Here is a 72,089-nt window from a genome sequence, read left to right on the forward strand (position 1 = left end):
CTATAAACGTGATCTTAGGAATTAAAGTAATAAGACAAGATGGAAAGATTATTCTAACACAATCTCATTACATAGAGAAAGTGTTAAGAAAATTTAATTTTTACGATTGGGAACCAAGTGGTATACCAATTGATTACAATAAAAAATTAGAGAAAAATAGTGGTAAGCCTATTAATCAACCAGAGTATGCTAAAATTATAGGGAGTCTAATGTATGCAATGACTTGCACTAGACCTGAAATTGCCTATGCAGTAAGTAATTTAAGTAGATTTACAAGTAATCCTAATTCTAAAATTAGAATGAAGTATTTAGAGTATTGAGATATCTAAGGGGTACAATAGATTATGATTTACAATATTATGATACTCCTTCTATTCTTGAATCTTATTGTGATGCAAATTGGATATCCGGTACGGATTACAAATCTACAAGTGGATGGTTGTTTACTTTAGGTGGTGGAATTGTTTCTTGGTCATCTAAGAAACAAAGTTGTATCGCTATGTCATCCATGGAATTAGAGTACATCTCTATGTCTTTAGCAGGTAAAGATATCATATGGATGAGGCGATTATTGAGGAATATACCATTCCTTGAGAAACCTATACAACCTGTAACATTATATTGTGATAACAGGTCGGCAATATATTTTACGACAAATAAATGCTTTACAAGCGAATCGAGAGATATCTCAATGAGATATCATCATATTCGAAAGTTAGTTAAGAAGGGGAAGGAGTTGTTGGAATATCTTCCAACAAATCAAATGCTAGCAGACCCTCCTACTAAAGCTTTATAAAGAATTCGAATATGTGAAACCTCGAGGGAGATGGGATTATTTCCAGTAAGTAAGGCATCCGAGTGAGATCCTACTCTCTAATGGTGATAGTTTTCAAATACAGAATGGTACGCGATCACTCTTCACATTAGAAATTCAAAGGATATCACTGAGTGGTGTCTTGTTAGAAGTTTAGCGAGAGGCTATACTTCTAGTGCATTAAACATCATAAAAGCACTTGAGATGACTCGTATTAAAATCCCATTTCCGAGGTAAATGCACTATTTACTTTTGCAACGTACGACGAGGTTGAACTTTCAAAGTTCTTAACAGACTTATAGATGTGGTGGGGGCGAATAAGTAGTTGCGAAAGCGCTCTTGATAAGTCTGCCTATTCAAATGAGGAAGTCAGGGTCGCTTCCTATGAACTAGACTGGTATAGTTCTAAAGCACTTGCGAAACGAGGTGAGCGCATGACCTAAGTAAATAGAACGCGCTACCGCCATGTGATCCAGTGCCCATGATATGTTGTGTTGAACTGACCAATTACACTCCAATTGAGAAGATTAAGGTAATCGCCCTCTTGTCATTTGGAGTGGTAGCTTCAGTTCTACTCGATATATATTGTTTTATTTTTTATTTTTTTTCAAAATAGTGGGAATTGTTGGTATATTTTTTAATAAAAAGTAAATAAAAAAAGTCAAAAAGTGGTTTTTGAATAAAAAAAACCACGTGGCGACAAAAACTATAAAACTCTAAAAGCAAACAAAGCAATCCTCTATTTGTTTTATCCCACATCGGTTGGGGGAGAGATTGCAGCGGGTGGGAGAGGCTATAAATAAGCCTTCCATCCTCTTCCTCTCTACAAAAGTCCTCATGTGAGTGAGGCCCCAATGGCATGGCCTATAAGGCTAGCCTAAGGTAATATAATATATATATATATATATATAGAGGAAACTGTTGGTGAGCTTAAGCTCACCAAACTTATGGTGAGCTAGCTTGCCCAATTACATGGGTCCCACATTTTGGGGAGTGATCCAAACCATTCATTTGCAAGGCCTTATCATAGATAGGAGGTGTACCAAAAATTAGCTCCATAGGATCATCCTAACCCCTCCATTTGTGGAGGACAAAAATGGACAGACACAAATCTGCCCCATTTTTGTCCTCCACAAATGGAGGGGTTAGGATGATCCTATGGAGCTGATTTTTGGTACACCCCCCATCTATGTAAGGGACTTTCAAATGAATGCTTTGGATCATCCTAACAAAGTGGGCCCCCATGTGATTGGGCAAGCTAGCTCACCAACAGTTTCCTCATATATATATATAAGAAAGAAAGAAACAAATAAATAAATCATTCAATCAAAAAGACTAAAGGGTAAGAGCCGTTGGGGGCCAACAGTCATATCCCAATAGTCTAAAACACAAGTTTAAAATTTTGAGATAACAGTCTTTTTCCAACTGTCAATACTACCACTGGGAAGATATACGGTCTTTGTCCAACGGTCACTTCTACCGTTGGGAAGGGGTGCCTTAAGAAACTCTTGGGGTGTCTCATGTCTTTTAGAATATTATAAAAGACGGCAAAGACCAGCGGGTAAAAATCACTTCTAGTTTCTCCCTGCAATAACAGCTCCCTCTTCTGTTTTACTGGTTATTAACACTCTTTCTACAATTTTCTTTTTTTTTCTAAAGGGAATACTGGTTGCTTTGAATTTGGGGTGCAACCCTTATTCTTAGTGTAGGCATTTTATCCTTTGAACATATATATTTCCTGGTAGCCACTTGCGTAAGTGGGGAAATTAAATTCTTTAAGAGAAAGCCTTTTTGCTTGGCTTGCATACTTTCTCTTCTTTCTTTTTATTTCTCATTCTTTGATTCTTCAAAGTCAGTTTCTTCATTCCAAATTTTTCCAACAATCCTATCATCCAATTAAAATCCATTAACAACAAAATTTTAGGGAGGAAATGAATACATGAAGATCTTCTCAAATTCCTCCCTCTCACACAATTCGTTTTTAAGATATGCTAAATGGAGGAATTTCCCCTGGGCATAAATCCACCGAAAAAATAGTCTTGTTCCATCAGTTGGATTTGAAGAGAATATTATCCAATTTAGGCAAATAAACATTTGAAGCCATTTTAATAACAACACCCCTTCCAAGTGCAATACCCGGCCCCTCCGTAAGAAATTTATTTCCTAAATGGGTGTTTTTATCAAAAACCCAGTTATAAATTTTTAAAAGCCTGTAGAAAGTGCCACTATCAAAGCTGAGTTTAAGTTTTCGAAGATGTATAGGGGTGCACTTATCATGATGGCTTCAAAGGGTAATTAGCCTAGTTTGGATAATCTTCTTTTGAAATCCAACCAATGGGAACGAGAGTAATATAGACGAAAATTCGGTTAGAATAAAAATCGTTTATTGTATTTAAAGAGTTCATTTTTGGATGTACACGAATTTGGAGAGATATTTTAGGAACCACTTTTAAGTATTCTATTTATAATTGAGGGAAAATTCGAATAAATTATAATACTATTTATTCCTTTCCTTGACTGGTTTAGAGAGTCTAAGATTAGAATAATCCTTTTAATAGAACCTTTATCTCTCCTTGCTCCATCTTTAAGTGCTAAAGCAAAGATTTGATGGAAATCTTTCCATTGTCACCAACTAGAGGAATCGGTTTTCCTTGTTGGCCGCCCAAAGTTGTCTCCTCCATGACATTTTGGAAGCTAGCTATGTAATTAGAAAGATTCCAAATAATCGAAATCCAATTAAAGGAGGTTTAGCCCTTTCCTAAAGTCTCAGACATCAAGCTATTAGTTTCCTTCTCATTGCAAATTCCTAATGCAAACGTATGGTATTTTCTATAAGGAGAGTGACTGTTGGGTTGAGAATTTGTTGGCAAAAAGCCCTTTACTGATGGGCGATTGAGATTTGTTGTAGGATGATAAAGATGGGGTAGTTGGATCTTTTATTTGTTGATAGAAACCAAGAGAGAGACGTCCAACTGGGATAAATATTCCATACGAGTTGTATGGAAGACGGCTTCTTTCTTTTTGGTTGAACATTCTAATTAGAAGATACTCATATTCAAAGTGTTATTGAAAGTACTGGACGTTCAAGACTTTTCCCTCATCAAGTCTGCTAGGTATGTATATGAATATATGTAATTAGGGTTGAAGTGTGTTATGTGTTTTAATCCCTTTAGGACTAGGTGCTCTTATTATAGTAGAAATCTTCATCTAAGATGGAGACAGTTCAACCTATTTATGAATAAGTCTTACTGTTGTAATGGATCTTCTTCTCAGTACTTCAACAAAGAGTATCATTTTGTTGGGTTGTAATTGCTAAGTCAAGGTGTATAGGATGTCCAATCAGTGCTGGGAATTGATTTAGAAAAATAAGTGGGTGTCTCATAAGGAGTAGTTTGAGAGTTTGGAAAGCCTCAAGTCCTTTCCCTTTATTTAATTGGGATCCTCCTTAGAATGGGTTCGCATTCCGTATGAAGGATCGTCCAAGGCTCGTGCTACTTGGGGATCTATTTTTTAACGATCCCTATGATAGTGCACTTACAGAAACATGTCGTTGATCCGATCGTCGGCATCCGTGTTGGGCAGCAGAGTCATTAGTTCGAGGTACGTAACTGATCATTAAGGCGAATTCGAGGGGGAAAATAATCGATACTGAGGTACGTAATTTCGTACTATCTTAGTGTTGCAATTTACCATTCGATATTACATTCTTTGATCATGAGTTGCATAACTTCTTCGAATATATGAATCTCTTAATAGAATCTCAGATCTCAATTTGGGTCTCGAATGCTTAACCCTTTTTGTTGAATGAAGTCTATTGAATATTGTTATTTGGTGCACCTACTAGGTGTAATACTTTGGACTTGTGAAACCCCTTACAGTTTTCCAAACTATATGAACCTTTGGAATATCGAACACTCCTCATCATATGAATCCATTGTGGAACTCAGGTGAAACACTCACTTCCAACTTTGAACACCTCCTTTTGTACTATGTGAATTTTGGACACCTTTGAGTGCCTTAGGTATATGTGAACTTTTGGGCCCACACTAATGGGGATGGTACGTTGGCTTTTGGGGCCTTTCGGTGGGTCTATATGCTGACCCTGTCGATAGGTATGTGAACCTAGGAACTAGTTCAGACATCATTGGCGGTCGGTGTAAGCAATAACAAGCTTTTTGGACCAGTGGCAGTCGGGGTAAAAGTAACTTGCTTTTTGGACTAAGCCAATGATCTCGGGGTGGTATCGTACCTATATTGATCACCTTCAGTGAACCTTTGGATATTGTGACCTTTGTTTTGACACTTGACTTATACCCTTATGAACCTTTTTCCCTCCCTATTGAACTTGTGTTAATCACTTCACTTGTGGCTTATATCATTTTTATTTAGTTGTGAACCTTTCTTTTGTTGCATGCAGGACCCCACTTTTGTAGTGTGTTATTATGTACTGAGCTTTCAGCTGACTGTGGTTTAACAAATTTTTAGCTTTTGAATCCTCATGGAAATCTCATGGGAATGCAGTTGCATCATCAGCTATTGGAGTCTGTTAAATGTAGCATAGGGAGTATTGTGTAATAGTAAGACTTTGTTTTAAATTCCTGTAAGACAGTATTGTTAAGTTCACGTTATGAGTGGTTATGATATTGTTTTGCTAGCCTTGTATACTTGTAGAGCTTGCTTTGCAGGTATTCGGCACTGTCATGTCCCCAGGTCTTGGGTGTGTGGATTGTGGGCATGACAGAAAAGGGGTAGCAGAGCCTAGGCTCTAGGTCCTTGGTATTTGATGCAGTCCCAGAATCTAGACGCTCTTCGTGGTGCAGCAACGGATGCAAGATTGATAAAATAAATGAAAAAGGGACCCTTCGAACACCGTCGTAGGGAATATAATACTTCGATCACCGTCGAAGGGGATGTGATTTACTTCGATCCCGTCGAAGTCAAGTTTCTGAGAGTGAAACTAGAAAATACTCATGCAGGTACTAATCCAAGCAACCAAAAGTTCTCAAAAGAACTCAAAAGCCAAAGGCAAATTTCATTCATTAATCAAAGTCCCATTACATGTCTCATCCACCTCCTTCTATAGATTATGAGGAATTCTAAAAATGGAACTCATACAAGCAAAAAAGAAACATCTAAAATTGCTACATTCATATTAAAGGCAACCTAAATATAAAAAGTAAACCCAATCCTAAATGACCTTATTTTGCTATGCATGGAATGGACAAATTCCTTATTTGGTCATGCATGGAAATAAAAATAAATATATCCTAATTGGCATGAAATAAAATGGAAATAAATCTAGCCTAAATGATATGCAAGAAAATAGAAACAAATCAGCTTGTAGGATTTGGGTTGCATCAGTATTATAGATCTGAAAAGTAAGGATCAAATGAAAATTTTGGATATTTGAACCATGTAACTTCTTAGCCGATTTTGAGAGAGTGATTTGTGACCTTCTTAGACTAAGAATATTATTGATGACTTGTCAACCAAAGGAATTTTAGGCACGAAGTAGTGCATTGTTAGAATTTAGATTATGGTACTAAGAACTAATGGAATTTGAGGCTCGGTTTTGTACACCGTGGAACTTAGATTTGTGACCATAGAGACTGTTACAGGTTAACCTTGGAATTTGGGGATTCGAAGAACCTATCTTATGTTCTTGAGAATTATTAACTACTAGTCGTGAATATAGATGATAATATTGGAAACTAGTGAAACACTATATCTGATTCTGTACACTGTAAGGGATTAGGCTAATGACTATGTAAGTTATGAAAAACCAGTTTATGAACTTAGGGATTTTGTGGAACTGGTTTGTGACATTGAGGGCTAATAAGTCCTAGTTGGAATCCAATAACTATATGAGTTCAACTAGGTGACCCCCCGTAGGTGGTAAGATTATGATTGTTTATTCATTCAAATAAGAAAGTATTGAAAATCTAACAGTGTAGAAAATGGGAAGTGTTTATTTGACTCTGGGTGAATTAACTAACTATTGATCAGGATTTCGTTAAAGTTGAAGATTTGGATTTTGAGACAAGTATTGTTAAATTAAGAATATTGGACATCAATGATGAATAACTGGGAGGATGACACGATGGACTTGTGTGCACCGGGGATACTTGGTTTAGCACATGAGTTAGTTGTGCCATTTAGAGACCACACAATGGACTCACATGCACTAGGGACGCTTGGTTCACCATGTGTGTTAGTCGTGTTGGATTGAGATGAGATAGTACGATGAGTTCGTATGCACCAGGGACGCTTGGTTCAACTTATGGATTAGTAGTACTTGTGTGAGATGCTATAGTCTTTCATAGGATTTGGAGCCTTTGGTTTCACGTGTGAGTTAATTATATTGGTATGGGAAGACATAGTGACCTCGTACGTATCTGGAGTGCTTTGTCTGGATTGAGAATCAGTTGTATTGGAATAGAACAGTATAGTGAGTTGTAAGGATTAGGAGATTTCAGTTTAGAATATGAGCTAGCTGTGCTGGTATGGGACAATGCGGTGAACTCGTGTACCTCAGAAGCTTGTGAGTTATTATGCATAGTGAAGGAAAGGAGACTTTAGTCCATAGGTTTACTTTTCTGTTTATCCGGTGTTCTCGTTGGATAAGATTTTGATTGCCTTGCCCTGTCTTGTGCACATCCTCGCCGATACATGGTTGATTCTACCAGATTTGAAGTAAATGCAAACTATCACTATCCAAGGAGACATTATGTATCCTATTCTTGTATTTCTCTCTTAGTGAAATTTTGTTGTCCTCCGAGAAATCTCCTTAATCTAATTTGATCAAGATCATTAGTGCTATATTGGAATAAATTCCATCGAATTTGATCCGAAAAGTGGAGAAATTGAATTCATTTAGTATTGATCTTGTCTAATATTATGTGTGTCATTGTAATCTGAATCTGACCCTAAATTCCACCTCAATCTCATACTGCTAATCGAAAAGTTAAATTTGATATATACCTCTGTAAATTTGAAACGTGTGTGTGTTTTCGGATTTAAACTCTAGTGCAAGTCATCGTAATACGCCCATCGTCAAACTATTTAGGTGACCTTCTAATCCTCACTTGACAATAGAAAATATTGATACAAAAAAAAGAAAAAGAAACCTTAGGATAAATGAATTTAGAATTGAACCGATCCAGCAAATCCCTCCAATCTAACATTTTGAAAACTCGGTTCCCTAAAAAAAACCTTTTGATATCTGAACCTCGTAGTGAAAATTTTTCCCAAGTTCCCTGCTCACATTTTGGAAACCAAACCTCTTCGATGAAAAGCAAACAACATGTGTTATTGCAGACCGTATTGAATTCTGAACACCAAAAGAGTGCCTCGATTTTAAGTGCTCAGTTGCAGTTGGATTTTTTAACAACATTTGTTACTTAAAATCACTGATTGTTCGCATTTTGGGTTACATCCGCAGAAATATAGTGAATGTATGAAGACAAACCTAATTTTGTTCGAATCCTATAAGCATATTTTTTGTACATTTGGGAGTAAGAGTAGACTTCTCTAGTATGAGCTTTAAACGAAAATTGTCGGGAGAAGACTCTATAAATATTGTGGGAACTTCTATCAAAGAGCTACATTCTACTTAAATATGACATAGTGCATCGACCTCTGGAGAGAGGTATTTCTTTAGTAAATTGCCCTGTGTGTATGGTAAATAAGAAAGATCAAATCAGGAACTGTACCGCCTTGTTATTACAACTCACCTTAGAAATTGTTTTGAGAAGGCACTAGGGGTGTGAATTTCGAGGACAAAATTCTTTTAAGGGGGGGAATGTGATACTCGGCCCCTCTCGTAAGAAATTTATTTCCTAAATGGGTGTTTTTATCACAAACCCAGGTATAAATTTTTAAAACCCTGCATAGAGTGCCATTATCAAAACAGAGTTTAAGTTTTGGAAGATGTGTAGGGGTGCAGTTATCAAGATGGCTTCAAAGGGTTATTAGCCTACTTTGGATAATCTTCTTTTGAAATCCAACCAATGGGAATGAGAGTAATATAGATGATAATTCGGGTAGAATAAAATTCGTTTACTCTATTTAAAGAGTTCATTTTTGGATGTACACGAATTTGGAGAGATATTTTAGGAACCACTTTCAAGTATTCTATCTATAATTGAGGGAAAATTCAAATATATTATATTACTATTTATTCCTTTCCTTGATTGGTTTAGAGAGTCCATGATTAGAATAATCCTTTTAATAGAACCTTCATCTCTCCTTGCTCTATCTTTAAGTGCTAATGTAAAGATTTGATGGAAATCTTTCCATTGTCACCAACTAGAGGAATTTGTTTTCCTTGTTGGCCGCCCGAAGTTGTCTCCTCCAATGACGTTTTGGAAGCTAGCTATGTAATTAGAAAGATTCCTAATAATAGAAATCCAATTAAAGGAGGTTTACCCCTTTTCCCAAAGTGTACATCAAGCTATTAGTTTCCTTCTCAATTCAAATTCCTAATGCAAACGTATGGTATTTTCTATAAGGAGAATGACTGTTGGGTTGAGAATTTGTTGGCAAAAAGCCCTTTATTGATGGACGATTGAGATTTCTAGTAGGATGATAAAGATGGGGTAGTTGGATATTTTATTTGTTGATAGAAACCAAGAGAGAGATGTCCAACTGGGATAAATATTCCATATGAGTTGTATGGAAGAAGGCTTCGTTCTTTTTGGTTGAACATTATAATTAGCAGAGATTTCATATTCAAGGTGTTATTGAAAGTATTGGACGTTCAAGACTTATGCCTTATCAAGTCTTCTTGGTATGAACATGAATATATGTAATTAGGGGTGAAGTGTGTTATGTGTTTTAATCCCTTTAGGACTAGGTGCTCTTATTATAGTAGAAATCTTCATCTAAAGATGGAGACGGTTCAACCTAGTTAGGAATAAGTCTTACTGTTGTAATGGATCTTCTTCTTGGTACTTCAACAAAGAGTATCAATTTGTTGGGTTGTAATTGCTAAATCAAGTTGTATGGGACGTCCAATCAGTGCTGGGAATTGATTAAGAAAAATAAGTGGGTGTCTTAGATCTCGTAAGGAGTAGGTTGAGATACTGGAAAGCCTCAAGTCCTTTACCTTTATTTAACTGGGATCCTCCTTAGAATGGGTTCGCATTCGGTATGAAGGATCGTCCAAGGCTAGTGCTGCTTGGGGGTCTATTTTATAAGGATCCCTATGATAGTGCAAAATAGAATTGACTCGGAGGGCGATCCGATCGTCGGCATCCGTGTTGGGCATTAGAGTCATTAGTTCGAGGTAATTGATCCGCAACGCGAATTTGAGGGGGAAATAATCGATACTGAGGTATGTAATTTCGTAATAACTTAGTGTTGCGATTTACCATTCGATATTACGTTCTTTGATCGTGAGTTTCCTAACTTCTTTAGATATATGAATCTCTTAATAGAATTTCAGATCTCTATTTGGGTCTCGAATGCTTAACCCTTTTGTTGAATGAACACTATTGAATCTTGTTATTTGGTGCACCTATTAGGTGTAATACTTTGGACTAAATGAAACCCCTTCCAGTTTTTCAAACTATATGAACCTTTGGAATATTGACCACTCCTTACCATATGAATCCATTGTGGAACTCATGTGAAACACTCACTTCGAACTTTGAACACCTCATTTTGTATTATGTGAATTTTGAACTCCTTTTGAGAGGATTAGGTGTATGTGAACTTTTGGGCCCGCACCAATGGGGATAGTATGTTGGCTTTTGGGGCCCATCAGTAGGTATATATGTTGACCCTGTTGACAGATATGTGAACCTAGGAACTAGTTCCGACACCGTGGGCGGCCAGTGTAAGCAATAACACGCTTTTTGGACCCGTGGGCAGTCAGGGTAAAATAACTTGCTTTTTGGACTAAGCCAATGATCTCGGGGTGATATCGTACCTATATTGATCACCTTCAGTGAACCTTTGGATATTGTGACCTTTGTTGTGACACTTGACTTATCCCCATATGAACATTTTCCTCTCTTTATTGAACTTGTGTTAATCACTTCACTTGTGGCTTATATCCTTTTTATTCAGTAGTGAACCTTTCTTTTGTACCATGCATGACCCCACTTTTGTAATGTGTTATTAAGTACTGAGCTTTCAGCTGACTATGGTTTAACAAATTTTCAGCTTTTGAATCCTCATGGAAATCTCAAGTGACTGCAGTTGCATCATCAGCTATTGGAGTCTGTTAAATCTAGCATAGTGAGTATTGTGTAATAGTAAGATTTGTTTTAAATTCATGTAAGACAGTATGGTTAAGTTCACGTTATGACTGGTTATGATATTGTTTTGCTAACCTTGTATACTTGTAGAGCTTGCTTTGCAAGTATACGGCGCTGTCGTGTCCCCGGGTCTTGGGTGTGTGCATTGGGGGTGTGACACCAAGTTCTCTAAATTAAACCCAAACTCACTTTTGATAATGGCACATCATACAAGCCTGTAAACATATATTATACCCTTTTTTCTCTTAGGAAAACCATTTAGGAAAATAAATTTTTTTAACGGCAGGGCCGGGTATTACAATAGATTTATAGATGCCCCTAAAAACTAATTATAGAAGTGTAGAGTTAATGTTGTAGTGCCATTATTGAGTCCAGGGTGTGGGAATATCAATTCCCTACTAAAATTAGCCTTTCACCTTCCTAATAGAAGAGAAAAATTAATGCATCGTTATCTGACAACTCATGGATTCATGCACGGGGCTGAAGAGAATCAATATTACCATCTTCAGATATAAATGAATGGTTTTGTGATGGATAGAAGTGAAGGAGAGTTGTTAGCTGTAAACATGGCTTTTGGAAAGAGTTTAGGCCATGGTATGGGATTCAACTGCATGATCTTACTAGTTGGTGTTTCATTTGCTTTTGTTTTAAGCAGCTACAATGTGGAAGGAGGAAGAAGTCTTTCTAAAGAAGATGATTTGGAGGTAGAGAGACAACTCAAGATTCTCAACAAACCAGCAATAAAGAGCATTTGGGTATGTCATTTGTTTCAAATACAAACTGATTCATTACTTCTGGCATACTGTAGATTATGGTTGTTATTGAAATCCAAATTTTTTTGGGCCCGATGATATTTTCATTGCCCTTGAGTACGCATGTGCTCCCCTTTTAACATGATTTGACGTCAAAAAGCATTAATGTTGTCCACTGTTCACACCAAATCACGTTATAAGGAGGGCGCATGCCTACTGCAGGGGGGTGAAAATATCATCTCCCTTTTTTGGGCAGGGATAATTCACCCCGTTCTAGGATAAATTCACCCCTTTTCACCTTTTAACCTCTTGATCTCTAGCGTACAACTCGGGTTGGGTTGGGTTGGCTTGAGGCCAACCAGAACCCGACCTAAGGAACCATTTATTCAACCCGAAGTATACACTCATATTCTGTTATGAAAATTCACTAGGGCCCGCTTTCTTAGTTGATCAGAAAGTTAGGATATCATTAGAAATCTCCAAGGATCAGAAGGTTAGGATCATCATATGAAGATGATATTTGGGACCTTCTACATGCAGGCACTATATAATGCGTATTTATTAGAAAATTTATTGAGGCCCACGTTGTTCGAAGATCCAAACCGTTCATTTGTTGTGCCCTGGCGCAAATGTTCTTTCCAATAAAGCATATAAATTGGATGATCCTAACTTCGATCTGTTATATGGTATCTTCCGTCTGGAGATCGAGGGGTTAGGATCATCATACGGAGTTGATTTTATAGGCAAGGCCTATTTAAATTAGGACTAGCAGATGAATGGTTTGGATTTTGAATAAGGTGGGCCCAAATTTAAAAAAAAAATAAAAATACTATGGTCTGCGCATGTAGGCGAGTGTATTTCTTAAACACAGTGGGGCCTATCTGTTCAAAGATCTGAAACATTCAGTTTTTGGGCCCCACCGAGGAGTAGTGTTGAAAGATGGATGGAGAGAAAGAGAGAAAGTTTTTATGGTGTGTATGGTTTGCTAGAGCAGAGAGAGAGAGAGGGACAGAACCTGTTGTAGGCTTCACAACCCAATAAAAGGGGGAGGGGGATGCCGACTGAGAGTGGGCAAATTTATCAATGCCCAATATTTGTCCAAAAATTCATAGGGGCCCAACTTGTTCGAAAATCCAGACTGCTATTTGTCCAAAAATTCATAGGGGCCCAACTTGTAAATCGGTTGTGGTCTTCACAAGCAGTTAAAAGATCAAAAGGGGGGAACTTATCGTGGCCCAATTTTTGTTCTAAGAATATTTCCTGAATCAGTCTTATCTTTCCCTCGTTTTGTTATGAGAACCAAGAGGGAATTAGGAAAGTAGAAAAGGAAAGGAACAGTTAAAAATTATTCGATGGAATATTCATGAGCCCAACTATAAAATATGACCTCAAAAGGAGGGAGGGGATTAAATGAGGCACAAGTGGGGAGAGAATGAGAAATCCCTACAAATCATTAAAAAATAATACCCTACTTTAGATTAGATTTTCTTTTCTTCTTTTCCAGGTGATTCTCATGCTTTCCTCACTCCCCTCCTCTCATGTCTGTCCCCGTCCACCCATGTCTCACAACTGGTCCCACTAATATTTCATGGAATATTTTTTAATTTTATAAAACATGAAAACAGTCAGAAAGATTTGGTCATGGGTGAATACTGATTTCTTTAGATAAGAAATAGATGGTGAAGGAAATTGAGTCACTTGGTTTTGCTCGTTATGAGAGGTGAAAGTCCAAGTACTATTTTCCTTCCATCATTATTCACCCATAAACAAATGTGACTATGGTTATTTCCCATATTAACATTCCCCTACAAAGTTATTAAGAAAAATAAGTAAAGATCCCCATAACTTTTATTGATTATGATTTTTACATGGTAACTCATCTGGTAGCTCAATTGATTCCATCAAAATGTTGAGGTAGAATTCGTTCTTGCCTTACTATACGAAGAAAAAATTTTAAAAATAATCCGAGATTTAATGGAGTTTAATATTTTTTTTGGCAGACAGAACATGGTGATATTTTCGATTGTGTTGATATCAACAAGCAACCTGCTTTTGATCATCCATTGCTTAAGAATCACAAGGTTCAGGTATGATAATTACTTTATTTTTTGGTGAACCTTTTCTTATTTCTTGTTTTGTGTATGTCTCAAAATTAAATTTCATGCATATGTCATGGATTCTATAAATTATTGCAAAGTAGAGAGGTGAAATCTCACTTGATGCTTTGCTTCTGTGAGTTAAGTCTTCATTTATCAACTTCGAGTAAATGATGAATATAATGGATTTCTTTCCACTTGATTGATGCTCGTGAGGAATCCAAATGAAAAAAGAAATAAGAGAAGATACAATAATAAGAATCTAAAAAGATTTCTTTGGTGAGATTTTATCCTGATTACATTCCTTGGACTGACATGGTTTGATTTGTATCAAACCTCTTCTAAACTCTGTTGGAAGGGTTTGCACCCCAGGCAAAATCGCTATGCACAGTGAAACTAGAAATAACATAAAACAAAAAATTTCGTCAATTGTGCCATTAACCCAGGATCCTAGGGTCTAGATGATCTAATGGCGATTCAAATAAAAACATAGAGCATAAAAAATATCTTATGGTTGTAAGCAATTACAGCCTATGCTTGATCTACTCCTCGAACGGCCACGATCGTTCCAAACTCCGCGGACCCGCAAGTTGACCGATAGATTCCTTCAAATTGCGTGATGGAAGGAGAAGAACTTTTGTTCTCTAATATGTATTGATCTATATCAGTACATTTGGATGAGAATTCGAATTTAGTTGATGGAGCTATTGGTGTTTTCGTTCTTGAACAAGAACTAGGAATAAAAGAGAAAAACTAGAAAAGAAGAGTTGAGAAAATCTTGTGCGTTTTTGGAGGAGCGATGGGTGTGATTTTAAGCATATGAATGCTGTCCCAAATTTACTTATTTAGTATATATTGAGTGTTGTCTCTTATTTTAAATTTTTCCAAAAATTCTTCCGCTTTCCTTACAATATTGGAAAACTAGCTCTTTTAGAATTTCATAAGCAGATACAAGAATAATCAAACATTCATGGACATTCTCCCTTGCCCAACGTGGGCATGTTCCCCTGATTGTAAAAAGTGTGTTTCTTGGGTTTCTATTTTATCTCCTACAAAATCTTCTCTTATATCTCCAACAATCTCTTAATCTCTACTTTTCCTATTCTCTCCTATAAAATTGGGAAAAATATTTAAAAAATATTATAAAATACAAACCAAAGAGGAAAACGGGTTCCCATCTTAATGTTGGGCGTTTTTGCATGGGGGCCTACTCCAATGCAAAAACCTAAAATGTTTTTCATTTCCCTATTGAATTCCAATTCGTATTACCATTTTGTAATCTATATTTTATTAGATAACAAAAACCTATTTGAATTTTATTTAAAATAAAAAAATCAGCCCAAAAGTATGGTGGACTAATATTCCATGGGTCCCACCCAAAATCGGCCCTTATTTTATTTCATTTTGATTTTGTTATTAAATAAAAAAACCCGTTATTTAATTTTCCAATTGAATAAACCAATTTCCTCTCATCCAATGGGATAAAAGCTCCATCCATATTTTCTATAATTCCCAAATCCGTATTCCAAATGTGTCTTTTGGTATGTATATACCAAAGGAACCACGTGTATCTTTTCCATTGCATCAAATGCAACGAAACTAGTCCGTTCGTGCAATCCTGTAAATGTTAGACCCTTATCCAAAGGATATAAATGTGTCATTCGAGTTGTGCCAAATCTGTATTCCAAATGCGTCTTTGGGTATTCCAAATGCGTCTTTTGGTATGTATATACCAAAGGAACCACATGTATCTTTTCCATTGCATCAAATGCAACGAAACTAGTCCGTTCATGCAATCCTGTAAATGTTAACTAGTCCGTTCATGCAATCCTGTAAATGTTAGACCCTTATCCAAAGGATATAAATGTGTCATTCGTGTTGTGACTAGGATCGTTGCAGGGATACGACGGTTGATCCTGCAGAACTCAATGATGGGCCCCACTGCGATCTTACTCCGTAGTTAAAATTATAATTGCATTGGATCAGTGGCCTCCATCGAGACGTAACCTTGAAGATGACGGTCGGATCCCTGCAACGATCCCACTCACAACTCGAATGACACATTTATATACTTTTCCTTTGCATCAAATGCAATGAAACTAGTCCGTCCGTACAATCTTATAAATGCGAGACCCTTATCCAAATGATATAAATGTGTCATTCAAGTTGTAAATGGGATCGGTGCAGGGATCCGACGGTCGATCCTGTAAAACCCAATGATGTACCCCACTGCGATCTTGCTCCGTAGATGAAACTATAATCGCATTGGATCAATGGCCTCCACCGAGACGTAACTCTGAAGATGACTGCTGAATCATCTATCCCCTAATCACATCTAATATGTGCATGTCCTTTCTCCATTCCCAGATCTACTGAGTTGGGTCCTACGGGGGGTGGACATCTACTACCCCGTGAACCCACTCATTGTGTACCTTCCAGTCAAGCAGTTAGGGTCCGAAAATGCATTTACAAAATCATATAAAAACAGTGCAAGTGTTTTAGTAAAACATTTGATAAATCATTTATCAAATCTTCTTGGCGAAGCTATTTTATAAGCATACTACTCTGACCAACACTGTAGATGATATTCTCATAATTGGGGCGGAGAATTCCATGCCGGGTATCACTATTAGCCTTGTGGGTTTGTCCAAGAATCCAGTACTACCCTCAGGTGACCCATAGAAGGGCCATTGTTAGATAGACTAAGAATCTAGGTCGGTCCCATAGACCAATATGACCCCTCAGGTCTAAGGACATGTAAAGGGTCCTGTATGGTAGAATAGCCTTACTAACTCATGTCCACAGGCTATTCTTTTATGATCCTGTTCAGTGGGTTATCCCATCATTGCACCCACTCTTCTTGCTTAGGGTCCACTACCTAAGTGACTAAGATAAGCCACCCTACAGCATGTGCATGTAGGCAAGACTGGTGTTGGTTGTGTACTACTGGAGATGTCCAATCTCGACCCCAACCAGGAACATTTAAGTTCTGCAATGAATTGGGATACAATATCTACCTCCTCGACCAATGAATCCTTGAGCATTATATTCCTACTTTGCTACCTAAGGACAAATATGTGTGAGATAATGAGCATATTCAATTAGTTAATACCCAATAAATGTCATGGGATGTAACCTTTATTAACACTAAAGTGACAAGATATATGAAATGTACTGGCTTTTAGGGCACTAACTCTAACAATCTCCCACTTGGCGTCAAAGCCAGTCATGCATATATCGCAGACCCATTCTGTCGGGTTCGTATCAAACATCTTTTCACTAAGGGACTTGGTCAAGGGATCCACCTCAGTAATCACCACTGAAGCACTCCGATTAAATGCTACTTCACTTTTGTTGATGATCTCAAGTATCGTTAGATACTACCAAAGGATGTGCTTTCACTTCGGGTGAGACCTCAGTTCCTTTGCTTGAGCATCTGGCCCCTTTGTTGTACCTAGACAACGTAATGGGCCTCTCGAAAGAGACTCCATACTAGAACTCATCCAACCATACTACCTCTCTCCCTCTCGAAAGAGACTCCATACCAGAACTCATCCAACCATACTACCTCTCTCTCTCTCTCTCTCTCTCTCTCGTCATATCTAATATAGCGGTATACTCTACCTCAGCCGTGGGGTCTTTAAAGGTGTCTTTGTTGAAAATTTCTTCAACGGTTTAGCTAAATGAAATATGAAACTGTTCATGTCATTTTAACATTAGACTAGCATTTGTGTCAATTTATCTAGTGATGATCTCATCATACCACCATGGACTAAGTAATAATCCTTAGTCCTTCCTAAGGAACTAGAAAATATGCTTTACCACTATATAATGCTTAGGACCCGGGCAATGCCAAAATATGATGACCTTAGTCAAGTAGTGACAACCATCCAGCTTAGTACACAGTATGGCCCTCGTCAGACTCTCCACAGCGATACATGGAGACAGATGCTAATCCTTTGCTCCTCCTCAGATGCCTAAAAAGACATCATCTTGGATAGCTTATTTCCATACCAAAAGGAGATCAACCCTCTCAATGAATCTGCCATACTGAACCTAGCCAATATCCCGTCCAATTATCCTTGGACATCCCTAACATCTTTTTGGGTCTCTAAACACTTTTACGACACAGAATACAGGATTCTCAAGTCTTTCATGGCAAAGCGATTGGAAATGCATATCGTGTGCAAAACAATATCCTTATACCATTTTCAATGAGAGGGACATTATCTATGTACACTAATATATATGTATATATATACATATATATACATATACATACATACATACATACATACATACATATATATATATATATATATATATATAGAGGAAATTGTTGGTGCGCTTAAGCTCACCAAACTTATGGTTAGCTTAAGCGCCCAATCACATGGGGCCCACTTTGTTAGGATGATCCAAAGCATTCATTTAAAAGTCCCTTACGATGGGGGGTGTACCAAAAATCAGCTCCATAGGATCATCCTAACCCCTCCATTTGTGAAGGACAAAATGGGACAGACACAAATCTGCCCATTTTTTGTCCTCCACAAGGGGTTAGGATGATCCTATGGAGCTGATTTTTGGTACACCCCCTATCTATCATAAGGCCTTGCAAATGAATGGTTTGGATCACCACAGAAAAGTGGGCCCCCATGTGATTGGGGAGCTTAAGCGCACCATAAGTTTGGTGCGCTTAAGCTCACCAACAGTTTCCTCATATATATATATATATATATATATATATATATATATATATATATATATATATAGTCCATTTTGATCATATCAAGTTGCTTATCCGCATCAATGTATTACATTGCTTCCTTGTAGTTTAGGTCATCCCGTCTAGACCATACCATAATCTTTACTCAAATAGACACATCTATCAAGAGACCTGATTTGTCTATAACTACATAATAGTACTAGAATTAATTAAGTCTTTTACTGCTCACTATCCTTATATGTCTTGTACTTTTAGGCTGCTCATCAAAGGCAGACCTATCTGACTTAAGTTTAGGAAGAACTCTTCTTCCATTGATGCAGCATTGCGGTTTGCAAAACAATTTCGCTCACCGGGGTTTTATAATCCTTTGTTTTCTTGGGATATCCAATAAAGACACATCAGACACATCATTCGGTCCTCGCACCATTATTTAAGTGCCTAACTTTTCCTCATGCGCTAGAAAAATCTCATATCCTCTAAGAGATTCAATGAGAATTTCCTGCCCGTCCATATCTAATATGGAGTCCTTAGCACTAAGCCAATTGAGACTCGTTTAAGTATACATAAAGCACCGTTTTTAAGGTATAGCTCCAACGAAACATGTCTACTTTGGTGAAGCTCATCATCAAACTATGTCCAACAAGGCTCGGTTTCTCCTTTTATAACACCGAGATCCATGATGTAGCAAGTGGAATGCATTGAAAGATAATGATTCCACTCATCCATAACTAGTCCCCAAACTAATCCGTGAGGCATTCTCCTTCTCGATGAGGGGAAGATCCTTACTTACTAACCCGATTCTCTACTTTGTTCCTGAGTTCTTTGAACTTTTCAAAGATCTCCAACTTGCATCACTTCAAGTATAGCAAGCTATACCGCCTATTCTCAAGACCCTATAATAAGTCTTAAGACAACTTTAAACAAATTATGTTTTCCTAATTAGAGAAAATACAAAACCAATAAGTCTTGACATATTCCCAAGAAGCATTAATGAAAGACTCAATTAACACACACTAATAACTAGATATAGATATATCACTTAGCCAAATTCCCATGCAACAACACTAATAACTAGACATAGTTATCAACCGAACAAATTCCCATACAACAGCCCTAGACCAAGTCAAGGGACATGGATGTGCCACATGGATGAAAATTAAACGGAACGATCACATTGCTGCCACTTGGCTATACCATTGCATCACATTGGAGAGTTGGTAACACGATCATGTAGTAGAGAATAGCTATAGATTGAAGAGGAAAGAAGAAACAAAGGTCATAGGTTGTTCGATTCCATGTAAAATTATTGCGAAGAAGAGTTTCGTAATTTCTCACATGATGCTTTGGATCACTCAGTTAGTATACTTACAAGTGTTGGAGTAAAATATTAAAGGATTTTTCTTATCTTGATTGTTAATGATGAGATAATCAAGGAATCCAGAAAAAAATAAAACATACAATATTGAGAATCTTATTTGAATTTTTTAGTGAGATTTTATCAAAATATCATTGGTGGGACTGATCTGGTTTGACTTGTGTCAAACCTTTCCTTAATGGAGTTGCACAATGCAAGCTCATTAGAGCCCCTGAATAAACATGACCCTAATCAGTGGATCAAGGACAGTGCCTTGGAAACATAATATCGGTATTTTATCATGTGAAATTCACATATTTTTTGTATTAAATTGAAATTAATTGTCTAAGATAATAGTTGTGATATTATATAAGGTCATGGTCATTGAATTTTTGGGCATCTTTTGCTTTTAAATCTTTGCCCACCTTCGTTTATAAAGTAGTCAAATAACTTGCATTTTTTTATAATTGTTTTCATTTTTGTTTAGTCTTTCCGTTTGCTTGTACCCTATGTTAGAATTAGTGTATTAGCCTCAAGGGCATATTAGTCATTTTGTATGGTTTCTTTTTTATATATGAATACATTAGTGAGCGGGAGCACCCAACTCACATGACACTTTTCTCTCATCATCTTCTTCTTCACTTCATCTCCTGAACATGGGATCAGAGCCATAGGGTTACCTTAGGGACCCATTGAGGACCACCATCCTCCCACCTCACCATCCTCCCACATCTCCCTTCTTCATCTCCCTTCTCATATCCGCCATCTTCTACCATCTCCTACCTCCCACTGCCACCCTCTCCCACTATTTCCACCTCCTCTAGCCTCCTCCACTACCTCCAGCCACCTCCTTCTCTTTTTCCCCCACCGTACGACCCTACTCCATCCATTCTCCCTCCCACAGCCATCTTCTTCTTCTTTTCCCGCCTCCTCCAGCAACCTCTACCACCTATAACCACCTCCTCTGCACTTCCCCCCACCCTCTGTCTCTCCATTCCTCAACCCCACCCCTCATACCTCTCTCACCTCCCTTCCACCTCCAACTCCACCCTCGCCTCCCACACAAAACCCTTCCCGTGGGTCTGTGTAAACCCATTTCCAAACACCCATCCTCCCTCCAACCACCCCCACTCTCTGTAACTTCATTTCCGTGACAACCATCCTCCATCCGACCACCCCACCCTCTGTAACTCCCTTTACGCCCTCCGTAAATCCCCAAAACCACTGTAATCTCTCACCCTCCCCATTTTCAAACCCTAAATCTCTCTCTTTCTCTCTTCATTCCAACCCTAACTTCTTTTCAAACTCTTAGCCCTCATGTCTTAAATCCCTAAGTCCCTCATTTTACTTCTCTCCGTGGCTTCGATTTTTTCCTTGTGAGGCCTTCCATGTCTAAGTATTCTCTTATCTTCCTCGGAGCTGCACAGTCTCTCTTCGGCCCGTCGCGTAGTCCTTTGCCAATTTTTGGGGCTCTCTACCCTTCTTTGTTTATGGATTCTCCCGTTATTGAGGATCCCTCTCTTGGACAGGCTTCTACTGCTCCCCCCTATGGATTCATCCTCTAGTCGTTCTTCTTCGGGGGATGGTTCATTCCCTCCGATGACTACTGTTCCATTAGATGGGTCCAATTATGTCAATTGGAAGGTCATTGTCGAGCTCGACGCAGGATCTACGTCATCCGTCGGGCTCCTCCTCCTTCCACTGATTCCTCCTATGAGAAGTGGGAGGAGGACGATGCTCTTGTCCGCACTCTCTTATGGCAGAGCAGGACCTCTCAGATTTCTGGCACCATGATGGATCTTCCGAGCGCCAAGCATATTTGGGATGAGACTGCAGTTGTCTTTTCTCGCGTTGGCGATCTTACTCGCATTTGTTCAAATTATTCCCAGTGGATGCATCTCAGGAGTGGTGACGTCCCTCTTTCTGGGTACTACAACCAATTTGTCTCTCACTGTCAGCATTTGGATGTTCTCATACCTCTCATGACAGACTTAGCTGTTGCTGCCCAGCAGCGGGACCAGCTCCGTGTCGTCCACTTTCTTGAGACGCTGGGTCCTGAGTTCCTCCCTCTCTGGCAGCAGATCTTTGGCTCTGGGACTATGCCCACCCTACAGGAGGTCTATTTATGAGCTCTGCAGTGTATCGTTGGTACTTGTCTGCCTACTCCGTCTTTTGATGGTTCTGCGACGATGACTTTTAGCACTGGTGATCGTGCTTCCCGAGGGGGTGACACCTTTGGACGCTGTCATGGATGTGACTTTGGCCATGGGGGCCGCAACTCTCGCCATAATTTCCCTGGTGGATGGGGTACTAGTGGTCGTCCTCGTCCTTACTATTCTCATTGTCGTCAGGAGAGGCACACTCTCAAGACATGCTATGTTCTTCATCCTGAGCGTCGTCCGCCGTCTGCTCCACATTTTGGCCGATCAGTACATCTCTCAGCCACAGACCCATCGGTGTCAGTGCCTTCTTCATCTTCAGAGCAAGGCCATGCCGCATCTTCTGATGGTTTCTTTCTTTCCCGCGCCGACTACGATGAGTTCCAGCACCTCAAGCTGACCAGCCACCCTCCGAGTGCTAGCTTTGCTTAGCCAGGTAGCTCTCCTTCTTCTCTTATCACTCGCTCGAGCTCTTAGATCATTGATTCTGGAGCCTCAAATCATACTACAGGTATCTCATCCTCCCTTCATTATTTTCGTCCTCTCTCCTCTTAGTTATATCATTTGTTGTTGGTGTTGTCAGCCAACATATGAGCTATCCTTGTACTTCACATTGGGCAACAGTGATTCAGATTCTTCGCTACTTGAAAGGAGAGCCAGATAAAGGCCTCCTATTCAGGAAGCAAGGGCATATCAGGGTGGAAGGCTTCTGTGATGCAGATTGGGCAGGATCTCCTTCAGACAGGTGATCCCCCACTGGATATTGTACCTTTGTGGGAGGAAATTTAGTGTCATGGGGGAGTAAGACACAAGACATAGTTTCCAAGTCCAGAGCCGAATCTGAGTATCGAGCCATGTCCCATACTAGTGGCGAGCTTTTTTGGTTGCGTTCTCTCCTATCAGAGATTGGTTTTCCTTCATCCTCTCCAGCTCAGCTTTATTGTGATAATAAAGCTGCGATTTATATAGCCACCAATCATGCCTTTCATGAGAGAACCAAGCACATAGTGGTTGACTGAGACTTCATTCGCCAGAGAATACATAGAGGCAAGATTCATGTTTCCTTCACTCGATCTCTGGACCAACTTCCAGATGTTTTCACTAAGCCCTTAAGTAATGCAAAATTGAATGACAATTGTAACAAGCTTGGAATGTATAATATATTCATTCCAGCTTGATGGGGAGTGTTAGAAGTTAGTGTATTAGCCTCAAGGGCTTAGTAGTCATTTTGTATGGTTTCTCCTTTATATATGAATACATTAGTGAGGGGGAGCACCCAACTCACATAACACTTTTCTCTCATCTTCTTGTTCTTCACTTCATCCTTCAACACCTTATATTAATTGTTTTCAAAATCTTTTTGTGCGCTCCTTTGATTTTTTTTGCTAGGGGGTTTATCTCACTTGATGTGAAATCTAACTCAGCTAAATATTATTAAAAAGGGGAAGATTTATAAGAAAGAGATAACACTTCTACAAAGATTAACTTCATGTTCTCCTTTCGGAGTTAAAACAACTAGGATGGAGAGAGAAGATAAGATTCAAGAAAAGAAAATTGTTCTCTTGATGCCAAACACACAAAGAATGAAGCCCAAGTTATTACACTAGTCAGAAGTTTTCAAATTTCACTAAAATGGCTACAAATGAAGAAGATACAAGTCCCAAGATATAGTCTACACTTGAAATCTGAGATTAATAATTCTTAACTATAATTAGCTTCCCTAAGCTACCACTAACACACTAACAAATGGAAAGTAAGTGACTTACACAATTCCAAAACAAGAAAACCAAGTCCCTAGAATATTAACTCCCACGAAGACTGATTTCCAACATACTCAAGTCAAGTTTGCAAACTCCCAGTGTAGTAGAGTTCGAATGTAGGAATATCAATGCTTGCATGGCAAGATCCATGCAAGTAATAAGTTTCAAGACAAAGGAAAATCCAAGAGTCAAGTGGCCAAGGGTCAAGTGCATAAGTGGTCAAGCTTATATTTGCATCACTCCTTTGCCATTCTGTTTTAGCATTTAGTTGTGTAAAATTTTCTTATATACAGATTAGACCCAAATAGAAAGGGGATAATAATTCTACAAAGATTACCTGTATATGTATGGTGAGAAACTTACTTTAAGGTACTTTTCCATTCTATTTCAACATTTAAGTATGTAAAGGTTTTCTTATATGCGCGCAGATGAGACCCAAGTCCTTTCGGAAAGAGATGATGAGAGATGGAGGCTCATCAGTACACAAATCGTTGCAAATTGGGCTCAAGGATGGGGGGTGCCCAACAGGAACAGTTCCCATCCGGAGAATTCAGAAGGAGGACCTCACTAGGACAAAATCTTCATCAAATACTAAGAACTATCCTTCTAATATCCATCCACTCGGATCATCTGACCCAGTTCAAGTAAGTCATGTTTCAGTAATCGATTCTTATCAAGCTTTGATTGATGCCATTACTTTGATTTGATCCTTAAATAATGAATGTTAGAAATTTATTGAGAATTATCCTGCTCTCACACACACTTCCTCTCCTCTTTTACCCTTTCGTCGTCTCTTAATTATCTTTGTACTCGAATGCCTTAAGCCATAAATTTGTACTTAGTAATGGAATCTATTTGTTTTCAAGAATTCGTTCTTAAAAGCATCCGGGGACACATATTATGGAACCACCTTATTGATCAATACGTGGAGTATAAACGTGTCAGCAGAGCAATCTAGCTTGGTTGGTACTTGGGTTGCGAACCAACAAGACAATATTCAAGCAGGATGGATAGTAAGTCGTCTCTCTCTTACCTCCAAATCTAACACTACTTAAACTTGGTGTATGATATACAAGTTAGAAAAGGTGTTTATGATGCAAGGCTATGCATTACCAAAAGAAGGGCTCAGTTGATTGTGTATTATTTGCCACCCAAAACACAACCATTAAGTCCAAATGAATATATTAGGGCCTCATTGGGTACCCATAAAAATTATTGGTACATAATCTTATTTGCATACAGTGTCATTTTCAAATGATCTTAATTGCAAACAATGGTTATAATTATTTTATATCTATCATATTTAATGGCTTCCAAGGTGGTATCCAAAGAGGCCTTAATTTGTAACACAGTACTAAATTTTAGAATTTTTATGTACTCATCGAATGCCTAGACTTACTTTTACAATTTAGAATTCTATATAATTGAGTTCTTCCTGGATCACTCAGGCACAACCAAAGCTATTCGGAGACAGCAAAACCCGATTATTTACATTATGGACGGTAAGCTTCAAAAGCTAGGCTCATCTCTTAACCTAGATAATCAAATAACTTAAATATTTTTTTGTTTTGTTCAACAGAATGATAATTACAAAACAACTTGCTACAACACTTTCTGCCCAGGTTTTGTACAAGTTAGCCGAAGGATACCTCTTGGCATGGTTCTGCCAATTTCTACCTACGGTGGAACACAGACCGAAATTGAAATAGACGTGGCCAAGGTAAAAAATTAAAATTCTTTTCTGATATATTTCATTTTTGGAAAAAAGTAGAGTACTAGTTAAAGTTCCATTCTATAGAAGTAAAGTTATATTCCAACTTGAGTAAATGGAAGGAATTATCTTTATCCCTTCTTAGTATTATTAAAAGGAAGTGTCTAAAATCAGATGCTAAGTGGGCAGTGTTCACATAAGCATTCTGATCTTGTATTCATATCGTAAATTCTATCTCATGTGTAATCATATCCCTTAGAATAATAAATTGAACGTGTACGTCTGGATTACCAGAATCAGGGATCCTTTTTCGATTCCGATTTTAATTCCCACAGAAACGGAATTGGAAAAGAATTGAATTAAAATTTTAATTGAAAAAATTTCAATAAAAATTTCATTCTGATTTGGGCAGAATCAGAATACGACCTCACAAGGAGGGAGATAGATTCTGGCATTTACCCCCTTTTAAGGCTACCCCATATCAATTCCACCCTCTTGCTTCCATTTAGTTTTTAGCTTTTTATTTTTATGAACCAAATGCTGGAATTGGGCAGAATAAGAATTATATGTGAACTCCAGCTCCTAATTCCAACAATCTGCAGGTACCCACGTTGGAAGATATGGTGAGATAATTAGAAATTTTTATGTCAATATAAAAAAAATAGCAAAGGGAAACTAGAAATCTAAAGAAACTCATACAAGGTATGAGAAAGTCAATTGTCTTTTGTAGAAGTTCCTAAAACTCGGAGAATAGAGATAGAATATCAAACATCACTGAGTTAGTTTGGAGTTTAGAGTTCCCTAAGTGGTTAGAAACTCATATAATTTAGAGAGTTGTGATGTGTTTTGAAAAAGTAAGAAAGATATCAAGCGATAGCATAATAGGGTGCTTTTATGTCTGTAATATAGCTTAGTTTGTAATCTACTCTCTCACTCAACTCATCTAAGCCTTTGTCCCAAACTAGTTGGGGTCGGCTAATGAATCCTTAAGAAAATTTTGTAATCAACCAAAATAATTTATTTTATAAATTATCTTTATTCAATACTAGATTTTGCTGTCATAGGGCCGCCATCAAGCTTCTAGAGAGTAGCATCAAGTTTTATGAGCACTCATAGGGATTCTCATGGTTTTACTACTTTCCAGTCCAAACTTCTTAATCTCTATTGTGAAATTTTTCTGACTTATAACTATACCTTTCTTGTATTGTTTTATTTGAAGCCCTAAGAAGTAATTGAGTTCTCCCATCATATTCATTTCAAATTCATTTTGCATTAATTGAGAAAATTCATTACATAGGTTTTCATCAGTGGATCTAAAAACAGTGTCATCTACATAGACTTGTGCAATCAAGATGTCTTCACTTTTCCTCTCAATGAACAATGTTTTATCTACTTTTTCCATATCAAAACCTTTCTTAGTTAGAAATGTATTGAGCCTTCTGTACCAAGCTCAAGGAGCTTGCTTTAAACCATACAGTGCCTTGTCCCACTTGAAAAAATGATTTAGAAATTTGTAGTCTTCAATGCTAGGAGGCTACTCAACATACACTTCATTATATAACCTTTCAAGAATGCACTTTTGACATCCATTTGATATAAATTGAATCATTTATGACAAGCATATGCCAAAAGCATTATGATGGCTTCCAATCAAGCTACGGGAGCAAAGATCTCATCATAGTCAATCCCTTCTTCCTGATTGAACCCTTAGGCAACTAACGTAGCTTTATTCATCTTAATTATGTAACTTTTATTTAGTTTATTTATATAGACCCATTTTTTCCTATAACTGGATGATCACTAGTTTTAGGAACTAGCTCTGAGACTTTGTTTCTTTCAAACGGATTTAACTCTTCTTGCATATCCGTCATCGAAAATTCATTTTTTTTAGCGTTAAGGGTGGTTTTTTTCTCCAATTCAGACAAAAAGGCCAGGTTTGCACTAATGTTCCTAAAATATGACCTGATCTTTACCCCTTGTGAGGATTCACTTAAGATGATGGTTTAAGGATGATCATGTAACAACCTCTTTTTCTTACTTGGGTCCTCTTTCTCTACAACTTCTTCAAGTTCAATATCTTCCATTTGATCTTTAGTAGGTTCTTTTGAAATTTCTTCATATTCTCTTCATTTTCATCTTCATGTAACTCTTTTTTACTTAATTTATTAGACTCACCAAAGGTTACATGCAGTGACTCTTCTACAACCAAAGTCTTTTTGTTAAAGACTCCATACACTTTATTATGAGCTAAGTACCATAGGAAAATTCCTAAATTGGACTTAAGATTGAATTTGTGTAAGTTGTCTTTGGTGTCTAAGATGCAGCATTTACACCCAAAAGCTCTAAAGTAGTTAATGTTAGGTTTTCTATTATTCAACAACTCATAGGGGTTTTCTCAGTAATGGGACTCATAAAAACTATGTTTATGATAGAACAAGCAGTATTGACAGCTTCGGCCCAAAAGTATCTAGGTAGTTCATTTTCATTCAACATAGTCCTAGCCATTTCGTGGGTAGTTCTGTTCTTTCTTTCTAGTATATTTTGTTGTGGTGTCCTTGGTGCTAAAAAAATGTGCTCAATTCTATTTTTAGTATAGAAGTTTTCAAAGTCTACATTTTCAAATTCCTTACCATGGTCACTTAAGATTTTGGAAATGGTCATTCCTTGTCATTTTAAATTCTGTTACTTAACTTAAAGAACATTTTCAATGATTTATCTTTGCTTGCTAAAAGCATGACCCATATGTATCTAGTATAGTTATCAACAACAACGTACACCTACCACTTTCCTCCTAAATTGTCTGTCTTGATTGGCCCAAAGTGGTCCATGTGAAGCAACTACAAAGGTTGAGAGGTTGAGACCACGTTTTTAGGCTTAAATGATTGTTTTGTCTGTTTACCCAATTGACAAGCTTTAACACTTGGTCTTTGGTATATCATATCTTTGGTAGACCATTCAATATATCTTTTGAGGTCAAGTTAGATAGGAGATCCATGCTTGCATTACCTAGCCTCATAAGCCATAACCATGAGTCGTCTTCTTCAGCAGATAGGCATTTAACATTTTGAATTTTACATTTCTCAAAGCCAAATGTGTATGCATTACCGTTTCTTTTGGAAACAAATTGTACCTTACCATCTATAGAATTTTTACAATCCTTTATCACACAATTGACTAATTCTAACAAGTTATGTGTAAAACCATCTACAAGTAAGACATCATGTTGTTACCTATGGTGCCTTCAAAAATGGTGTTTTTTGGTATTGTATCCAAAGGTCACTCTTCCACTATCCTGTTAGAGAATACACCCTAAATAGCAAGTAGAATGACATTTTCTATTTAATAAATATTTATATCATGACATGAATGGGTATTTACATTTATGAATGTATGTGATGAGCTTATTTTATTAACACATGTTCGTCGTTAGGTAGCATTGTAGAAATGCCATGCTCAAAGGATTCACAGATCCAAGGGAGCAAGGAGATATGGCATCTCGGTTCTATGCAAGCCTTAATAGTATCTAGATAGAAAAAAGACTGGACATCTCTTTCTGTATACAAGTACCACCAATCTTGCCTACATGCACGTGTCGTGAGGTCATTTATCTTGGTCATCTGGGGAGTGGAACCTAAGCAAGAAGAGTAGGTGGGATTATTAGATCGCGCAACCGAACCAGATAAAATAAAGAACAACTTGTGGACAAGAAAGTATAAAGTTGTTCTTCCAGATAGGACCTTCACAAGTCCTTAGACATGAGGGATCTTATTGGTTTGTCGGCCCATTCTAGGGTCTTAGTCTATCTTATAGTGATTCTATTTTAGAATCACATTCGGATAGAGCTATATCCTAGAGCAAACACTCGAGAACAATAGTGATACTCAACAAGGGATTCTTCGCCCTAAAATTTAGGGATTGACATCTACAATTTTGTCAGGGCAGTAGGCCTGTTAAATAGCCTAGCCAGGCGGATTTGATAAAATATTTATCAGAAAGTTTTATGAAACATTGAATTATTTTCAAAGGATTTTAGAAATGCATTTGGAGGTTGAACACCGCTTGATCAAAATGGTATAACAACAGTGGGCCAAGGGGGTAAATGGTGTTCACCTCCCGTATGACTCAAGTCAGTAGATGTAGTTAAGAAGAAAAGACTTGCATAAACATGATGTGATTAGGGGTAAGATGATATGACGGTCATCTTCAGGGTTACGTCTCGTTGGATCCCACTGACCTAATGCGAGTGTAATTTAACTATAGAGCGAGATCGTAGTGGGACCGACCATAGGGTTCTATAGGATCGACCGTCGGATCCCTGGGACGATCCCACTCATAACTCGAATGACCCGGTAACATCCAAACGCATCAGGGTTCCGCATTTTATGTAATTGCACGGACGGATATGACCCTTTAGATTAATGTGGATATTAATTAAGTATATATATATATATTGATATATGTATATATACATGTCTTTGTTAAGTAAGTAACAAGAGACAGTAAGAGAATTTTTCGAAGACAAATCCGAGCCGAAATAACTCCCATTGGATGTCAATTACTAATTAATTAATTTGTTAATTAATTATTTAATTATTATACATTATTATATATTATTAATTTGATTAATAATAAGCATAACAATGTGTAATCCAAATGATGATAGTTATTCCCAAACTGATTTTGCAAAAGTTGCAGAATTAGAACGAAATTGGGAATTGGGATTGGACTACACATTTGGATAAGGTTTGTGGGGCCCACAATACTCCTAAATTAGTTGGAGAGCTGGAGAAAAGAGTCCCAATTGCTCAAGGACTTTGAGTTTCACTCAAACTCCTTGTTGGATAAGAATTGCTAAATTGTAGGATCTACAAAACAAGCAATTTGTTTCCAACACCAACTCTTATGAGATAAGGCCACAATGGCTGGAAAGAGGCATCCATACACGTTCTCCCATGTATCTTGAGTGTCCCCGCACATCCTTGGAGGTTAGGGAGAGTCTCATTCACTTGAGGAATCTCAATTCAAGTTGGTTTCTCAATTGAATTGGAATTGGGAGAGAGAAACAATGATTTATAAAACCAAACCTCTATTTTCTATATATGAGAGAGGGTTGAACAAAATTTGAAGTGAGGAATACTAAAAAATTCGTTCTCCCTTGCTTCTCCCTTTGGAAAAATCATTTTTCATCTCTCTCTCTATCTCTCTTCCAATTGAAATAGTTTCAAAGAGAAAGGCTTCTAATCAATTTCTCTATTTTCTACAACAAAGGTACAGATTAGATCAGACCTTAAAGAGGTGAATAAGAGTTATTCACATCCATAATAGTCCGAGCAAAGAAAAGGAATCCATCGGTTCAACTTGCGGGGTTCACGGCGTTTAGAACCATCACAACCGTTCGAGGAGAAGATCAAGCAACGTGATTCCTTGATTTCTTCTTCAAAGAGGTATTTCTTTATATTTGATTAAGATAACTGAAATCCTACTAAGCAACCCTACAAGGGGTGAATTGGGTGTCTTTATAAAACATTGCCTTTTAAATTTTTTACCAAAATCATCCAAGTTTTTGTAAGCCCAAGGGATTCCATGGGTTAATCATTCAGCTTACCTTCTTGTTTTGATGCTAGCAAACCAAATTGATTAGCATTTATGGACTAATGTGTTGCTTTGAGATGTTGTGTTGCATATAGGATTTTCATGTCATAATCGCCATTACACAACTGTTCTCAACACATGGCTTGTGGATCAAGGATCAAAGGAACCAAGAGCTTGCACCTACATTGGAGTCATCCTCATTTGAAGATGCTCAAGTAAAGTAGCTCAACATGAAGATCCTACAAGTTCCTAAGAAAGTGTCAAGAAGGAGCTTGGAGTTGAACATGCTATGGTGACACCTCATGTACCTCAACATGCATTGAAGATTGGAGGACAAGTTAAAAGAGCCAAACAAGTTCAAGAAGTTCACTCTCAAGCTGAAGAAGTCCAAGAAAGTGCGAAGGAGCGAAGACATTCCAAGAAGACTCAAGGTTTTTATTTTTAGAATGTATTTGGAGTCCTCTTGATTTTATATTTAAATGCACTTTCAAAAGGTTTTCAAAATGGTTTTCATACTTAACTTTCTACATCTTTGAAAACCATACACACACCCAAAAATGTGTTTGAAAACCTTGTACTTAAACCCAAAACCATAGCCCGAAAGCCCCTAGATTTAAAGTTAAAATAGAATCACTCAGGGCCGGTCGACCAAGCTAGGCTGGGCGACCACGGGATGGAACCTGGAAACCCAGGCCATCTCGAATTTTATCGGGCCAGTTGACCGGGTCAAGCCAGGCGACCATGGATATGTGTCTGTTTCAAAACAGAACAATCCTACATGGTTTGGGCGGGCGACCACCGTGGGTCGGTCGACCGGGATAGGTTTTACGAGCCAATTTTTTGAGCAAACAGTTAGCCCTCGTCGGGCGACCGCTATGTGGCCGGTCGACAGCGACGGTAAGAAATTTCAAAATAGAATAGGGCGCCCGATAGGGGCGGGCGACCGCCGTAGCCTGGTCGACTGCCGCGGTCGAGCAAACTAGCCGTTGGGGCATTTTCTGCTTGACATTTTCAAGCCGTTTATTTACAGTTTTACCCGAAACGGTCATATTTTCAAATACTCTATATATACATGATTAAAACCTATCTCTACACCCTTTTGAACATTTGAGAAAGATCAAATCTCATTTCTCTTTGAGCTTCATCATTTTATTTCAAAAGCTAAAACCCTCTTTGATCTTCCATTTCTACATGCTATCAATAGGCACTCCATATGGCTTTTCTTTTGCTATTTATTGGGAGTGATTGTGAGCTTAAATCTTTGTAATCAGCCCATTAAGAGGCATTGAGAGTTTTTATTTTATTTTGTTCTTCATGTGAGGGTCTCTTCTTCGGTCCGTAAAGAAAGGTAAAGACAAGGGTCTCCGATTCGGCCCGTGAAGAAAGTGAATCATGTGCAAGGGTGTGATTCCCTTGTCAAGGCTTCGTGCGAGGGGCTTCGCTTTGGCCCTTGAGAATAGAAAAGCAAGGGTTTGTTCCCTTTGGAGATGAAGGAGTCGGGTCTACGGCTTCATCATTTTAGTGGAGATACCAAGGAGGTAAACTTGGAAGAGTGGAGTAGGTCAAGTTGTGACCGAACCACTATAAGTCTTGTGCCTTGTGAATTTTTGCTCTTTTCTCTCTCTCTCTCTCTCTCTCTCTCGCACGTGTGGTGATTGGTAATCTCTAACCTTGTGTTTATGCTTTAATTGAATAAGGGTTAGTAAATGCACTTGTGTTAAATGTTATAAACCCTAATTTTATTATGATATCCATTTAAACAAGGGTTAGTAAATGTGCATGATTAGAAAGTCAAAATCCTAGCTTCTATTGATATACATATTTTAACAAGGGTTAGACTAATTAGTGCTTAATTAGAAGATTAATTTTTAACCTCCCTTAATTAACCCTAAAATTTCTAATTGACCAATTCACCCCCCCTCTTGGATTGTCACATCTGTATTTTTAGTTTTATCTTTTCTTAATTAAGTTCAAATAGTTGAGTTTAAAACAATTATTGCCAATTAATACAAACTCAAAAGCCTTGTTGATTATTGACTTAATTAAGCGGATTGCTAGCCAAATTAGCAAGGTAAAGATGTTTAGGTTTAATGGCTATGCTAATTACTCTCACAACACAAATATGAAAATGCAAGAGCAACTATAAATGAGAGAGTGAGAGAGAGAGATAAGTACCACACAAGAGAGACAAAGATTTATAGTGGTTCGGTCTTAAACCCAAGACCTACTCCACTCTTCTCAAGTTTGGTCTCCTTGAGGAATCTACTAAATATCCAATTTAGTACATACAAGGATGGCTCTGCGTCCTTCTAACTCGCCACAGAATCCGAGCTCCACGGTTTACTCCGAGTCCAAGCTCTTCCAAGGAACTTACACGGCGTTCCTTCCGCCAAGATATCCGAGCTCCACGGCTTACTTCGAGTCTAAGCTCTCCAAGGAACTTACACGCCGATCCTTCCGCCAAGTTTGCAACGAAGAAGAAGTAACAAGCTCTCTTGCCTCTTTGTAGGCTAATACAATGTAAAGCTCACAATACACTCTCAAAGATGATTACAAGTAATGCCTAATCCAATCTCAAAAGAATTCCGAAGATCAAACCACAACTGAGATGGAGAGAGATTTTTACCCAAAAATAACGGCCAAATGATTTTCAAGGATTTCTTAGAGTTGGAACATATTCATCATCATTGTTTTGACCCATTAGATGGGTATATATTGGCTCCCAACTCAATATGACCGTTTCACGGGCAAACTGGTCATTTTCGGGTCAAATAGTTAACTAGCCGTTCTAGCCACAACGGCTATATTTTTTTGTTCCAGATTATTTTGTCGGAGCTCCGAGAAATTGTCTCAGAGTTCCGAGAATAATTCTCAGAATTCCGAGACTGGTTTTCCAACAATCTGTTTCCAACTTGAAAATTCATATATCCTTCATTTCTTATCGGATTTCGACGTTCTTATACTCTATGGATATGAGAAAAATGAGAGCTATCTGTTAAAAATATTTTCAAAAATATCTAAAAATATGTTAAACAAGTTTTGATAGGATTTAGTTGCTGGTCCAAGTTGGCCTTCAAACTCGGTTTTTGGTCAAATGTAATGGAAAGCCATATGGGTCCCAACATGTTGGTACACCACCATGGCCATTCACTTATCCATTTAAGTCCTTCTTTAAGCTTATTGGTCTCTTTGAAAAATATATTTTTAGGAGTTTTAAGATGTGCCTTGATCAAGAGAAAACACAAGAGAGAGAGGAGTACATTCTACCATTTTGACCACTCTCTTGAATGAACTCTTGAGGTAGCCATTGCCTTATCTTCTCTTTGACTGCATGGCTTGCTTTGGGATCTTCAAGGTTGATCTTCTTTGCTTGACACCTTCCAAGGATGATGCCACCATTTGGTTCAAGCTCCTTTGCAAGTTGTTGATCCACAAGCTTTGGCCTTCATTGATCTTCCTTTATTTGTTCTATGCTTTGAGATGGTTGATGTTGAGCTTCTCCTTAGTTGACCCTCCAAGGCATGATTGATCCAAGTATCCTCCAGCTCCTTTGACATGTGTTTGGTTCATCTTCAAGCATAGGCCATCAATGGTGTGTGCTAGCATGGATTGACCTGTGAATTACCTGTCTATAGCACAACACTCAAGGCAACATACCAGTCCACAAAAGACTAATCAATTTGGGTTTGTTGATCATCAAAACAAGGTAAGAGGATGAGCCATTGGGCTTACAATAATTAACTAATCTAGACTCTAGGATCTTCGGCGATTTCATGATAGAAAAGAAATTTTTTAAGTTCTATGCGATTTTTATTCCGCTGCGCATAACGATCTTGCCGGAAGGGGATAACCTTCATTCAAGTGATATCAGATTAATTGGGGCTCAATTTAGGAGAATAAATTAACCAAAGATATATCATGCGGTATATCCTCTGTGAGTCCTGACGTTTTATCCTGGCTATCCGAGGTCGTTAGTCTGTAGTGTAAATTAATCAACATATGGACTGTTGTGTAAAGATCAGTAATTTCGATCTATTCAATGCGATTTTTTATCTGATCAACCTTGATGGTTAAAAAGTCGACTCGAATACGAGTCCAACGCATCAATAATCATCAAAATCCTATGAGCAGATTGGTAGATATGATTTTTACAAGTTAGGCCAAAAGTGCAGTCTTTTGCTGATTTTTATTTCGGGAATTACTTGTTTTGTTTCAGAATAGCCCCAAAGTTGTGAGAAAAATTTATAGCCGATGATGAAAAAATTTAAACATTATTTGGGTGTATTCTAAGCATAATCAGTAACTAATATTATTGTCTGAATAATATTTCTCTCACTTAAAATATTCGAAAATTATGCTATTCTCAAAGGGTTCCCGAAAACCACTATTTTGAACTTTTCTCGCTCAAACGATTTCGTTTTTATGCGAAATATTTTGTGGTGAGTTCTGATATCATAAGGATCAAGTTTCTTTATATGTCAGTAGTTTTTATGGTTGAATTAAAAATTATTTAATTTAATTTCAACGTGATTTGATCTCTATTGGTGAAAATTGAACAAAAAAGATTATTCGTCATCTATCCATGCATGAGATGCATATGGATAATAATTTTGGATGTTTTTCATTTATAGTTATGGTTTGATATTGCTGGAATGTAGCAATTAAAAGTATGCAATGGATTAATTAAAAGTTTTATTGGTTTATGTACTCCCTTTGGGCTGTTGTGCGGACAACTGGTTTCCCATGGAGAATTTCTTTTGATGTACATATTATTTAGGCTAGTGTTGGACACTAGGGTAGTTTATTTTCATATTACATCAGAAGCAATGAAGAAAGAAAATCGCTCTTGAGGTGGTCAATCGAAGAATCATAGAAGAAATTGGACATGGCGATGATTCAAGAAGGCTATAGATGATGGTGAAACTCGATTCTATCGATTCAATGGAGGGCAGACACATTCTTTATGATTTTTACTTATCTAAAATACTTAATATGATGAATTATATCAGTACCAATACCGTTGAAAATCGCCTTGAGGTCAGCGGATTTTTGCTATCGCGAATAGCGAATAGTTGCCCAAATTTCACTCTTAATTTTGGTAATATGGAATTATGGGGATCAACTAACTCTAAAATAGTTAGATAATTCTAAAATAGTTAGTGGGAGAATCCCTATAAATCCAAGATGCCAAAATTAAGTTTATAGATGTGGTTGTTTTACTTTTCCGTGGTTTGGATGTGTGATGGATGATGGCATTTTCCTTTCCTTATGTATGTATTTTCATTGGATGGTTTGTTTTAGATACATGTATAGGAATAAGTTTTTTCCACTTAAAAGAAACCCTCTTTATAAAATATTAAGTTGCAAATGGAGATTTAAATCGAAATGATTAATTCTCATGGCCTTCTATAGCCATCTATCGGTTAGCTAGTTTAGAGAACAAGATGGTCATATGCCAAAGCAGAAGCCGATCTTAATTTTCTATTTAGAGTAACTAATAGATTCCTATAAGGATAAGATATATTTGCAAAATACATTAGTCATATGCCAAAGTAGAAGCTAGTATGTTTTATAAAATGATTCTGAGGCAGTGAGTATTAGCTTAACAAAGCAAAGACTGTTGATGCCCAAAGGATAGATACACTGCGATTCTTGGAGGCCAAAATCAAATAAAAAATTATATTTATAATATGATGGATTAGATGAATCTACTCATACTCAACAAAAGTTGTTGTTGATGAGCATCCAATGCCCATTGGAAAAATCATATTATTTCTCTCCGTTTATGTGTTTGAGGGGCACATAAGTGAGACAAACAATGGGCTATACCATTACAGATCAAAAACCCAGATCTAATGGTTATATGTCATGATAAAATCTAAAATGGTTAGTCTTGCTTATTTTATGGCTCCTTTCATTTGCAATAGATATAGCATCCTTCAATCCATTAGCTAGGATTCTTGAGGACAACAAACTTACTGGTCCAAATTACATGGACTGGAAGAGGAACTTAACCCTAGTGCTCATAGCAGCGAAAGTTCATTCGGTCTTGACTACTGAGGCACCTGAGTTGCCTGGTCCCGATGCTCCCCAGGATGTCAGGGACAGAGCCACAAAATGGCATGAAGATGACCAAATAGCTAAGTGCTATATCCTTGGGTCGATGTCGAATGTATTGCAACAACATCATATGGGAATGGCTTCTTCCATGGATATTATGCACAATCTTAAGGAGATGTTTGGAGAACAAAATCACAGTGCTAGATAAATAGCGATTATGGGCCTGGTTTCCACTAAAATGGTGGAAGAAACCATAGTTAAAGATCACATGTTGAAGATGATGGGCTATCTAAATGAGCTCGAAGTTTTAAGAGCCATGTTAGATGGAGAGTCGCAAGTCGACATGGTGTTAGCATCCCTACCACCATCATTCAATGACTTCGTTATGAATTACAACATGAACAAATTGTCAATGACGTTGACAGAGTGTTGTTGAATCATCTTCAATCTATGGAGGATCTTCAGAAAAATAATAAGAAATCCTCTTTCTTAGTTGAAACTAATGTAGTCTCAACTCCCAAAACGAAAGGCAAGGGAAAAAGAAAGGGTAAAGGCCGGGGTTTTAAGAAAAACATTTTCATGGTCAAGAAAAAGAAAGCTTTCAAGAAGAAGCCAACCAAGACCAATGATGCTTTCTTTCATTGTGGAAAGGTCGAGTAAGGGCGAACTCTACCTACAAGTTGGAACGGATGCAACGGTTGCAGTACATGCTGTGGGTGATCTACTACTAGCATTTTCAGGAGGATATTTACGTTTAAATAATTGTCTTTATGTACCTTCCATTAGAAGGAATTTGATTTCAGTTTATAAACTATTGATTAATGGCTATTCAACAACTTTTAATAAAACTAGTGTTTTTATCAAACACAGAAATTCCTTAATTATAGAAGGTACATTAGTTGAAGGATTGTTTACAGTAAATGCCTTAGAAAATGTAAGTAACATTGAGGATATTCCAATTCAAAATATTCCACACCTCAAAAGCGCAAGGAATACGACCAATCCGACACATCGATGGCATCTTCGATTAGGCCATATTAACCTAGATAAGATTACAAGGTTGGTAAAAGACGGTCCATTGGATTCTATCCAAGTGGAACCTTTTTCAACTTGTGAACCATATCTTCAAGGTAAAATGACCAAAATTCCCTTCAAGGGCAAGAGTGGAAGATCCCAAGATTTGTTGGAGATTATACATAGTGATGTATGTCGTCCCATTTCTCATCCGGCAAGAGGAGGGCTGATATAGTTCGTGACTTTTATTGATGACCATTCAAGGTACGGATATTTGTACCTTATGCGAACGTAAGTCTGAGACCTTTGAAAAGTTCAAAGAGTTCAAGAATGAAGTAGACAATCAGTTAAATAAAAGAATAAAGACTCTTCGCTCTGACAGAGGTGGAGAGTATCTCTTGGATGAGTTTAGGGATTACTTAAAGGAAAATGGAATCATCTCTCAATAGACCCCACCTGCAACACTAGAATTGAATGGTATTTCAGAACATATAAATAGGACTTTGCTGGACACGGTCCGGTCTATGATGAGTTTCGCAGAAGCACCTCTATTTTTATGGGGATATGCCCTAGAAACTGCGCTCTATGTCTTAAATCGTGTTTCAACTAAATCAGTACCATCTACTCCATATGAAATATGGACAAGCAGAAAACCCTCATTGAATCATATGAGGCTATTGGGGTGTTTCGCATATGTTAAAAAGATAACTGCTGATAAGTTAGAGACAAGAACCGAAAGGTGTATTTTCATTGGATATCCTAAGGAAACAAATGGTTATATATTCTATAACCCAAGCAAGCAAAACTGTTTTGTAAGTAGGAAAGCGGTATTTTTGGAAGAAGAGTTCATCCAAGATACTATCAAGTGAGACAGGACTGCCTTGGAAGAGCAACCTGAAACTCTAATGGAAAGAGAAGACACTGAGCAAGAGCCCACTATACCTATAAAAACACTCCGACATAGTAGAAGGGTGATCACACAACCTGATAGATTAGTCTACTTGGGTGAAAAAATATGATATGATTTAGATAAAAATGATTATGATCTCCCTAACTACAAAGAAGCGATGTTAGACATCGATGCGAAAAAATGGATAGAAGCTACGAAATCCGAAGTGGACTCTATGTACACTAACGGGGTTTGAACTTTAGTTGATCCACCAGAGGGCATTAAGCTCATTGAATGCAAATGGATCTTCAAGAGGAGGAAAGGCCCTGACGGAAAGGTAAATAACTACAAAGCACGGTTAGTGGCGAAGGGATATAGTCAAAAGGCCGGAATTGTCTATGAGGAAACCTTCTCACCGATAGGCATGCTAAAGTCTATTAAGATTCTATTAGCTATCTCAGCACACTATGACTACGAGATATGACAGATGAATGTCAAAACCGCTTTCTTGAATGGAAAAATTCAAGAGAATATCCATATGATCCAGCCAGAAGCTGTTTAAGCTGCCGAAGAAGGAAGTCAAAAAGTGTGCAAGTTACAAAGATCCATTTATGGATTAAAGCACGCATCCCGCAGTTGGAATCTTCGTTTTGATCAAGTACTCAAAGAGTTTGACTATATTCAAAATGTAGATGAGGCTTGTGTTTACAAAATGGTCAATGGGAGTGCTGTGACATTTCTTGTTTTATATGGAGATGACATTCTACTCATTGGGAATGATGCTAGAATGTTGTCTAATACAAAAGTATGGCTATCTAGTACCTTTGCTATGAAGGATTTGGGTGAAGGATCTTATATCCTTGGCCTTAAATTTTTTAGAGACCGTAGGAATAGGATGTTTGGACTATCACAGGAAGCTTACATAGATAAGATATTGGCCAAGTATCATATGACATATTCTAAGAAAAGGGTTATTACCCTTTGGGCATGGAATCAAGCTCTCTAAGAAGATGTCTCCCAAGACATCTGAAGAGAAGGAAGAAATGAACTGGATTCCCTACGCTTCGGGAGTGGGAAGCTTAATGTATGCCATGTTGTGTACAAGGCCACATATTTTTCCTCTGTAAGTGTGGTTAGTAGATATCAATCAAACCTAGGTCCAGAGCATTGGACAGCAGTTAAGCATATCTTTAAGTACCTCAGATGGAGGAGACGAATTAGTCATCTTTGGATATACCGATGTGGATTTTCAGTCAGATGTCAACAACATGAAATCTTCATCAGGTTTTGTCTTCACCTTAGCTAATGGAGTAGTTACATGGAGCAGTTGCAAACAAGACTCCACGGTGGACTCCACGACTGAGGCGAAATACATCGCTACAAGTGATGCGGCGAAGGAGGCGATATGGCTGCGGAAGTTTATAAACGAACTTGGAGTCTTGCCCTCTATTGAGAGACCTATTACGTTGTATTGTGATAACAGTGGGGCGATCACTCAAGCAAATGAGCCAAGGTCTCATCAGAACTCAAAGCACGTCCTTCGAAAATATCATATGATACGAGAGATTATCGACAGAGGGGACGTGGCCATAGCTAAAATAGCTCTAGTGGACAACATGGCAGATCCTTTGACCAAGTCCCTTAGTCAAAAGGTATTTGACAAACATCCGGAGGGAATGGGCCTAAGAAACATGCATGACTGGCTTTGAGGGTAAGTGGGAGATTGTTAGAGAATATGCTCTGAAAATTCAGTAGAATGACATTTTCTAATCAATAAAGATTTATTTCATGACATGAATGGGTATTTACATTTATGAATGTGTATGATATACTTATTTTATTGACACATGTTCATCCTTAGGTAGCATTGTAGAAATGTCATGCTCAAAGGATTCACATATCCAAGGGAGCAAGGAGATATGGCATCTCGGTTCTAAGCAATCCTTAATAGTTCCTAGTTGGAAAAGAGACTAGACATCTCTTTCTGTATGCAAGTGCCACCAGTCTTGCATACATGCACGTGTCTTGAGGTGATTTATCTTGGTCATCTGGGTAATGGACCCTAAGCAAGAAGAGTGGGTGCGACGATTGGATCACGCAACCGAACCGGATCAAATAAAGAACAACTTGTGGACAAGAAAGTATAAAGTTGTTCTTCCAGACAAGACCCTTCACAAGTCCTTAGACCTGAGGGATCTTATTGGTCTGTCAGCTCGTTCTAGGGTCTTAGTCTATCTTATAATGATTCTATTTTAGAGTCACATTCGGATAGAGCTATATCCAAGAGCAAACCCTCGAGACCAATACTGATACTCAACAAGGGATTCTTCAACCTAAAATTTAGGAATTGACATCTACAATTTTGTCAGAGCGGTAGGCCTGTTAAATAGCCTGGCCAGGCAGATTTGATAAAATGTTTATCTGAAAGTTTTATTAAATATTGAATTTTTTTCAGAGGATTTTAGAAATGCATTTGGAGGCCGAACACCGCTTGATCAAAATGGTATAACAAGAGTGGGCCAAAGGGGTAAATGGTGTCCACCTCCCGTATGACTCAACTCAGTAGATGTAGTTACGAAGAAAGGACTTGCACATACATGATGTGATTAGGGGTAAGATGATCTAGCGTTCATCTTCAGGGTTACATCTCGATGGATGCCACTGACCTAATGCGAGTGTAGTTTAACTACAGAGCAAGATCATAGTGAGGCCCACCATAGGGTTTTACAGGATCGACCGTCGGATCCCTGGGACAATCCCACTCATAACTCGAATGATCCAGTAACATCCAAACGGATCAGGGTTCTGCATTTCATGTAACTGCACGGACGGATATAATCCATTAGATTAATGTGGATATTAATTAAGTATATATATATATATATATATATATACGTATATGTTGATATATGTATATATACATGTCTTTGTTAAGTAAGTAACAAGAAACAGTAAGAGATTTTTTCAAAGACAAATTTGAGCCGAAATAACTCCCATTGGATGTGAGTTACTAATTAATTAAATTGTTGATTAATTATTTAATTATTATACACTATTATGTATTATTAATTTGATTATTAATAAGCATAATAATGTGTAATCCACATGAGGATAGTTATTCCCAAACTCGTTTTGCAAAAGTTGCAGAATTGGAATGGAATTGGGAATTGGGATAGGACTACACATTTGGATAAGGTTTGTGGGGCCCACAACACTCCTAAATCAGTTGGAGAGATGGGGAAAAGAGTCACAATTGCTCAAGGACTTTGAGTTGTGCTCAAACTCCTTATTGGATAAGAATTGTTAAATTGTAGGATCTACAAAGCAAGCAATTTTTTTTAAACACCAACTCTTATGAGATAAGGCCATAAGGGCTGGAGAAAGGGATCCATACACGTTCTCCCATGTATCTTAAGTGTCCCCGCACATCCTTGGAGGTTTGGGAGAGTCTCATTCACTCGAGGAGTCTAAACTCTGATGAGTTTCCGTCACTTCCCAGACTCGCCGGAGCCACCTACAGGGTTCCACCGCCTCCGGTGGCCAAAGTGGCTACCCTTGCGGGAAGGAACTATGCTTCTGCGGCTTCCAAAAATCTGTTTCTCCCCAAAATTTCTCTGGGTGTCAAAGCTCCATCCAAGACTGCTTCAGGTGAGCCTGCTCTCTTCCTCACAGAAAATGAGATTCAACAAGGAGCAGAACCATTCAGACTGGCCTTGGTTGCTAAATGTTCCTATGGAAGGCCTTCTTTATATGTGGTGAAAGAAGCTCTGAAGTTGAAGCTTCACCTTGCCGAAGATCCCATGATTACTGTTTTGGATAAAAGACACCTTCTCATTCGATTTGGTAATGAGAGGGATTTCTTAGCTGTTTGGTTGGAGGATAATTTTAAAGTTCAGGGTTTCCTCTTCCGGTTCCTAAGATGGTCCCCTGATTTTGTCCCTGGTCTAGAACCTCCTATTGCGGCGGTGTGGATCACTCTTCCCGGCCTCCCTCTTTTCTACTTCAATGAAGACTATCTCTTCTCTGTTGGAAGTCTGGTGGGGCGGGTGCTGAAGATCGACGCTCCGACCATTCAAGGTACTAGAACCGAGGTTGCAAGGCTCTGTATCGAGGTGGATATTAGAGAAAAATTTCATGAGAGGGTGTGGTTAAGTATGCCAGGGGGCAAAGGAAAATGGCAAAAGGTGATTTTCGAAAAATTACCAAAATATTGTTTTTCATGTGGTAAGTTTGGTCACCTTGGGGCTGACTGCAAAGCCAAAACTCTTTTGGTTCATGGAATACAGCATGGAGGGTCCATTGGTGAGGGCCTGGCTGACGGGAAGCCAGAATCATCCATTGAAACCGGGATCGACAGATTATTGGGGGAAGGGCTTTCAGTGAAGGCTCCCTCCCAAGCGACCAAAGTTTGGGTCGATGCTGCTTTTCCTAAAGGCAAAAGAAGGAGTTCGGGTCCGGTTCCTGAAAGACTTCCAGGTTTGGTTCCTCTGCAGCCTCCAGCTTCAGATGATGAATGCTCTCAATTGTCCGTCGTCTCCCTAACTGAAAGAGAGGAAGAGGAAATGCAGCTTGAATTGATGGCTGACCATCTGTCCTTCATTATCTCCAACAAGGAAAGGGGTATGATGGAGCGATCTAAGGATGCTTCTTCGGTTTCCAATTCCGATCTTGCACAGGTCCCTCCATTATCTCCCATCGTCGCACAGCCGGCTGCAAGCCTTGTTGAATTAATACCTGTTGATGCAATCGAAGACTCACCCCAGCTTTTAGCCATTTCGGGTGTTGATCCAAATATTGAATCTGAGACATTAACGGACTTAGTCTTGGATCCGATTTCATCTCTGCTAGATGTCCAAGTAGATTCTGTGGATCTAGCTGATCTTTCGGGCTCCTTGTTGCTGCACAGAGTTTCGATTGAGGGTGGCATTAGTCCACCTAGCCGAGCATTGGAGAAGATCACCTCGGTTCCTCCTCTAGTGTTTGAAGGTCTACTGGCCTCTCCTCCCCATAATGTTGCCTCTCTGGTGGAAGTCCATATCTCAAATAAGAGTTCACTATCTGCAAGGAAATTGAAATCTAAAAGTCCCCGACAAAAAGTGGTATCTTTTGGCCAAGTAGAAATCAACTACCCCAGGCCAGTTCATGATCAAAGGACCAATTCAGTGCAGTCGCTAGAAGGAAAAAATAGTGGAAATGTCTTACCTCGGAGGGTTGCCCTGTTGGAGGCCAACTCCCAAATGTTCTCAGATAAGGGCAGAGAAGAGAATCTCAGCAATTCCTTGTTGTTGGACAAAGGTGCTGCTGGCAATTTAATTGGTGACCTTGAAATTGTCCCTAAGAAAACTACTGCTAAAGCTAAAGGCAAGGGGAAAAAATCAACTGGTATTAATACCCGGTCAGAGAAAGTTTTGGGTTTCCAATCTTCTTGATGAATGGGATAATATGGAATATTAGAGGGGTGAGATGCAGGACCACTCGAATGAGGCTGAACAGTATAAGAAAAATGTACAATCCTAACTTTATAGTTCTATTGGAACCTATGATAAGTGAGTCTGAAATCAGTGAAGTGGCTTTGATGTTGAATCTAAGCAATCATATGACTAACCTAGATGGAAAATCTAGGATCTGGCTTCTATGGAATAACTCCCTTCAACTAGAGTTTATCTCCTCTTCCTCTCAAGCTCTAACTGTTGAGGCTCGTCATTCGATGTCTGGAAAGGAAGCTTTCTTGACCTTCGTATATGCAAGCTGTTCGTTGATAGAAAGAAGGAATCTATGGAAGTATCTCTGCGACTGTAGTAAGGATTTTCATAAAGCTTGGCTAGTAGGGGGAGACTTCAACGCTGTTCTGAGTGTGACTGAAAAGCTTGGAAGGATTCCCCCCAGTAGCTCTTCCACATCTGACTTCCAGGATGCCGTGGATGGGGCTGGTTTGATTGACGTGGGGTTTGTTGGCAGCAGATTTACGTGGTGCAATAATCAAAGTGGTATCTCAAGTGTTCGGGCGAGATTGGATCGAGTCTTAGTAAACTCGATCTGGATGGGTGATTTTCTCTCTACCAAAGTCACTCATCTCTCCCGCTCTTGCTCGGACCATTGTCCTCTCCTTCTGAGTTTTGAATCTTCTCAGGCTCCATCAATAAAACCTTTCAAGTTTCAAAGTATGTGGAGTAGACACAACCAGTTTCAGCAGGTTGTCTTGGATGCCTGGAAGCTCCCTGTGTTTGGCAACCCTCTTGAAGCTTTTGCAAATAAACTCAAGACCACAAAACATTGTCTGAAAGCGTGGAACCTTGTAACTTTTGGAAATGTTTTTCAGAATGTGAAGATAGAGGAGGATGAAGTCATTCAAGCGGAAGCTGTTCACCTATCTGATCCTAGCCAACCCAATGCTGATCTTCTTGAAGCTGCCAATAATAAGTTGAATGAAGCTATTCTACGGGAGGAGATTTTCTTAAGACAAAAATCCAGAGAAAAGTGGCTAAAGGAGGGGGACAAAAACTCAAAGTTTTTTCACGCCTCTCTTCAAAACCAAAGGAAGTATGGGTTGATCAAGAAGATTAAGCAAGGATCCACTTGGGTAGAAGACCCAAAAGTTATAAGGAATCTGGCCGCTGAATTTTTCCAAAAATCTCTTACAGAAGAAGGGGTGGAAGAAGATGTTGAACTGTTGGAGGTAATTCCCAACTTGGTTTCGGTTGAGGATAATATTGCCCTTGTCGCTATCCCATCCGAAGATGAGGTCAAAGATGCTATCTGGGATAGCCCTTCGGAAAGTGCCCCGAGTCCAGATGGCTTCGATATGGCGTTCTATATTTCATGTTGGGGCATTATTAAGGAGGATCTGGTTGCAGCGACCGTTACATTCTTCAAAGGAGGTAAACTCTCAAGAAAATATTCTTCTACCTTCATTTCTCTTATTCCCAAAGTTGAACAGCCCAAGGACTTCTCTGATTTTAGGCCTATTAGCTTGTGTAACTTTTGCTATAAAGTCTTTGCTAAAATTATTGTAACAAGACTTGCAAAAGCCTTGCCTAATCTAATTTCTCCTGAGCAAGGAGCTTTTGTGAAAGGCAGATGTATAACTGACAACATAGTCATTGCCCAAGAGATGATGGCTGGCCTGGGAAGAAAAGTCAGAGGTGGAAATGTCATGCTCAAAATCGATATGGCCAAAGCATATGATCGATTAAACTGAGGCTTCCTCCAAGTCGTTTTATCCAGATTTGGCTTTTCAGAAAGATGGAGGAACCTCATAAAGGAAGCTACCGAAGGGGTGTGGTTTTCAGTGGTTTGCAACGGTGAACCTTATGGGTACTTCAAATCGACTAGAGGTCTGAGACAAGGGGACCCTCTTTCTCCATGCCTCTTTATTTTAGCCGAGGAAGTTCTAAGCAGAGGGATCACTAGGCTATTCCAAGAAGGAAAAGCTTCCTATTTCATGAGAGGACGATCCTGTATTCCGATTACTCTCTGTCTTTATGCCGACGATATAGTCATTTTCTCTAATGGGTGCAAGAGTAGTATAAGTCAGATTATGAGGTTTCTTGGGAGATACGAGAAGGCTTCTGGGCAACAAATTAACAAAGGTAAGAGTTGTTTCTCAGTTGACGAGAAAATGTCGTCAAGCAGAAAGAATATAATCAAAGTCAATACAGGTTTTCTACTCAAATCCTTCCCAATTCAGTATCTTGGGGTACCATTGTTCTCGGGTAGGATGAAAATTTCCTATTTCGACTTGATGGTTGAGAAAGTGAGGCGTAAGATAGAAGGGTGGAAGGGAAAATTCTTAACTTCAGGAGGGAAACTTGTTCTAATAAATCATGTTCTGGGAAGTATTCCAATTTATACCCTTTCGGCCCTAAGTCCCCCAAAGAGGGTAATTCAGAGAATAGAGAGTCTAATAGCTAATTTTTGGTGGGGAAGCTCCGAATTTGGACTTAAAACTCATTGGGTGGGGTGGAAGCGGATTTGCAAACCTAAGGACGAAGGAGGGCTGGGGTCTAAATCTATGGTGGATCTCAACAAGGCCTTTCGTATGAAGACCCTACACAAGCTTCATCTTAGGAATTCTCTTTGCAGTGAGTTTCTAATATCCTGTTATGGTCGTGGTCAACATCTCAATATGGTGGAAAGTAATGCCAGTAGCTCTAGACTATGGAAAGAAATCTTGGAAGTGAGGGAAATCTGGAAGGAGCATGCTAGATGGGTCGTTGGGAAGGGTTCAATTGGATTTTGGACTGACCTTTGGCTAGGAAGAAGACCATTGGTTGATTTCGTCGATGATCATGCTGATATAAATATCAATGCTAGCATAGCATCTCTTCAATGCCCAGAAAGAGGATGGAACCTAGAAATTATTCTGAGACATCTCCCAAATCAGTGGGAAGTTGTTTTTGCGAATTTAAAGCTTCCCATTTCAGGCAGTGCTGACCAATTGATATGGAGCAGAACTGACTCCGGCCTTTTTACCATTAAAACGGCTTGGGAAGAATGCCGTATAAAATCGGAGAAGGTGGCCTGGTCTGCAGGGTTGTGGGATTCAATTCCGGCAAGGATCACATGCTTTGGATGGAAGGTTTTTCAAAACGCAGTGCCAGTTGATGTACGTATCAAGGATCGAGGAATTCAGTTGGCTTCCAAGTGTGTTTGCTGCCTCCGAAGTAAAGAAGAATCGTCGGATCACCTATTCGTTTATGGTGAGCTTGCTAAAGCGATTTGGTCTGTTTTTGCCAGAATATGGGGGATAGAGCTCATTCCTTTACAGCCTCTTAAAAGCAGGATGAAGGTTTGGTATGAATGGGGAAAGAAAAAGAAATCCTTAGCTGGAATTCTCATGGGCAGCACCCCTCTCTTTATTGCATGGGAAATTTGGAAAGAAAGGTGTGCTAGGAGGATGGAAGGGCGTTTTAACTCAATCCGCTGGGTTCAGTCTAAGATAGTAGAGAATTTAAGAATATTGAGCGCTTCTATAGAGATTCCTCGAGCTCCGAATATGGAGGAAATTCTAGCGCTAGATCTGTTGAAAATCCAGAATCTGGCCCCAAAGCCCCAAAAAGACTCTTGGGTTTGGTGGAAAAGGCCAGAAAAAGGCTTCTTGAAGTTAAACATTGACGGGGCTGCCAAAGGAAATCCGGGTGAGGCTGGAGGGGGTGGGGTTCTTAGGGATGAGAAGGCTTCAGTGATTTTCGCATTCTCCTCCTACTATGGTTCAACTTCGAACATGGTTGCCGAAGCAAGAGCTTTACTAGATGGGCTCCGTTTATGTTTGGCTTTCAAGGTACGTAACCTCATCATCGAATCTGATAGCAAGGTTCTTGTGGATTTTACCCGCAAGAAAGACTCGTGCCCGTGGTCGATCACCTACTTTTGGAAGGAAATCCTTGCTCATATTGATTATATGCGTCCGGATGTCCTTCATCAGTTCAGAGAAGGCAATTCAGTTGCCGATGCGTTGGCGAACGCTGCTTGTGCTTCCAAAGATTTTTCCTTATTTGGCTCTTGGTCAGAAATGCCTTGCAAAGCTCGAGGAGCCGCTCGCTGCGATGCTTTGGGTCTTCCCAATATTCGGTCCGCAAAGCTATAAGGTGGAGTGTGGGTAGGATCTGCTCTTGTTAGATCTAAGTAATTAGGGTCTGTCCCCTTCTCTCTGTTGAGGCATGGTTTATGTCCCCCTTTTTCTTATTCAATATATTAAGAAGGTGCTTTCTGGAAAAAAAAAAAAAAAAAAGGTTCATGAATACAAAAAACAAAGTACCCAGTAATTGAATTCATCTAAAAAAAAAAAAAATTTGGTTTGTCAATTGGATTGGCATTGGGAGAGAAACAAGGATTTATCAAACCAAAACACTATTTTCTATATATGAGAGAGGGTTGAATGAAATTTGAAGTGAGGAATACTCAAAAATTTGTTCTCCCTTGCTTCGCCTTTGGAAAAATCATTTTTCATCTCTCTCTATCTCTCTTCCAATTGAAATAGTTTCAAATAAAAAGGCTTCCAAATCAATTTCTCTATTTTCTATAACAAGGGTACTGATTAAATCAGACCTTAAAGAAGTGAACAAAAGTTATTCACATCCACAATAGTCAGAGAAAAGAAAAGGAATTCATCGGTTCAACTTGCAGGGTTCTCGGCGTTTAGAACGATCACAACCGTTCGAGGAGTAGATCAAACAACATGATTCCTTGATTTCTTCTTCGAAGAGGTATTTCTTTATGTTTGATTAAGATTAATAACTAATATAGACTCTAGGATCTTGGGCGATTTCAAGATCTAAAAGAAAATTTTAAAGTTTAATGCGATTTTTATTCCGCTGTGCATAGCGATCTTGCCTGAACGGGATAACCTTCCTTCATATCCTTGATAAAGAGAGATTCAAATTGAGAAGAATCTCCGGTCTTTTGTCTTGAGAATCCACTATTAGGGCACCATTGGTCTTTTCATGCATGTCTCTTCAAACAAACCTACAAATGCATGAACTAATCCATTAACCTTCTTAGGTATCCAAACCATTTTAGTTTAGTTTCGTCTTATTCGATTAACAAAGTTTTTCTGATCCCACACAAATTTTGAGTCTCTTTTATTTTTGCAAGCATATTTGTAATGTCCCTCTTTTTCACAACAGTTAAAAGGTACTTATTTGTTTGAAGAGGCTTTTTTAAAACTCTTTTGCTTTAGAGAGTGGGTATAGGCCAAATCAACTGTATCTATGGACCATTTTTTGTATTTCAAGAAGTTTCTTCAACTTTAATCTCCCACATTCAAAATTTTCGAATGAGGCTTTTAAATCATTATTCCCTGAAAGTAGATTTTCATTCAACTTTAATCACCCACATTAAAAAATTTCGATTGAGGCTTTTAAATCATTGTTCTCTGTTCATTTTCTTCCTTTAGCTTCTTGTCTTCTAAACTTAACCAATGGATTTCTTCCATTAATTGTCCTTGTTTAACTAATGGATTTCTTAAGAGTTTGGTTTTATGTACTTGTATTTTAAGGTCTTTATGGATTCTTGAAAGGCATCAAACAATTCTTCATAAGTAAATTTCTCAAGTTCTTCAAGTTTATCAAATTTTCGTACCTCATTTTCTTCTGTCATCACCATGAAACATATGTTGTAGATCATCGATTGATTCGCATTCCGAAGCCTCACATGCCTCCAACTCGTGTCCCATGGTAGTCGTGCCTTTCTTCTTCTCTTTTTCGCTTGAAGTCAACACCTTGTTTAGAGGGCAGTCGGGTCTCATGTGCCCAAGCTTCTTGCATTTGAAACATCGAGTCTGACTTTCTATTTCTTCTTTCTTGCTTGGCCAGTCGTCTCTTCTATCATTTTTGTTTCTTCTCTGGAATCTGTTGAACTTTCAAGTGAGTAGAGCAATATCTTAATCCTCGCTTCCTTCGGTTTCTGAATCTGCCTTTAGTGCAATTCAATTTCCCTTTTTATTCTCATCTTCATTTTGTCTACTTTTTTAGATCATTTCATGCGTGACAAGACAGCCAATTCAGTCTTCTATAGCTAGTTTAGATAAGTCTTTGGCTTCCTAGATGGCAGTTACTTTTGGATTCCATCCCCTAGGTTGGGATCTTAGTATTTTGCTTACTAATTCTTATTCAGTTAATTTCTTACCTAAAGCTTTTAGGTCATTTTTTATACTTGTGAACCTAGTAAACATGTCTGAGAGGGATTCTTGGGAATCCATCTTGAAGAGTTCATAATGGTGTGTGAAATGGTTTATCTTGGACTCTTTCACTTGGTTTATTTCCTCATTGGTAACTTCCAACATGTCCCAAATTTCTTTGTCTGTTTTTAGTATAGACACTCTATTAAATTCTTCTGTTGACAAGGCAAAAATCAAGGCATTCATTGCCTTTGCATTTATGGTGGATAGTTTCTTTTCATTTTCATTCGATTGACTTATTGCTTTAGTGGGTTCAGTGTAACCCACTTCACTGATTTTCCAGATTCCAATGTCTAAGGATTTCAGGTAGCTTTCCATAGAGGCTTTCTGGTACTCGTAGTTCATTCCCTTAAAGTAGGGTGGCCTAAAGATTGATTGATCTTTTATGTTTCCAGAGACAGCTGCCATTTAGAGTTATCTTTTAACTCTCAAACGGTTAAGTTCTATTTCGAGAGCCCAAAGATTTGATACCAATTGATGCCCAGGTAGGCAACCAAGGGGGGGGTGAATTGGTGCTCTTTGAAATCTTTTCCCGAAGCTTCGTTTGGTTCCACAAAAGCTCGGCAGCCGTCGGAATTTGATTTGGATTTGGCATGCTATTCCACGTTTGGTTGCCAAAATGACTCCCATTGATTCCCTTGGATTTCTCTCATGTAATGATTGCTTATCTCTTTCTTATCCCCTTATTTCAAAAGCAAAGAATTATGGTTGAACTTTCTAGGGAATGATGCTCTCTTTATCTCTCTCTTCCCCCTCTCTCTCTCCTCTCTCCATATATTGGTAATGACACCCCCCCCACTTTTTTTCCTACTCTCCCATTATTTGCCGCACAACCAAACACTACTACACAATTTTCCGAGGTAATTCTAGGCAAATCAAAATTCTTGTCTCTTCCCTTTGACTTCCTATTCCACTACTCTCCAAGCCAGTCCAAACAACCAAACCTAGCAGAAGGCTTTCTAACTTTCCTTTTTGAAAACTTTGATTTAAAATGGATAGAGGAATTAATAAACTGAAAGGAAAAGATCAGATAACACTGAAATATTAGCAGCCTATAAGAAATAAAGACAAATAACAGAACATGAAGATGTAAAAATAGAGCGAGGAAAAGAAGAGTGCACCAGTTTATAGTGGTTCAGTCTAACATCCACTCTCACGACCAAATCCACTATCGTTTCCACTCTTTGCCTTTGTTAATGGTAAATACTCCCCACGAATAGCACATACAAGCCTTTCCCAAGCTCTGACCACGGGCTTTTACAACCACAGGTTCAATTGGTGTCCCGTTCACCAAGTTTTTAGAAGAGAAATATTGATATGCCTTCTTCAAAGGCCGATACACCGCCTCAGATCCTTTTCTTCTTCAATAAATAAGTACAATGAAGGCCTACAAAGAGCCCTTCAAAGGATCTGCAGGTTCAAGGCAACAAGTGAAACAGTATTGAATGAAAGCCTGTATGAGAGTGTATTCAAAATTCTATAAATCCTTCTCCAAGATTTATCTTTATATAAGAAAACAAACCCTTACTGTTGGGGATAAAAAATGGTAGATTTTGAAGCAACGAGATTGAATAAAAATTAGCCTTTGTGGAGATTTTCCAAAAAAAAATGCGTGACCAGACGTGTATCCTTGAGCCACAGACGTATGTCGAGCTTGCTGAATTTGTTTCCCATTTCAAACATGATTTTGAGAGCTAACAAAACAATGGATTTGAGCACATTTGAAATGTTTTGGAATTTTTAGAAATGATTTTAGTTTCTCTTTAGGGTGTTTCGAAATCGTTTTGGGTTATGCCTTGGAATCCATATCCTAAGAGAACCCTTCAAATGCAATCTAAAAAGATGATGAATCTTGATCTTCCAATTGATTGCACTGACTGCAGACTGATCCTTGGACTTTGTATTTGGTTTTCTCAAGTTCTCTTGGCTTTGGCTCCATGAGCACTTGCTTGTAACTTAAACTTTGGCTTTGACTCGGTGCTTTCAATTGTGATGGTCTTCCTTTTAGCTGGATTTACTCTCTATAGCTCATCTGACCAACTTAAATAGCTAAACAATACCAAAGCCTGTAGTACTTCAACATATTGATCAATTTAGGTTTGTAATCATCAAAACTGGGATTCAGGCTATACTGTTGAACCGTTGGGTTGGGCAAATAACGTAGAAGGTTACCTTTATGATCAATGCTAAAATATAAATTTCTTTACCCTGAAGAGTGCATATGGGGACTTGTTTGGAAGATCAAGACCGTTGATCTTGTAAACATAATGAAGCAATGTACATGTTCCTTGTCTCGTCCTCAATGGACATCCCATATATAACATAAAGAATGACAAAAATAAGTTCTTACAGACACCGATTGGAGACACTCTCACCACTTGGAGACATCAATTTATCGTGTAAAAAAATTCCTGGCCACCAGACATGCCCTTAAAAACCCCTACTCAAACCGACATTCAACTGTTTCATTTTCCCGCTTTTCGTTTCAATGACTATTCACATCTCACAAGTTTTTTCCCCTCTTCAGTCCCCAAATCCTAAGCCCTTATCATGTCCAACTTAACAAAGACCTAGGACACAACATTCGAAATGGATCGTGAGACTCTGAAAGTAAGATTCAAATTGGAGTCTGAAACTGATCTGACCTGATTGTGATCAAAACATAGGTGGATCCGATCAGAAGAGGATCTGTTACCCTAATCATATATTGATTATTAATATAATTCCTTGCTCTTATGATTATTGTTTTAGCTACGCACCCAATATTGGTTGCTTTTTTGAATTGTAATATTATTTTATGATAGGATGCAAGCGGGGGAAATTGGTGGTTGACGTGGGGACCGGAGCACGAAAATGTGGGATATTGGCCACAAAAACTCTTCCAGGGCTTAGCTATGAACTCTTCTTTTGTTGGATGGGGAGGGCAGGCTTATAGTCCACCGGGTAGCCCTGAGCCTATAATGGGAAATGGCCATTCAGGCACTGAAGGCTATGGAAAGGCATGTTACATTCGCAATGTTAAGCTCTTGAATTACCAAGGTTACTACTACACACCTGATCCTAATCATACTGCTGGCTACGGTGAGAAATGCTATGCTTTGTATGTCACTTCTACTCGCCCTGAATATCAGTTCTATATCGGGGGGCCAACTTGCTAGATAAGCAAGAGTATAAAACAAACAGATTATATCAATAAAACAGTTATCATCGATATGTGTACTTATGTCTAAGAAAAATACTTTCAAAATGAGGCTCAGCTCCGTTCTAGATAGAAATAAATACCATGCTGCAAATGATCAATTTTTCTCTCAATCTCTCCGCCTGGGAATATGGTATTATAGGACGAAATCCAGGCTAGCAAAAGGCGGTCCACTGGTAGTGGGAAAACAAATCCAAAATTTAATTAACATAGATTTTAGAGGGCCACCTATCGCTGGACAAGTCAGAGATAACCCGTCTAGCGTGGGTCGCATCCGGCATCCAACCACCAGATATTGCTTGGTTTTGGTATGAAAATGCACCGAGGGTTTTTCCTCATTTGTGGGTGTTAGAATATGTGAGATCACACAATCAGATTGGGTTGAAATACCACCGTTGGATCATCATGGTAGTAGATTAGATAAGTTGGTTAAAGGGGGTACTGCAAGAATAGGCACCTAGATTAAGTTAGTAACTAATTTAGATCAGAATATTCTACTCTTATTTATTTCTATGTTTATAGTAGGGAGATGATATCCCCTCGCCCCGACCCCCGGGTCGCAATATGCATTCCCACCCTTATAACTTAAACAGTGGGCAACTTTAACGCTTTTTGACCTCAAATCACTTTGAAAGGGGGCGTATGCATACGGAAGGGGGTGAAAATATCATCGCCCTTATCATAATATTCTTTCTATATTCATCATGTAAGTGGTGTATATAAGCACCGTTGATTCTCTTTGTAATTCATATAAGATTAGTGAAATTTTCAAACGGTGGTATTTCAACCCAATCTGACGGTGAGATCTCTCATATTCTAACTGAGAGGAACCATAAATGGTGCCCTAATCAGTGATCTTGAAATGGTAGAATACAGAATGTAACTTCTCAAAACAAACTCTTTAGGTAGATCTCAAACCTTGTACGTACAGTAGATTTCCCCTAAGCATTCAAATGCATTATCTCTATATCTATCTATATCATTATTATAAGTGATGCTCTAGAGAAATAAGTGAACACAACTCCTGCAATTAATTAACAGAATTTTGTTAAGTATAATGGCTCAAGTTTGATGCGAAAGCAATGATGCAACAACTTAGAACCGTCTTATAGGACAATTTAATTTGGCGTAAATATGTGTTTTGTTCAACTAACGGATCAGCATTGAATTTGCCAAGCATGATGAGAAGGTAAGTATCTGTTTCCACATTAATTAAAAACTAGAATGGAAGAGAAACAATGCAAAAAGAACGGAGTATAAAAGCCTCTGGAAGCTCTAGAAATCACAGTTTTTGTTTTGGATGTTGCAGTCTATATATATGGAGATGATATTTTCACTCCCCCTGCATTACATGCATGCTCCCCTTATAATGTGACTTGACGTCAAAAAGTGTTAAAGTAGCCCACTTCTCACGTCAAATTACGTTATAAGGGGAGCGTGCATGTAATGCAAGGGGAGTGAATATATCATCTCCCATATATATATATATATATATATATGAGGAAAAGGATTGTATGCTCGACCGTACCTAAAGTTAGGTACGGTAGAGTGCCAAATGGATGGGTTAGGATGATCCTATGGAGCTGATTTTTGGTATGCACCCTATCTATGATGGGGCCTTGCAAATGAATGGTTTAGATGCTCACCAAAAATGTGGGACCCATGTGATTTGGCACTCTACCGTACCTAACTTTAGGTACGGTCGAGCGTACAATCTTATTCCTCTATATATATATATATATATATATATATATATATATATATATATATATATATATATAGAGAGAGAGAGAGAGAGAGAGAGAGAGAGAGAGAGAAAAGTGTAGCTACACATACGTGTACGGGTGTAAATGGATATTCGGAAATTCGATTACCATCCGCATCCAAATCCGTTTAAAGCGAATATTATTCGAATCCATTTCAAGCGGATATTATATCCGAATCCGTTTATGAGATATCCGGCTCTTAGCGGATGAGAATCTAGTAAATGGTATATCCGATCCGTTTAACATCTGAATCCGAGAAGTAAATCCTTTTTATTTATTATTAATAATATCATTAATATTTATTTTTAGTAATGACACACTATCTTTTGTTTCTGAAAGAAAAGTGAACTTTCTTTTTAGGAAAAAAAAACAAAAACAAAAAGTGTTTTGGGTAGGAAATGAAGTAATCTCTCATTTTAAGGGAACTAGTAAAAATGCACGTGCAATCCATTTAAATTATCCATTTAAAATTGTACAGACCACATCATAGGTTGATCTAAACCGTCCATGTGATGGAACACAACATCAATAGGTTGTGCCCGTAAAATCATTTCCATAGGCTGATCCTAATCCTCCAATCTATAGAGGTTTCCATGATTGTTGTTCCTCTTAAGGTGTCGAGAATTCGTCAATATTTTTACAGGTGTCCTGCATTCGTAATATCAACATCTCTGTAATTTGACCTGCACATAGTGAATAAGGAAAAGTAATTTTTTCGCCATCGTTAGGGGTGCAACTTGGGTGTCAACCCGACCCAATTCAGGTTGGGTTGGGTCGGGTCGAGCTGGCCGGTTTGATACGGTACCAATTGTTGACCACCTCAACTCAAGCCGGGCTGTTTTGGATTTTGAGAACTAATAGTGAGTCACCAATAATAAGTTATTAACTCACAATCGGTTCTCAAAATGCAAACCAAACAATTAACAAAGGGAAATATTATCCGCACTACTATATTTTGATGATCACCCTCCTCACTTTATTCAAGTACGGTATGGCCCGACAAATATACAGAACTTCTTCAGATGGAACCCAAATTCGAGTTTTGGTCGAGTCGGGTTGCCCGACAGCCCAACTGACCCAACCCGATTTCCAATTGGGGTTGATTTTTCCCAACCCAACCCAACCTGATTTGCGAAAAAGCTTAACCCGACCCAACCCAAATTCAGGTTGAACCCGTCGGGTTCGAGTTGAACCCGACCTGCGTGGGAACATCCAAGTAACAACGACGGTTTGAAATTATATATAGTGCTAATGTCCTCACTACCATATTTTATAATGGCACTAATCACCGTATTTTGATGATCGCACTCCTCACTCTATTAAAATGTACGGTATGGCCCATAGCCTGTGTCAGTACTTTTCGTATGTAGATTACGATTTTACCCTGAAATAATTTCTCATAGAGATAGATGTTACATATCAGCAAAGGGGTTAATGGTAAAAGAGTAATGCTGACGTGTAAATCCCAGATAGAAAGAAAAGAAATTTCTTTTGGATGGGCCACTTCCTACATAAGTTGTGCCCCAAAAATAATTTTCATAGGTTGATCCGAACCCTCCGATCTATAGAGGGTTATAGGTTGATCTAAATTGTCCATGTGATGGAACACAACATCAATCGGTTGTGCCCGTAAAACCATTTCCATAGGTTGATCCTAGCCCTCCAATCAATATAGGCTGATCATAGCCCTCCAATCGATAGGGGTTTCCATAATTGTTGTTCCTCTTCAGGTGCCTGGAATCCATCAATATTTTGCAAGTGTCCTGCATGTGTAATATAAAGTAGTTCTTTCATCATTGTCATATAGTCTTTACCTCTTCTTGGTAGTTTTTTGCCGTAATTGTCATAGACAGGTACCATATGTTGGTACTTTTCGTATGTAGATTACTATTTCACCCTCAAATAATTTCTCATAGAGACAGATGTTAGATATCAGCAAAGGGGTTAATGGTAAAAGAGTAATGCTGACGTGTGGATCAAAAGGTGGGACACGAGCGGAAATAACGGCAAATGACACAAACGCTCTTACATATGGGATACAATTGGAATTATGGCAATGGGACACAAGCGGAAATAACGCCAAAGGGTGGAACAACTTAACCCATCACATGGGATACTGTGGACCCCGATCCGAGGACGGGGAGGGAACGGGTCCCTACCACCCTCTAGATCTCCACAAAGTGAAGGAGAGCTCTACCAGGGAACTCTCGAAACGGATGCCACCCTCACAGCATAGCATGGGTGGCGATATAAAAAGAATGAGATACATCCTGATCCAGAGCCAGGGCTCGAAACCAAGATATATCTGAAAACAAAACTAAAAAACCCTGATCAATCTCCAAAGGAGACGATATCTTACCCGCGAGGGAAAACCCTAAACAAACGAGAGATGAAAAAGCTTCTAACCCTGAAGGTGAACTTCTAAACAAAAGGGGACAGATAAAAACTCTAAAAGAAGATCTACTAAACGATCAGCCACTTAGGAAGGGTCCTAACTGGCTAAACACTCTAAGAGGAGAGAATCCCTTAACCTGCGAGAACTCTAAGGCAGGAAGGGAAAAGGCTGGCTCAAGAAATGTTCCATCGTTGCCAAACCCAAGAGAAGTGTTCCCAAAATCGATGGAATCCCGAAACTCGAAAAGGATCCCGAGGAACGTGCAAAGAGTAGTCCCGAAGAAAGGAAGTAAATCATGGATGACAGGGGTGATCCCGAATAAAAGGAACAGAATGCGAACGGAGAAGATGATCTTAAAACTTTGAATGAACATATCTTCAAGCATACATGTACCAGACTCTGAGAACGTTAAGACACTCAACGACTACAACAAGATAACATATCTAAGCTCAAAACCCCGAGGGCTAAAATGCTTGGAAACTAATCATAAACTAGCATAGACCAAGCACAATTGATTCATTCATGAGCATAGCATTCTCAGACATAACAATTGCTACAGTATGATTTGAAAATCAACTCCATCAGAGGACCAAAATCACAGGCATATCACTCAACAAATCAGCTATCATGCAATCACAGATGTAATTTTAAGAAGATTTATCAATCAGATCTAGAAATTTTACAAGGAAATGACCAATCTAACTGTAACAATATCAAGCTTGAATAAACCCAAGAATGTTCTAAAGAAGAAAAAGAAAAAACAATGGGATCAAATAATTCCTACTCCTGCACCCTCGACATGGGGTAAAGAAACGAGATCAAATAAAGCACACAATCAAACCCTCAACATGGGGTCTCCTGTGAAATCAGATGGTACTCATACCCTCGACATGGAGTAGAGCGATCATCTGATTTCCTACATCCATTGAGCACACATAACTTTCCAATCCATCTCCAACACAATTTACACCATATTACGTCCACATTTATGAACCGATACCCTACTTTCGACGGAGCAAAGTCAGCCATCACAAGCATTTTAGCAATACAAGAAGGCTTAGAAATGTTACCTGAATGACAGAGATGACCAAGAGAAAAGATGCTTGAAGAGTGAATTTAGTGCCAAGGAGCCCACCGGCGAAGGAAATCTTCGGGATTTAAGTCCCAATTGCTCAGATCGAGATTTGGAAGGGATGAATCTGAAGAAAAGTAGAAGATGGGATGATGGTAAAATCGAAGTGGGTCTGGGAGGTGGAAATGGTGGGAATGGACGGAGGTGATCTGAGGTGGTGTTGAAGATGAAGTCAAATTCCCTGTCCTTCTCCCTCTCTCTCTCTCTCTCTCTCTCTCTCTCTCTCTCTACGCTGCCTCTCTCTGCTCTCTCTTTTCTCTTTAAATTTTTTTTATGCTTTCTAACAAAAATGGGGAAAAACCCCTTCTCTCTGCAACTTTAAATGGGAGAACAAATGGGTTTTGGGTAAGGGTTTGAAGTGGGGTTTTGAGGTTGAGGATTGGGGCAAAACAGGGGATAGGTTCTTGGGATGGGTTTCGGAGGTAGGGGGTAGAAGGTGGTGGTGGTTCGGCCAAATAGAGGTCGGGGTAGGGTCGGATTCCGGCGGAGTTTGCCGGATTCCGGTAATACTAGCGGAGAAGATGGTGAAAGGAGTTATGGTTTGTAATGGCTGAGATGGATTTCCATGGCAAAGAAGATGAAAATGGAAGGGGTGGTCTCGGATTTTGCGTGGGATGGTGGCTTAGGGAAGAAAAGTGAAATGAGTTTGGGGTAAATAAAATGGGCGGAAATGGAGGTGTTGGGGGGTGCGAATTGCAGAGAAGGGAGGTTTGGATGGTCGGATTCCGGTGAGAATCCCACCGGAGAGGAAGGATTTAATGGTGGAGGAGATGGAGGGATTTTTGAGATGGGTTTTAGTGGTAAAATGGGAAATCTGTCGAGGAAGAAAAATGGAGGTGGAGGTTGGAGTGGTCGGAGAAGAGGATTAGAAGAAGTGGCATTGGGAGTGGTGGCTCGGCCTTTTGATGAAGATGGCAACAGCGGAAAGGGGTTGAGGGTGTGATGGAGGTTGATGTGGGTTTTGAGAATAAAAGAAGAAGAAGAAGAAGGAGATGGAGAAGAGGGTTTGATGGTGGTGGTGGTGGTGGCTGCGAGGATGGTGAGGTGGTGGCCGGCGTGGAAATGGGTAAGAGGTTTGGTGGTGATTCAGATGTGGTTGCAGAGGGGAAGAAGGTGGTCGACGGTGGTGGTGGTGGGTTGTAGGAGATGGAGGCGATTCTCTCTCTCCCTCTCTTATGCGGCCGCAGAACTCAGCTCCCCTCCTTTCTTTCTTTTTCAGAAAATGGGATCCTCCTCTTAGCCTTAATTCGGTGGGGATTTTTTATGGGAAATGATATACTTGCACTCCATCTTCCATGGACAGCCCCTATCTAGCTATAGCGCCCCTCTTTTACACCATGTACATCAATGGTATATTTTTCCATGGCAATCTCCAAGGCAACCCTTTCTCTTGATAATTCACACTCCATTCTTTCTTAGTTAAATATACATGAAAAAATTCCGGTAAGGGCACTCCCTTTCTAGTGTATTTTATACCTACTCTCTTACTCTTAACAACCCCTTCTAGTGTATAATGAATGCTCTTTTCAACTCTGCAGGGGGCCAAGTAGAAAACAGGGTACACTTTCTCTTCGTTAATTCACTTGCAGGGCACTCCTACGCATCTGATCCACCCCACTCTGCATTTCTTTATATTAAGCTCGGATTAAACCCAAGACCATGGGTTGGGGTGCGACTTGGGCCAATTTGCCGAGCTCAGGGGTCACTCGCGTTTCAGAAAGGCTTTTAGCAATAACTTGTAAATGGGCATTTTTCAACTTCGGGAATTTATTCATCTATGGGAAAAGGAAGGGGGTCGGTCAAAATGGGGTGTCTACAGATGCCCCTCTTTGGTAGAGTGTGCTTGTCACACGAATGGCAAAGCTGAACAGACAACACATTTTGGCCGGCCCGAAAACAAAATAAAACAAGTTTTTGGGTTTTGACTCTAAAATGATATTCACAAGGGTAAAACAACAGAATAACACTACGAGACTCAAAGACTGAAAACAAAAGGGAGATAACCTCTCACCGACTCTTAACTCGGTGCCTGCATTGAAGAATGAAGATTTTGATTGACAATTTAAACCAAGAATCACTTGTCTAATTATCGGGTGCTAAAACAGGTAAAAAAAAACTTGAGAAGACTCAAAACTGGATTATGAAATTACCAAAACGGGTAAAGAAGTATTTGAGAAAACTCAAACTATCAATACCGGAATACAAGACGGGTAAAGAGCATTTGAGAAGACTCAAACTATCAATACCGGAATACAAGACGGGTAGAGAGTGTTTGAGAAGACTCAAACTATCAATACCGGAATACAAGACGGATAGAGAACATTTGAGAAGACTCAAACTATCAATACCGGAATACAAGACGGGTAGAGAACGTTTGAGAAGACTCAAACTATCAATACCGGAATACAAGACGGGTAGAGAACGTTTGAGAAGACTCAAACTATCAATACCGGGATACAAGACGGGTAGAGAATGTTTGAGAAGACTCAAACTTTCAATACCGGAAGGATGATGATATATCGAGTTTTTATCCTGGAATCGAGAGCCAGATAATTCAAAACGGGTAACGAATATTTGAGAAGACTCAAACTTTCGATACCGGATTACAAAACGGGTAGAGAATGTTTGAGAAGACTCAAACTATCAATACCGGATACATCGAGTTTTTATCCTGGAATCGAGAGCCAGATCATTCAAAACGGGTAACGAATATTTGAGAAGACTCAAACTTTCGATACCGGATTACAAAACGGGTAGAGAATGTTTGAGAAGACTCAAACTATCAATACCGGATACATCGAGTTTTTATCCTGGAATCGAGAGCCAGATCATTCAAAACGGGTAAAGAATATTTGAGAAGACTCAAACTTTCGATACCGGATTACAAAACGGGTAGAGAATGTTTGAGAAGACTCAAACTATCAATACCGAATACATCGAGTTTTTATCCTGGAATCGAGAGCCAGATCATTCAAAACGGGTAAAGAATATTTGAGAAGACTCAAACTTTCGATACCGGATTAAAAAACGGGTAGAGAATATTTGAGAAGACTCAAACTATCAATACCGGATTTCAAAACGGGTAAAGAATGTTTGAGAAGACTCAAACTTTCAATACCGGAATACAAGACGGGTAGAGAATATTTGAGAAGACTCAAATTTTCAATACCGGATTTCAAAATGGGTAAAGAATGTTTGAGAAGACTCAAACTTTCAATACCGGATGGGGTGATGATATCTCGAGTTTTTTATTCTGAAAATGACGGTCAGATCGCTCCTAACATAACCTCTTAGAGGTCAGAGAGGAGGAAAAAGAGTTAAAACATAGCATAGCTGGAAACGGTTAGGAAAACATGACTTTTACTAAAGGTACAACTCGAAGAAATTTGATGAAATCTTGCGGGCATTGGCCTCTTTAAACAAGTAAACCAAAAACTCTGCCTATATTTTGAAAATTGCAAAACTGAATTCCAAATTCCAATGAGGATTGGATTTTATTTTTTTTTAATTTTTGAAAAGAAACTAGAAATCGAGGGTCCATAGTAATAACCATGAAGAGCCACGCAGGAAATCCAAGGTCTGTGGCATTATACCATGAAGAGTTAAGCAAACATAAATCGAGCATGAAGAGCATAGCAATAGATCCGAGGTCCATGACAATTAGCCACGAAGAGCCCAGCTGAAAAGGAATCGAGGGTTCACGACAATAAACCGTGAAGAGCCAAGCATTAAATCTGGGGTTTGCAGCAATAAGCGACGAAGAGCCCAAAAGGAACAAAGATAAGTAATGGAAACGAATGGAATGATCATGGATAGTGGGTCCATGATATACAAAATGATATATCACAAAGAGCCACTCATAGAGCAAGGGTCCATGGTGTACCTGACTGGTAGACCATGAAGAGCCAAGAATGCATAAGACCTACACAGAGGACTTAGTGATTGGAGAATTGATTTTTCTGGGATTAAATGTCTCTTGCTGAGAAAAATGGGAATACGAGTTCCTTGCTGAGGATCGGACTCAAGTAACTTGCAGGAATTTGGATATTGACCCTTCTTTAATAGATGACAAATATTCTGCTGAGGTTTGAAGTTGCGGGAGCAAATTCTAAACTCCGCTGGAGAAATTGATTTTCTTTGGAAATTGACTCTTTTAAGAAAGAGGGCTCACTTGAAGAGTTCAGAGATTTGGCTCAAGACGTGCTCACATCTCTCTTACTTCAACTTGTTGTAAACATTGGCACTGATTGCCTTCGTATGCTTGATATCTTTTATGACGCAAGTCATAAAAGATGCCCCTAGTGTATTGTTCTTCCATGACAAGAGTCTCAAGGAAAGTAGAACAAGGATAGATAAAGAAATTTTGGATTTGCATGGGTTCTTTCTTTGGAATAAAGATGGGAAAATGGCTAAGCTCAAAGACTTCTCCTTTCATTGACCACTATTTGAGGTTCGCTCTTTCCCACACCAACTGCTTGAAACTTGACATATTCAGCCTGTCCGAATAGGATATCTAAACCAAGATCTTTCATTTTGGAAGGTATACACCCCTTCCTTTTAGTACCGTATAATGCGGGCCTTAAAAGAAAACACATACAAATGAGGAACAGACTTCCAAGGACTCTATCAAAGAAGATGTACACTATTCAAGGAACTCAACTCACTTTTGATTCACCTTTAGATAAAATGGGTTATTATTTTTTTTTTAATGGTAAGGTCAGCCACCCTCAGAGTAATCTCGAAAACCATGTCAAGAGGATCTAATTTCTTCCATCAGGATTTCCGTCATGGTTATTACCCCCTTCGGATTGTTCCGCCTTAATGCCCGTAGTTTAGAAAAGTATCAAAGCAAGTCTTGCCGACACTACTCGAATTCTGGGATCCTTCCCTGTTTGAGAACGCTTCTCCGTCTCCTTGATTTCTCTCTTCAAAAGAAGTCACAACTCAAACTTGAAAATTCTGCATAACTGAAGAAGTCCTTCTGTATTTCATCAATTCTCTCTTCATGAAAATTGCTTTGACTCTGACTAGATTGCCTCTTCAAATTTTCAATCCAGCAGACCGCTACCCTTGCCTTTGCTTAAGCCAACTTCTTTGGTTATTGACTTAGCAAGCACATGATTTCATTTAGGCTGCCCTTTCGGGTTTTCAACCTAGTGGGTCTTCAGACTCTCGTTCTTTTTTCTGTTTTTTCTTTTGATTCGCCTCGAACCTTTACTTGTTTCACCAGATGGACTTTCTAGGAAGGCTTAGGTGCAAAAGGGGTGGGATATTTAAAGTTCAAACGATTTGGACCGAATCAGGTCTTGCCAGACTACCTACGTACCCCAAAAATGGAGGATCAGGTTCGCGTAGTTCGCCATGGTTTAACAAAGAATGGTTTAGCTTTTTAGCTTCAAAATTTTGAAATGGGGATGATTTTGCTTTTATCCCCTAGGTTGACCGAATCTGAATTAATCAAACGCCTACGTACCCCTGAAGAGGTGGGGATCAGGTCATAACGTAGTTCAAACTCTTTAAAAAAATGCCCCTGGTTTATATTGTGGCTAGAAAGAAAGGGTTTGATTTGACTTTTGGCCCAAAGGGTTCACAAAAGGATTTCAAAACGTTAAGATTTTGGCTATAAAGGCTCAAACGTCCAATGATGGCCTCCTGGTGTTTTAACTTGCAAGCTCTAACATGCTAAGGTTCAAAGACTATGAAAATTTTTCGAAGAGTCTGGTAGTTTTTTGACGAGACTTCAACCACAATGCTCCATCTCTTGTCTTGAAAATTTCGAATCCATGTCTAGGATTCCACAACTCTTATGGGTCTCCAAATGTTGAAGACAATTATCATATTCAGTTTATCTCACTGACTCCATCATCTGGGTCCTTGATATTTCTAAGGAGTTGTCTTAGAGACTAATTCACTTCTCTTTTTTCTTTATTTTACCTTTCTCTCTCACTATTTTTTTTTTTTTTTTGCCTTTATACATTAGAAATGTCCATACGCTTGGGATGGTGCGACTCAGAATCTCATTGAATACACGTAGCCCAAGTGTTTCTTTTCTTTAGGGCTCAAATCTGTGACTCCATTTTCTGAAAGTCTTCTCTCAATATCTTATCAGCTCCACTGGATGTCTGATGCTTCATTCTCTAAAATTTTCACTTTCAACTTGATGTCTAAAGATGGTGGAGCCTTGTCTTGCATCACACCAGAGCATTCACCTGGTTTATCCTTGTAGGATCAAACAAGACTTCCTTGAACCCCTCTAAATAGGTTTATCAACTCTTCACGCTCCTCGGGAGATAAAGTTTTGCCAATCCATCTTTTCCAAGTTTCAGATTTCGATACCACTATCGATAGCTTCGATTTCTTCTTCAAGTGGCTATGCTAGACGCTCTTCCTCTCGTTTGACCTTTTCAGATCTCGAGGGGAATTTCGTCTGCAATCTCGTCCAAGAGGGTATCTTTAGTTATTTAAACATTAGATCTAAAGAGTGAATCTAAAACATCAAAGATTCGAAACCAACAACTTTATTGAATTGAAGACTCTTAAGTACATCAATAACTCTTTTTTTTTTCGACGCGCCTCAATGAGCTCTACATTGAACTTGACAAAGGATGGAAACAACAGACTATGAATGAACACGACTGACAAACATGACACACTTTTTTTTTTCTTTTGACATTAACATAGTAAGACTTACCAACTCTAAGAGAAGAAAGTTGGTACAAACTTAATGAAAGACAAACCTTAACAACACATGACATTTTTTTTTTCGATACAGATGAACTGGCACAGAAAATATATGAGTAGTACACCTTCTTCCATGGTGTCAATGGCTTGGGGTTCAACCCTGATATAAGTCCTGTTGACTTGATTATGTGAAATGAAAGGAAACTGGTTCAACAAATAGGTGAGGTCAATTAGGTCAGACTCCTATCATGGAATTGACAAAAACTGATTTTAGTATGAGGCAATCTCATGAAAATGAAATACACAAGTTGAAACAAGAGATAATTCAAATGCATCTCTGCATTGGGTAGGAACCAGCATCATAACCATTGTAAGAGGGATCATGGTAGGGTAAGCACATGACTTATCAATAACCCAAAAGGATAGCGATCACACTGAAAATGAGCTGAGTAAAATCCGGCAGCATGACGGCCCTAAAAGGATCGTGGTAGAGTAAACTCATTGCTTATCCATAACTCTGAAAAGATAGCAATCACGCTAAAGGTGTTTATATAAAATCCGGCAGCATGACGACTATATAAGGTGATCCCCACAACTCAACATAAGGGTAAATGAATAGAAACTCAGTAATGTAGGACTCTCAGCAAGGATACTTGCACTCAAATAATGATGGCAAGATAAGCACACAATCAGCAAGCAGAATATGGTCACCACGGAGATGTAATCACATGAAAGACTGGAAATGAATGACGACGAGATGACAGATTATGGTTTCAACAATGGCAAGGGAAATGCCACCAACCAAATCAAGATAATGTAAGATAGGATGAATTAGACCAGGAATACCCACCGAAAATGGGTCCTAATCTAAACAATCAACTCAACGAATGGTGTAGGTACAAGAAGGTAATTACAAATTGACTCAGCAAATAAGTCATGTACAAAGGAACAACACAACTGTACACTCGAGAGACAAAAGGCAGACCATGGTCACAATAACGATAGAGGAAATTACTGCCCAGGTCTGAAGGCTGGGGAATGAAACAATGTAGCTAATGGTTAGACCAGAAAACTTCATAGATAGACAGGCCCTGGTCTAACAGCTAGCAAAAAGAATGGATAACGAAGAATCAAGAAATGAACCAAGGCTATAAGAGATGGTGAGCAAGAATCATTGGCCTGATCCAAAACTGAAATAGTGAACGAACCCTAATCGATGATAATAGGTCAGAAAATCCCAGTAGAAAGCAGGCCCCGATTTGAAAGCCGACAAAAACGGATATAAATCCGAGATACAGGAATAATCATATGATAAAGATGACAGGGTAGACCGCGATCTGGATGATGACCAAGCAAGAGCAAGAGTCATCGACCGGGTCTGAAAGAATGGTATGACTGAAATAGATACAGAACCCTAATCTAAGAGATAGGTCCTAATCTGAGAATAGATATAATACATGCACGTACATATATACATACATACCCTAACCAGGGGCACCAACCCTAACCTGATCTAGCGGAGTCAAGGAAGTCTCGACTCAAGACAGACTGATAAGTGTACTAGGACCGTGCTGTAGCTACGCAAGGTGAGCTACCCTAGTCTACAGATAGGACAAGGCTCCTGACTCTAGGCTCCACATGTGTGAGCAACACATGTTCGACCCTATATGAATACAATATACTTATATAAACACGGGTACTTCCTAGTTGGGTTTCACTAAGTCAGTAAGTATATACATAATATATAAAACAAAGTAGGGCTCCGAACTCAATCTATCGGGTACTATGCGTATGAAACATACCTAATATGCATAACACAAGTACACCTAGTGTTATACATAGTATGTTTCATTGCTCATCGGCTGCTGTAAACACAAGTACACCTAGTGTTTACGGCTGCAGCACCGGCGCATAGCTTGGAAATAGATTCAACAGTACCATCAGGATGTAATAACATCCCAGTCAGGCACGCATTGAATCTATCCCGTGGAGCCAATAATGAAAAACAATGAAAAACAATGAAAGAAAATAAAAAATATGACAATGCATGATGTGCAGTGTGTGAATCCTTTGTTTTGATTACGCACCTATCTGGTGCCCCTGGATTCTAAGCGAAAAGGTTCCCATTTAAAAATGATTTTAACTCAAATTTCTCCAAAGTTAGTAAAAATGGCATTTTTATAGAGTTAGGCAATGTTTCAAGAATTCCCCAGCAGAGTCGCCAGCCTGTGGACCCCGATCCGAGGACGGGGAGGGAACGGGTCCCTACCACCCTCTAGATCTCCACAAAGTGAAGGAGAGCTCTACCAGGGAACTCTCGAAACGGATGCCACCCTCACAGCATAGCATGGGTGGCGATATAAAAAGAATGAGATACATCCTGATCCGGAGCCAGGGCTCGAAACCAAGATATATCTGAAAATAACTCAGAGTCGCCATCCATGGATCGCCATGGAACCAAAACAAATGCTCTGTTTGCAATGGATAACCAGAGATACAAAAGGTCCGTGCCTGATGACGAATGGAGAAGGTCCGAAGAGCGCCCCCAATTCGCCCGAGTGCGAACACTTGGTCTCTTATGCCATTTTTCATTAACTTCGAAGAAGTTTGGGTAAAAATCATGTGAAATGGGAACAAATATCCCCGAGTGGACGTCTACCTAATCATGCATGACTCGGGGATGCAATAATAAACACACATAAAGTAAGATAAAAGATGTGTCACCTAATGACAACTAGGTTATGAGTGACATGCCTAACAGGTGTCTAAGTTCTGGTGGACGAACACATGCATGCTACAGCTAAAGGTATAGGTCTGCACAAGAAAGTAAGAAAACACAGCAAAATATACAATATAACACAACAAATCCTAAGACTCTAAATGATTTAGCCCGAGTCCTTGGATGGTCTGATGTTCATCCAAAGAAGCCTACGTATCCCCGCCTCCACGAGAATCAAGGCAACGTAGTTCTTCGCGCCTATTCTAAGCTATGATGCCTAAGACACCTAGACCTCTATCTTAGACTCGATCTAAAAGACCGGACTAGTTCTTAAAGCTTCTTGTACGATTATTTAAATTCCAGTGAATTGTAGATTTTAGGACACCATATATGCCCTAACTAAATGCAGGTTAGCCCTAAGCTAATGCAGGTGGTTCCTACAACCTATGTGTAACTAGGCTGTGCGTCCTAAGGAAAACAATGGGATCGCTAACGTATCCAAGACCTAGTCATCAGTCGGCGATGTAAATCGCCAACTGACCGGACGGAGGCGCTCCTAGCTAGGACAAACTCCTAACTCTAACACAAACACACAACAAGCACACGACAAAAGACAAACTCCTAACTCTAAAACTCTCTATCAAGGACAAACTCCTAACTCTAGAGGAAGATCTTGTTGAAAACAAAGTTTTGAAGAAAAAGGGTTAAAGCATTTATTTACAAAGTTTGGCTGGACTTGGGATAAGAATCCCAAGCTGCACTACGTACCTCGTGGAAGAGGATCAAGCCAACGTAGTTCGAAAGCAAACTTTCTTAACTACACACAAAATGCTTTAAATTTTCAAATGTTGTTAATGCTTTCGGAGTTTAAAAAAGAGTTAACACCCTTTAAGCTAGAGGGGATCCGATAGAAGAGCCTCTATACCCACCATATCGCGGTAGAGTATTACAGAGGGAAACGGGATCCCTAAAGCCTAAGGGGGAAGAAATCAAAACGGGGGAACTAAAGTCCCAAGGGAAAGAACAATCTCAAAGAGACGAAAACAAAACTAAAGAACCCTGATCAATCTCCAAAGGAGACGATATCTTAGCCGCGAGGGAAAACCCTAAACAAACGAGAGATGAAAAAGCTTCTAACCCTGAGGGTGAACTTCTAAACAAAAGGGGACAGATAAAAACTCTAAAAGAAGATCTACTAAACGATCAGCCACTTAGGAAGGGTCCTAACTGGCTAAACACTCTAAGAGGAGAGAATCCCTTAACCTGCGAGAACTCTAAGGCAGGAAGGGAAAAGGCTGGCTCAAGAAATGTTCCATCGTTGCCAAACCCAAGAGAAGTGTTCCCAAAATCGATGGAATCCCGAAACTCGAAAAAGGATCCCGAGGAACGTGCAAAGAGTAGTCCCGAAGAAAGGAAGTAAATCATGGATGACAGGGGTGATCCCGAATAAAAGGAACAGAATGCGAACGGAGAAGATGATCTTAAAACTTTGAATGAACATATCTTCAAGCATACATGTACCAGACTCTGAGAACGTTAAGACACTCAACGACTACAACAAGATAACATATCTAAGCTCAAAACCCCGAGGGCTAAAATGCTTGGAAACTAATCATAAACTTGCATAGACCAAGCACAATTGATTCATTCATGAGCATAGCATTCTCAGACATAACAATTGCTACAGTATGATTTGAAAATCAACTCCATCAGAGGACCAAAATCACAGGCATATCACTCAACAAATCAGCTATCATGCAATCACAGATGTAATTTTAAGAAGATTTATCAATCAGATCTAGAAATTTTACAAGGAAATGACCAATCTAACTGTAACAATATCAAGCTTGAATAAACCCAAGAATGTTCTAAAGAAGAAAAAGAAAAAACAATGGGATCAAATAATTCCTACTCCTGCACCCTCGACATGGGGTAAAGAAACGAGATCAAATAAAGCACACAATCAAACCCTCAACATGGGGTCTCCTGTGAAATCAGATGGTACTCATACCCTCGACATGGAGTAGAGCGATCATCTGATTTCCTACATCCATTGAGCACACATAACTTTCCAATCCATCTCCAACACAATTTACACCATATTACGTCCACATTTATGAACCGATACCCTACTTTCGACGGAGCAAAGTCATCCATCACAAGCATTTTAGCAATACAAGAAGGCTTAGAAATGTTACCTGAATGACAGAGATGACCAAGAGAAAAGATGCTTGAAGAGTGAATTTAGTGCCAAGGAGCCCACCGGCGAAGGAAATCTTCGGGATTTAAGTCCTAATTGCTCAGATTGAGATTTGGAAGGGATGAATCTGAAGAAAGGTAGAAGATGGGATGATGGTAAAATCGAAGTGGGTCTGGGAGGTGGAAATGGTGGGAAAGGACGGAGGTGATCGGAGGTGGTGTTGAAGATGAAGTCAAATTCCCTGTCCTTCTCCCTCTCTCTCTCTCTCTGCTGCCTCTCTCTGCTCTCTCTTTTCTCTGCAAATTTTTTTTCTGCTTTCTAACAAAAATGGGGAAAACCCCTTCTCTCTGCAACTTTAAATGGGAGAACAAATGGGTTTTGGGTAAGGGTTTGAAGTGGGGTTTTGAGGTTGAGGATTGGGGCAAAACAGGGGATAGGTTCTTGGGATGGGTTTCGGAGGTAGGGGGTAGAAGGTGGTAGTGGTTCGGCCAAATAGAGGTCGGGGTAGGGTCGGATTCCGGCGGAGTTTGCCGGATTCCGGTAATACTAGCGGAGAAGATGGTGAAAGGAGTTATGGTTTGTAATGGCTGAGATGGGTTTCCATGGCAAAGAAGATGAAAATGGAAGGGGTGGTCTCGGATTTTGCGTGGGATGGTGGCTTAGGGAAGAAAAGTGAAATGAGTTTGGGGTAAATAAAATGGGCGGAAATGGAGGTGTTGGGGGGTGCGAATTGCAGAGAAGGGAGGTTTGGATGGTCGGATTCCGGTGAGAATCCCACCGGAGAGGAAGGATTTAATGGTGAAGGAGATGGAGGGATTTTTGAGATTGGTTTTAGAGGTAAAATGGGAGATCTGTCGAGGAAGAAAAATGGAGGTGGAGGTTGGAGTGGTCGGAGAAGACGATTAGAAGAAGTGGCATTGAGAGTGGTGGCTCGGCCTTTTGATGAAGATGGCAACAGCGGAAAGGGGTTGAGGGTGTGATGGAGGTTGATGGGGGTTTTGAGAATAAAAGAAGAAGAAGAAGAAGGAGATGGAGAAGAGGGTTTGATGGTGGTGGTGGTGATGGCTGCGAGGATGGTGAGGTGGTGGCCGGCGTGGAAATGGGTAAGAGGTTTGGTGGTGATTCAGATGTGGT

The 72,089-nt window shown here is 39.0% G+C and overlaps 1 protein-coding gene across 4 annotated transcripts; it reads left to right on the forward strand.

The window, feature by feature from the left end:
• Window positions 1–4,010: 4,010 nt before the first annotated feature.
• Window positions 4,011–54,119, forward strand: LOC143857266 (protein neprosin-like). Of its 4 annotated transcripts, none has more exons than XM_077367683.1 (9): window positions 4,011–4,467; window positions 10,982–11,056; window positions 11,729–11,831; window positions 13,829–13,915; window positions 24,349–24,564; window positions 24,787–24,933; window positions 25,369–25,422; window positions 25,500–25,640; window positions 53,668–54,119. In XM_077367683.1, the coding sequence occupies exons 2-9, from the start codon at window positions 10,995–10,997 to the stop codon at window positions 54,019–54,021; spliced, it is 1,164 nt and encodes a 387-aa protein (XP_077223798.1). In that variant the 5' UTR covers window positions 4,011–4,467; window positions 10,982–10,994; the 3' UTR covers window positions 54,022–54,119. The 4 variants fall into 4 exon arrangements, with proteins under 4 accessions (XP_077223798.1, XP_077223800.1, XP_077223797.1 ...); XM_077367685.1 differs by having other exon boundaries at window positions 4,014–4,467; window positions 11,732–11,831; XM_077367682.1 differs by lacking the exon at window positions 4,011–4,467 and adding an exon at window positions 9,553–10,148.
• The last annotated feature ends 17,970 nt before the right edge of the window (window positions 54,120–72,089 follow it).

The sequence above is a fragment of the Tasmannia lanceolata genome, unplaced genomic scaffold (assembly GCF_043159265.1).
Source record: "Tasmannia lanceolata isolate RefF3 unplaced genomic scaffold, GAP_Taslan_0.1 ptg000024l, whole genome shotgun sequence".
NCBI classification, from domain to species: domain Eukaryota; kingdom Viridiplantae; phylum Streptophyta; class Magnoliopsida; order Canellales; family Winteraceae; genus Tasmannia; species Tasmannia lanceolata.

Bases quoted from the DNA above. Each gene is read 5' to 3' on its own strand.
- LOC143857266 (XM_077367683.1), top strand. From the start codon at position 10,995: ATGGAAATCTCAAGTGACTGCAGTTGCATCATCAGCTATTGGAGTCTG. The intron at 11,057-11,728 runs GTGAGTATTGTG...TTTTGTTTTAAG, and splicing joins AGTCTGTTAAATCTAGCATA to CAGCTACAATGTGGAAGGAG. The intron at 24,565-24,786 runs GTAAGTCATGTT...TTTGTTTTCAAG, and splicing joins GATCATCTGACCCAGTTCAA to AATTCGTTCTTAAAAGCATC.